This window comes from Beta vulgaris, chromosome 6, assembly GCF_026745355.1.
Source record: "Beta vulgaris subsp. vulgaris cultivar EL10 chromosome 6, EL10.2, whole genome shotgun sequence".
Classification (NCBI taxonomy): domain Eukaryota; kingdom Viridiplantae; phylum Streptophyta; class Magnoliopsida; order Caryophyllales; family Amaranthaceae; genus Beta; species Beta vulgaris.
In genome coordinates, this window is record NC_079207.1 from 71,128,781 (window position 1) to 71,200,869 (window position 72,089).

Consider the following 72,089-nt stretch of genomic DNA (forward strand, 5'->3'; position numbering starts at 1 on the left):
CCTTGTGATGGTCAAAGCATCACATACAACATCAAATGTCTATTGATTCAAACATTATAAGTCTTATGTCACTCATTAATTTTCAAAGACAAATAATTACTTAATCAAACATGTGATAAATCAGTTATTTAATCATGAATTCTAATTCAAAACTAAAGAATAGCATTATTTCGGAGGATCCATTCAACTTCGGAAAGAGCAAGCATTGAGACTTCCGTCCTTATATACTCTTTCTAAAAAAAAATAACATCCATATTCTACACTAACCCAAACCCAAATAATTAGGTAATTATTGCATTGATCCCCCTCCTAATTAGTAGTTTTCATAAAACTCTAGAGGATCCAGACCCCCCTAATTATTATTGTATCGACAATTATATTTCGGATTGTAGCAATTTCTATAAAGTAGCTATGTAATTGACATTTTTTCTTTTCCAAAAGAAAAAAAATCACAATGCACCATGTAGCTCAAAAAATTCTTTTAGTACTACCCTAGAAATTATAAATACTTCTATACACTATTATAACACTGAAATAAAATAATAAATGTATAGTTTCAATTACATAAAATTGTATTACAAAACTATGCGTTCATAATTCCTCTTCAAACTAGTAAACCCTACAACATTGGACTAATCTTCCTTAGTTCAAACCTTAAGATAGAGCAACAGATAGGGTTTTGAGTTGATGGAATGGAGTAAGATCTTATGTGGTTGCTGGCTGCTTCAACTAGTTCAACGCTTCTAAGTTTTACCTTCGAAAGAAATAAATGTTAGAGGTCTAAATTTGGGTTTAGAAAGAAAAAATCGAAAATCACTTAACTACCATTGCTCATTCATCATATATATTCTTGTGCTCAACTTTTTTTTTTTGAGTTATTGTTTATTTTTCAAAACTCATTTTCTAAAAAAAAAATTTATAATATCAATATCCTGTCAATCATATCACCGATTTCAACAATTCTTTAATTTTTCTCTAATACTAAAAACGTTACAAATTTACAATGATATATGAGTGATCTTATTAATTCTTGATATTTGCATATGTCAAAACTGTTTTAGAAAATGGGATAGTTATGATCATTATTCTTCTCAAAGTTAACCGACCAATTGTCATATATTAAGCTTCTTTAATCTTTAATCAACGAAAATGGAAAGTTTGGACTAAAGCTTAACCCAAATGGAGAAAACGAATTTCCATTGAATTTGGACCTTTTCTTTTTTCATGTATACACTTATATGGTTGGTACTACATAAAAGGAACAACTTGAAAAGTCAGTTTTCACGTTGAAAGAATGTAAGATATGTTATTTTAATTAGTCCAAGATGTAAAGATTAGAGTGCGGAAATAGACCTGTGAGTTTTAAAATAAATTGTGCATCACTTTACATGCTTCGCAAACATAATTCTAGCATAAAAATTAGGACTTGGCTACGTTTAGCGTGTTCAGTTTGAAGTGCTTCTCTGAAATGTGACGTGCTTGACAATTTCTTCAAAAAAATTTGCCTGAAGAAGTTGCTAGGTTGTCTAAAAAAAAAGGGTTTATTGGGTCTTTTAAAAAACTTCTTTCTATATTTGGAGCTATATTAATCAAAGAACTGTACAATTATATAGAAGAAACAAATTAGAACTAGAATTAATAGACTTCAATTTGAAATTGTCTCACTAAGGTTTTATTTTGTTCAATTTATTTTAACTTAATAAGATAAGATTAAATAAGATAAAATAAAATAAAATAAGTTTAGATAAAATAAGTTCAGATAATACAAAATAAGTTGAATTAAATGAACCCTAAGCATAAGACACTAACCATTGATTAGATGAACGATAGTTAAATGGCTTTCGATTTCAGATAACTTAGCCGCTCATCTCTATTTCTTTCTCTACTCTCTCTAAAACAATCCTAGTATTTCTTTTAGCTAGTTTAGAGTTGCCATGCATCATTTTTTCAATAGTGGTAATTAGGGTATGTTCTCCCTATCTTATTTTAATTTCAGTTCAATTCAGCTCAGTTCTATACAATACTTTTACTCTCACATATCACTATTCATTTCATTTCAATTCAGTTCAGCTCAGCTGTTTTATGGCAAAGAGAACATGCCCTTAGGGTTGTTCATTTCAGCTATCCAATCCGAAAGTTCAGATCGGCAAAACAGTGATCCGAACTCGATCGGGAAAAATCGAATATCCGAAATATTCGGATCGGATAACCGGATATCCTAAATTTCCATATGATCAATTTTATTTGGTTCAGGTTCAACGATATTTTGGGAAAACTTTCCGCTTCTAAAATCTGACATGTATCCCTTTCTTTAATTATTCAATGGCCCATTCTTGGGTAAGCCACCATACTTCCATGACTCATGACTCATCCAAATTCCAACAGACCACCATCGATATAACATCCAACATCCTTAAAACATGCAAGAAGTATAGGTCAATAAGCCCATAAAAATTACCAAGGATGTCTTGACCTAGTGGTTAAGATTGAGGTGTTATGAACAATAGGTCACAGGTTCGAATCCTCCCTTCTTTGTACTTTGTACCGCCTTCGTAACTCATATGGATAAAAAAAAAACCCATAAAAATTGGTTCCTAAAAGACTTAAGAACTATAGTAGGAGGAAGAGCTAGGAAGGCTTGGCTGCTGGGGCTGCGAAATTATGGTGTTCAATGAGACTAGGGAAGAGAAAGGCTGGTGGCGCGCAGGGGGATGAAACAACGTCGGTAGCAAACACAGTAAATGAAGAAAAACAACAGTGCAACACGAAAGGAGGAGAGGAGAGGGAAAGACCAACAATAGCGGCATGTCGGCAGTAGTGTCGCGGTGGTCCGGTCAGTGGTGAGTGGAGTGGAGCCAGAGATAAGTGAGAAGAGGAGAAACTGAGAGAAGGGGTGACGAGGAAAGTGTATCAGAGTTTTAGGGTTTTTAGTTTTTTTAAAATGAAATTATATAAATTAGATCTCTCATATATCCAAAAATAATACAAAAATCTTGATCTGTATCTGGTCCGGTTTTTTTGGGTATTTGATTTGAAATATCCGAAACTCACAAAATTGGATCGAATGTCCGATTTTTCGAATCGGATCGATCGAACCAAATTATTTGAACAGCCCTAGGTAATCCCTATCTCTACTTTTAATACATTTGCCTTTCTACTTTTCATTAATAATAATCCTCTTTTCTCTCTTCGTTGAAGAGTTTTTTTACCCAACCCTCTATTATTTCTCTATTGAAAAGCTTTCTAACCAATAATTGGGTTTTTTTGTCTCCACTAGTGGGAGTTTGGAGCTTGATTTATTAATCTTGATTTTTGTGGTTTGTCGTAGAGATACAATTCATTTATGATTTGTTGTACAAATTTGCAATTAGTATCATGTTCTCGTATGCTATCTATAGAGTCCAATAAAAAGATTTCTTCTCAAAATAAATGTCAGAGTAATAGCTTGAGGGCATGGAATAGAGTTCTCAATCGCAAGACACAAATAATGATGTACACATGATTCTACATTATTTTGATTAGCTTGTTAAATATCATTAATAAATTAGCATATAAAAGCAAAATAATAAGCATGCATATTGATTAAGATAATAAAAAGAGACACATAATATCTCGATTATATAAACGAAAGAGATTAATGTGTCTCACTTATCCAATTATGTATTTAACCTTAAACATCATTAAATATTACTTTGTCAATCACCCAGGCCATCAACCTAAACAACAAATTATAAAAAAAAAGAAAGATTCTATCATATTACATTTAGTGATCGAAAAAATTCGAAACAAAAAAATTACGTGCATATATTTGCCAAAAAATATCAACCAAATTAATCGACAGCACAATCAACTCACATTTGACTGAAAATTCAAAACCATAAAAATATTATATGAATAAATGTAACACCTGAAATCCATACAAGTCTAAACTATGTTGCATCGACTTTAGGAGTGTTACCGCCGCAGTAAAACGCATCGCTTATTTTGAAAATAAAATATTAATTTTACTTCTTAACATGAAAACTAAATTGCAGCGGAAATAAAACGTTAACTTATTCCTACAACTCGGTAATCACCATTGACCCCTTTTATTCAAATCATTAGCTAAATAGATTATAAATAAACTCTGAAAAATTCAACCAAAACATTTTAAAAGTTCATAAGTCTCATTACTCAAACTACTAATTAATAAATTAAAGGGTATCCCCTTCATGCCCGAACTCATGCAGCACCATCAGCATACCTACTCTGCTCCCCATAATTGAAATATCAATGGTTCATCACAGGGTCAACCAGCAAACACAGATGACAAACAATCAGCTAGGCTCATTACGTATTTAAATAGTTAAATAGTGCACTAGGCATAGTCAGAATAATAATAACAATTCCTAAACATGATACTACAAGAATATTCCATCATTTTTATAATTTAATGGCAACGAACGGGCACCGTCATCTTTCTAAAATCATACAAGCTACTTAATCCTTAATAGATAACTTGGTGTTGGTCTATTAGATGGAATATAAATGTGGTTTCATTCCGCTTCACACCCATCACATTAGTATATATGCATACCTCCAAGATCGTACGGAACCTTCCGCCTACTTAAGTTATCAAAATTTATAAGGACTCTAATGTCGTCACAGTAGACCTACGTAGGAGTCTAGGACATGTCGCACTCCCCCCATTGTTCACTACTTGTAGGGATTTTGACTATAAGTTTATCGTCAACTATCCTTCTTAGTGAAACTCATTCATACAACATTAAGCATATAATTATTTTATTTTCCCTTCTTATTATTAGGTACATTGCTTTTTAAATAACTGTGCTTAATCCTTTAATTTAGGCAACCTTCTAGTGGTTAACCAATTCTTTTAAACATATATTGTTATAAAAACCTTGCTCCAACAATTAGTCATAGGATTTCAATTCAATTCTCATTTCATGCTTGTAATGCGATAGAATTCATTATCCAAGTAACAATTCATTCCAATTCACAAGCCATTCAACAAGAAAATAAATTCAAATTTCCAATTAATTTCATGTTATCAAGCAATCTCATCAATCATAACCATACAATTTCTTCCCTAACATGATTACAGGTTCGAATGAAAGAAATATCATTTTTTATCCGAAACTACCTTTAACTTTCAAGTTTTTGCGAGAAACTACCTTATAAAAAATTGTTGTCCTAAACTACGTTACTTTTACCATGTTGTTGTTGACAACTATCTTATGCCGGTTTTCGGCGTTTATTTTTGTTACATAGATATTTGAATTGCATTAGAGGAAGATAACCATGATATTACCCTTATAATGGAATCTAAAAAATTTATTGAATAATAAAATAAGAGAGTTATAGATAATATATCGGAGGGGTGTGTCTTCAAAAAAATGCTTTAGTTTGGCGAGTGTCACCATAGTATGAATAAGCATTAGGGGGGGTGGGTAATTCGACGGGGGTGGGGACGGGCAGGGGGGTGGGTAATTCGACGGGGGGGGACGGGGCAGGGGGTGGGTAATTCGACGGGGGTGGGGCCGGGGCAGGGGGGTGGTGACGGTGTAGGGGGAGGGGCTGCCACGGGGTGGTGGGGCTGTCAGGGGTGGGGGCTGCCAGGGGTGGTGGGAGGGTGGGGGCTGGTGGTAGTGGGGTCAGGGTTAGAGTTTGAAATTAGGGGTTAGGGTTAGGTTAATTAGGCATAATTAGGGTTTAATTAGGTTAATTAGGCCTAATTAGGGTTTAATGGGGTTAATGACTAACGGCGGTTAACGCCGTTAGTCATTAAGGGCGTTTAAGGGTACCTCGTGTATTAGTTTGAAACTTAGGGGTACCTTGTGAATTTTGAAAACTTGGAGGGTACCAGGTGAATTTTTTGAAAACTCGGGGGTACTTGGTGAAAAAACCGTAAAAATTAATGTAGTAGAGCTGATGTGAATACGAAGGAAAAGAGCATAAAACTTAACTAGTTTTGTTGTTAGTCCCTTTCTTGCATTACTTCCACTGTAATTAAGATGCTATTTAATCTCTGCTCCACCACTATATGTCAACTTGCCATTCCATAATTTCTCTCAGCAACACATGGCACCATATTGCACATAGGACCAGCAATGAATAGATATAGCTCACGAGCTACTCGAACTCGACTCGACAGATTAAAGAGTCGAGTCGAGCAACTCAATACTCAACTCGAAAACCTCTTGAGATACTCGAAAAATTATATATATATATATATATATATATATATAATTTTTTAAAGAAATTTTAACTTTTTTTTCTATATAAATACTTGTACTTTTCAAAGTATATAAGTTGACCAAAAGGCAAAGTGAAAATTTTCTCCTCTAAAAAATAGAACTATATCAAAGGATGAGATTTGGTATTTCTTGTTCATACAAAATCTTCAAATAATGCATATAGGTTGCTGGAAGTTGGAACTGAATTCGAGCTGGAACAAAGTTCGAGTCCGAGTTTGATCTTTAACCGAGTTCGAGCTCGAGTTAAAGTTTGAGCTTGAAATTTTGAAACTCGCGAGTTTTCGAATCGAGTCGTGTTTGGGTATGAGTTTTCAAGTTCGAGTCGAGTTTAGTCAAACTCGAGTTCGACTCGCATCATTGCTACCCCTGGCCTAATCGCACATGATGAAAAACTAGTTTTGACATTTAAGAAAGAGAATCAAGTGTTGTAATTGTGCATTGAAATAAATCAATTTTTTTTTTTTAAGAATTATGCAAGAAAAGGAAAAAAGAAAAACTAAGAAATATGCAACATAGAAGAAAGCCTTGTTTTCAATGATTTTTGTTTTCCTAAAATAGTTTATTTTTATCCTTTCAAAAAAAAAATTGATTATGAATAATGACGGTTAAAAATGTCGTTGTTGGGCACTATCAAGAGAAACGATTTTGGGCTGTATCATTATTGTTTTTGGTGTTTGCACCCGATTCATCCTTCGGGTTACATCCGGATGAAGATCAAGTTCGGGGTGGTTAGGTTCCATTCCTCTCCCAAAAATGTTGCGGGGATTTAAACACGAGTCTATTCTACCAAAGCCAGTCCCATCACCACTAGACCAACACTTACTTGGTTTTGGGCTGTATCATTATGACTATGCCATCACCTGCGCAAAGCCTTAGACAACTGTAGTATTATATTGGACTTCGTAACGAGAGATAGGTTGATTTTGGCCAATTGAAATACTAGGTGATATTGGGCCTTGATCTTATACTCGTATATATAGATTGTACTTCCTATATTCCGTAACTAATCGTTTCACTTTGAAATATTTGACAACACACTCTAACCCTAAACATTTTTAACTATAACAGAATGATTAAAGATGATATTTTAAAAGTATAACTTAGATTAGTTATAATAACACTTTACATAAAAACATACTATTAAAAAGATTGGTAAAAGTTATATGGTCAAAGTACAATACATGAATAGTTTAAATTGGAAAAAATATTATAGTAAAAAGGTCGTATCGAGTTTTGCTATTATGGAATTACATGTGAGCTGAAATTATACTTGATTTATTAAATTGGATTGTCAAAAATTTAAGGATATTAGGTAGAATTATAAAAAAAAATGGTTTTTTCACCATATACCCCCTAACAAATTTTTTTTTGCACCATATACCCTCGCAAGTTTCCAAATTCACCATATACCATTCACTTTTAGAAAAAATGTATCAACTTGCCTTATGACTAACGGTGTTAGACTTTCGTTAGTCATTATGTCCTAACCTCCCCTAACCCTAATTAACTAACCTAAACCTAAGCCTAACCCCCTAATCTAATACCCTAACCCTAATCCTAACCACCCTAACCACCACTCTTTCCCAACTCTTACCCCTAGCCACCCACTGCCCTACCACCCACAAAAATGATGCAAAACATCAAATCTATCTGTACAAATATATTAAAAGGCGTGCATAAACAAAAAACTGTGCCACGTGGCGCTCTCCCTAGGGAATTTTAGTTCATGCAATCCATGTACAATAAAAAAAATATAGAAATTGCGTAATATAGGGTTTGATCCCGAGACCTCAAGTACATATACTAAAGTCTTAACCACTAAGCTAAGTTGTATTTAGTGTTATTACAATAAAGTATTATATTAATAAATAAAATTTTTCTTACCCGGGACATAGCCCAGGCATAATAACTAGTAAAGAAATTAAATAAAGACTGGCTAATACAAAAGAAAACAACTCTTATCAAATAAATGAGAACGAAATTACCAATATCTTACAATCGAACTAATAGTCGAGAAAGAGAATATAACTAATTGTTGTCACCGTTCATCGCTGTCACTGGTAAATCGACAATCAAGCAACATTGTATGCATAACTTAACCCTAAAATTATTGTGTGTATGAATGTGTTTCTCGTTCTTCCACCCCCGCTTTCCCAAAGAAATTAGGGGATTTTTATACCCAATTGAACAATATCCCCAATTTATATAATTAGAGAGATCACTTGAGGAGAGGAAAAAGAAACTAATCTAATCTTGGACTATGAGTGTTATATGGGCTGCAATATCTTCTTCTTTATGTTTGTTGTTTTGGTTGCTTGCTATTTGGAATTGTGCTCATTTTTCTCGAACCAAACACCTATCACAAAAATAAAATACTAATTAAGCTCAATAAATGATCAAAATAATAACTAAAAGGAATAAGTACGCAATAATAAAAGTCATACTAAAAACTCATAGATAAATATAAAATATATTCAAACAAGTAAAATATAGAGATGAGAGTATGCAATATATTGAGCTAATCATTAGGTTCTTGCTACCTTTTAACAAATTCCATCAAATTTTCAATCTTGTATGGTTCATTCTTTGTATAATTGGTTTTTCCAAAGCTCGAAATTGACTTTCTTCTTACTCTTCATTCATCACATTCATTATTTACTACAATTTATTCCTCTCACCAACCTGCATCTCATTTCATAATGTCATTCTTTTTCTCTATCAAGTCACTGCCATCTTCATCAAGACCAGTGACAGATCCAGAATATGTATTAAGTGGGGTCGAAATAAAATTATTATGATAATCTTAAATTATGTAACAAAAATTTAAAATTTTCACATTTTAGTGGGGTCAACTGACCCCACTAAAAACAATGTATATTAGCTCCGAATCAAGGCATCATTATACTACGAAAAGGAGGTAGGAACCGTGGAATGCTTTGACCAGGCACTGTCATCCTCAAAGTTTCGTCTTGTGGGGCTTACTATTTGTGTTTTGTCTTTGGACTTTTCATTGAGGGATTGGGAGGAAAAAACAAAAACCACTTATTAAGTCTCTTCAAACAAAAAAACCACTAATTAACCCACAAAACTTATCATTTTTTGAGTGTTTTTGAAACACAAAGTGCTTCAATTTCTCCACTTTTATGAATCATAATTTGAAATTCGAAAAACTTACATTCAATTTGTGAGAGCAGTCCTATCATAGCAAAATAGATCCCTCAGTTAACCAATTGTAGCAATGCATGTTTCGTTAATAATTGGCAAATTCTAACCCCAATTGAATCTTTGAAAGTGAATTAGAAAACAATGAGGAAGATCTTTAACATAGCATATCATTTGTTGCTAAATCAATTAACTAAGGAATAAATGAGAAGGAAAAGAAGGAAAACTGTGAGGAAAACAATAAGTGGACCCACAAGATGAAAAATTTGACGACAACGGTTACAAGGTAGCAATATTCTTACTTTTAAAACAATAAAGGTAGTTAAATTTTTAGAAAGGTAGTTATGTTAATAAATTGGTAAAATAAAGGTAGTTATTACCAAATTTTCCTAATGAAATTTTCATGTTATAATAAAATAACCTTTTCTTCCCCACATAATCACACTCTACAATCTACACATACTTTTTTTTTATACATATACTAACTTTATATGTACGATATGCATGCGAAATCATTATAAAGCTAAAATAATTCATAGTTACATCTAGTAATAATTTGTAAGAAAAATCATGTAAAAGAAATTCCATTCAGTATTCAATTTTCTTTTGCTTATCTATACAAATATATTAAAAGACGTGCGACAATGTGTACACGCCACGTGACACCTTTGTTACTCCATTAGCTTGCAACAAGATTTGAACTCATGACCTCTTGCTATTATACATGACACAATTACTATCTCAACCAACTTTTAGTCATGCTTTAAGTATCCACATTATTATATTTGTACCTTTTGAATGTTGAGTTTTCCTTTAATATATTTTAGTGGGAATGAAAAAAAAAATCAAGTTCGAAAACACACTACCAATCCGGGGCAATGCCCGGACCCAATACTAGTTTGTAACAAAAAATTGTTATTCAATTTAGCTTTTGCTTCTTATTTAAATATAGTAGTTAATTACTCCTCAATTTTTATTTTTTTCTTTTCCTTTTTCTTGTTGGTGTCCTCCTCCCCTTACCATATATAATAGAGATTTTGACATAATAATCCTTTTTTCATAAATTACATGTACTAGCATTATGTTTACAATAATTTAATACGAACCAGATCCATATACTCCATCTGTTTCATTTTAATTGTTACACTTTGACATTTTACACTATTCACAAAGTGCACTTTGACCCTCCTTTGTGATTTATACGTGAATAAAAACATAATCACGTGAGATCTTGTTAGATTCATCTCAGTATGTATTTTATTAATATTTACCTTTTTTTAATTTTTACAAATACAAAACTAGAGATATATATTGTCAAAAAATTTGCATTGATATGTATGAAAAATGTAAGTTTAACAATTAAAAAGAAACGAAAGGAGCTTAAACCTCCCAAATGACACTCAAAGACAACATTTTCTTTTTCGTGCTAAAACAAACAACACAAAAACTGTACTTGAAAATACTACAATCTCAAATAATTCAAAGACTTGGAAGTTGGAAGTTTTGGCAATAGAGATGGAGAGAGCAAAGACACTGCTAAAGATCGTGACTTTCTCTCTCCTCATCACTCTAACATTTTCCATTAACGACGAACCCCAGCTTGGATCAGCTCGTGTTGTTTTCCAGGTTTTCTTACTCTCACTCTATTTACATCCTATTTCATGTTTAATTCTGCTCTTTTTAGCCTGAAATGTCTACCCTTTAATTTTTGTCATAATTTGATATTGTGCTTTATTATTGTTCATGGTATATTTGAGAAATTCTGAGGAAAAAAATGCGTTTTTGCATTACATGGTTGCTGATAACTTCATTTTTGTTCTTGAAAATTAGACCCACCAAATTTTGAAAGAAAAAAAACATTATTCTCTTTTGAATTATTGTTGCGGTTTTACTTCAATTTTAAATCTACTCAATATAAATTTGGTAATCCACATTGCAAAGTATATGGTATATATTGAAATTGTACCCAAATGGCAAAATTGGGAAAATCGTGTATTGTTAGATATAACCCAGATGGCAAAATTTGCAAAATTTTATGGTCAAGGATTTGTTAATGTACATGTGGTTGCTTAATGTTCTTGTTTTGATCTTTCTTCTATTAACTTGCAGAACTCTTTGACTTGATTTGAACTTATTAGCTATGAACCCAAATAATATTAGTCTAAGCTGTACTTATCTGAACTTGTTTTAACCCTTTACTGAACATATTAGCCCAAAACTGAATAATGTTTGAACTAATCCGACCCGAATTGAACTGAAACTTATTTGCATTAGGCATAGAGAATAGCACTTCGATTTTCCAAATTATATGATAATAGTTAATTTTCAAATTGTACCCAGATGGAGATTTGCTTTTATTTTGTTAATGATCAAGTAATGTATTTGTCATTCTGTTTGTTTCAATACATGTAGAATGTATGCTTTATGTGTCTGTCTGTGATTGATTTAGCTCTCCAACATCCTATGATAAGTTGATAACACAGTTTATAATGTATAGGTTTTTCGAACATAATGGTATAGTACTATTTTGCGTGGGCTTTTGGCTGTGTATGTGGTTGTTTCAACTTTTCGGGATCAAATCAGAGCCTATTTGGATGTAGTCATGTAGATGACCTTGGTTTTTATCTGGATAATACCTTTATGACCTAGGATGTCTATCGTATATTGGCAACATAGTATATATTTGCTTCTTTACATTGCTTTCATAGTCCTGTCATGTTTGTTGGTTCCTATTGCAGACAAACTACGGAGATGTCGAATTTGGTTTTTATCCTTCCGTGGCGCCGAAAACTGTTGAACACATTTTCAAAGTTGTTCGCTTAGGATGCTACAACACCAATCACTTCTTCCGGGTAATGATTTGGAATATTGGATATGTTTGGTCTGGTTGAGTAGCTGAATGTCGTCTTAGAAATGTAAAATGTTAATGAGTGAAGTCTGAAGATTATACTTCAAAGGCAGGTTGATAAGGGCTTTGTAGCTCAAGTTGCTGATGTTGTAGGAGGCAGAACAGCTCCAATGAACGCTGAGCAGAGGAAGGAATCTCAGAAAACTGTTGTCGGCGAATTTAGTAAGGTCAAACATGTTAGGGGTATACTTTCAATGGGAAGGTAAAGTTTAAGAGGCATTTTCCTTTGGTTGGCTTTGTCAGAAATTGTTTAATATCATCTGTAATTTGGCTTTGTTAGAAATATGCTTCAAAGTTCATTCAGTCTTGTATTTGTTTCTCTTCTTGATTCTTATACTATTAACAAGCTTAACATAACAGTATCGGGTGTGGACTGATCTAAGCTATTCTTATGTAGTTCCTTTTTACTAATTCTATGTGGTCAATTCCTTAGATCACAGTGCTCATGCTGTAGCCACAATTGCTTTATTACAGATATGATGACCCAGACAGTGCATCATCTTCTTTTTCTATACTTCTTGGTGATGCACCTCATCTTGATGAAAAAGTAAGCTGGCTTCTGTGCTTTTAGAATGTAGTCTTCATGGCCTTTTCTTTTTCTTTTTTATTGGTCTGTTTCTTCACCTATATGGCTTATATGCTATTATATGCCCTCAGTATGCAGTCTTTGGCAAGCTCACCAAGGGTGATGAGACATTAAAAAAGCTCGAGGAGTTACCTACTCGAAGAGAGGGCATGTTTGTAATGGTACTATACTGTATCCTGTTTTGGTTTTTTGATCACATTGTCTTTTATTGCTAAGCTGAAAATCAGATATCTCTCTCATAGATATTGTTTTATCTGTTGAATCTTTGATGTTGAGGAGAATGGATAAAAGCAGTAGATACCTTTATTTTATAACAAGAGCTGCTTATACTTAGTGAGTAAATGCCAATTGACAAAACTAGCAGAATATAGTAGCCAATTATAACCAAGGGTAAACTGCCTCATCTCTTCTAATACCCTATATAGGGGTCAAACTATTAATTTCTGAAAATTGTTGAATTTCCTGCATTATCTCTAAGGCCTGTAGTCTGGATTATATCTTGGTGAACAGCGGTGAAACAACCTCTTTGACTTTTAGATTGAAGATCTAGAATGGAGCATGAAACTGCAGCATAGTGCTTTTACAGAAAAACACTTCAGATTCAGCTCATGGAACCTACAATGCCTTAACAATTGATAAAACAGAAACCTTGCACTTAAGCCCCAGAGTCGGGCATGCAGCCTCCTGAACCAGTTTCACTAGCTACCAATAGTTGAGCTGTGTCTTGTCCTTTCACCATGCGGAAGTGTTTCAAACACGAGTATGTAAATTGAAATTTATGTTTAAACACAGGCAGAGATTGATGAAGCTACTATACTTGGAGCAATTTGTCCTCTTTAAAGCAACCATAGATATAGCAGAACGATATGGCTTGAAATATGTCAATCCTATCAATATAATCTCTAAATGCTATTTCCAAATTCTAACCATATATTTAGAACATTCCCTGAGATTAAAATAAAGCCTGGCATTGGACTCACTATAACACAGAGACCTCTGTATGTTATATATCGATCCAAGCACTGAATTAACCTTCTTTCAAACAGAAACATTAGAGTACAATACACAGTTTGTTCAATATGGCCATGTCTATCTCTAACATTGAAAATACCCTATTCTCCTCTTTCAATAGTAATTTTTTTGTATCTCCCAGCAATCTAAGTAATCTTCTGTTAAGCATTTATAAACACTCAAGGATAATAATTTCTTTCTGTTTTCTCCTCCCTATACATAATCTCTCAAGCATAGATGATTTAGGCTGTATTTTATTCAGATCTGCTGAACAGATTCCATGTTTATTTCATGTTGGATGTCTTGATTATTGAATGCAGCTGCATATAAAATGAAATATCCCCTGAATTAAGAAGGGTTGGTGCCGAGACATGCTTAGCCTCTTTGAGAAGCTACTTTTTCTAATTTTGAGAGTTCTGTTACATATTGTAGATTCGTGATGGTTTTTTGGCTACTACTGCCTCCGTCTCTAATTAGCTTACCCACTTCTTTGAGCATAGTGTTTTAGGAGAAATAGTATGTGGGTCCTAAAGAGAAAGAGAAGATATTAATTTATTGTGGTCTAAGAGAGAGAAGGATGATGCAAATAGAAAAATGATGCTTTATGTAAAAGATAATATATAAAACTAGTGGGTCCAGTCCAAAAATAGAAAAAAGAAGCGGGTAAACTAATAAGAGACAACCCCAAAAGAAAAGCGGGTGAACTATCAAGATACGGAGGGAGTATATAGCATAGCTTCAGGGGTGACTGTTCTTATGTCCACAATCTATCACTCTGAACATGGAAGTGATGCCATGGCCCATTTTGAAGAGGTGGGTGGGGCTAAAATTCAGTAACACTGCATCTACCACCTCTTTGTTATTTCTTCAACATGTGTTATTGGCTGCATGTTGTACTCCCATTATTTGTGAGACAAAAGCAATAAGGTGTATTTTCTTCTATACCATGAATTTCCGTAGATTTAAGCAGAGACCAGTTGCTAGAATATTCAAACTATTTGTTTCACCTCTAAGTACCTATTGTGGATTTGTGGGCATTCAATAATGCAAGTCTGCAACATGGTATGGATTCGTGCATTTCAATTGGGGATGCATTTTGGAGACTGACATTTATTGCTTAGTGTAGGAGATTGGACACATAGCCCAAGAGCGTGACGCTTGTTTAAATTTGTATTCATGTCATTGATCTTTACGTATTATGATGTCTTCGAACTTGGCTTTTGAAATTTGCCTTTATTCCTTGCCCTTCTTTTTCCCAGCCTGTGGAGCGGATCACAATCTTGTCTTCTTACTACTATGGTGAGGATTGATATGCATTCCCCCTCCGCAGTCTTCTATCATTAATTTTCCTCTTTATGCTGTCATATCTTTTCTCAATAATATAATGAGATATTGCTTTGCCTGCCTTTATTTTTGACTGTGTATATTGCTTCTTCTAGAGATAGATAGTGAAACATGTGAAGAAGAGAGATCAAATTTGAGAAGACGCCTTGTAGCTTCATCTGTTGAAATTGAGAGATGGGTAAGATTACTCTTAACTGACATCTTATTCAATTATGTCTTATTCCGTATGAATTTTTACACCATTTACACCATTCTTATTGTTACTTTTTACTTGGCAGAGAATGAAGTGTTTCCCATGATCATTCTGGATATATGAGAGGTTAGTGATGTTTAGGCTACTATGTTGATATGTGAATAGTATGTGATACAAATTTTAAAAGACTCGGACAAAATTAAAGGGGATAAACTTGTGAAACAAAGAAAAAGCACGCAAGTTACCAGGAAAATAGTTTAGTGATCGCTCAAGAACAAGCATGCAAGCTCAATATGGATTCTCAACTTTGTCCATAACATAAATATTAATGACCCTTTATATAGGGTTATTGACTAGCAGGAGTCTTAAGAAAACCTAGAATTAGATATATAACACAAACCTAGAATAATTTTAAGATAAAAGTAATAAAATAGTCCTAATTAGAAGTTCAGGTATGCGTAGCTGATAAACCAAGAAGTGAATGGTGACCAAAACTCACAGCTCTAACAAAACCAAAGAAGTAAAGTCTATCCAACCAAAATCCGAAATCCAAGTAAAACATGTCCAAATGAAAACCATGGTGATATTGCGTGGTTGCACAGTATACTGGGAAAGATTAGGAGACGAGAAAGAGTGGAAGAGAATTTTTGGAGCAGAGATGGAGGTGGTTTGCGAAGGAGGAAATAAGTAAAAAGGAAAAATCCCGAATAAATAGATATTTGTATTGATGAACCCAAGAGCAACAATTTCAACAGTTTTCGGGACGCTGGTCGCTGGGAATCTCCCTCTACGAAGAGAATGATCACATCTATCTCGATAAATCTTCCATCTGACTTCACCTCTATTTATGACAACCTTTGAATCTTTTTTCACTTCTAACTAGCTTCCCTGTGCGTCATATGCCACTAACATAATTACTTGGAACTGAGCATATTGCCCTTCTTGTAGCGCCCGGAGTATCTGAAATGTAGGTGGAAGGGGTGCTTGGGAGGATGTAGTATATTACTCCCAGTCCAAAGTTTCACGTTGTCCTCAAGATGAAAGGTGGGGAAGCGCTGCTGAATTGCCTCAATTGGTTCCCAAGTTGCTTCAAGATCTGCCAGTTAATTGCATTTGAGGAATACCTGTATGTTTTTGGCTCGTTGCCTTGCCCATGCTTAATTGTACATACATGATTCAGGTTTCACCACTAGCTCAAGGTCATTGTTGACTGGAGCTGCTTAGGAAGGGTTGGAGAGAGCTAGGGCCAACAGCCCGCTTGAGTGTTAGACATGAGATATTGGGTGTACTTGTGGGGGGAAGTTCTGACTTGTACGCTCCCTGTATATATCTTAAAGAGGCAGGAGGACCTGGATAGTGTGTGTGTAGGAATAGTTCATAGTTGAAGTTTTTGAAATTCGAATTGGCATGTGTTAATGATTTTCTCTTATTTGAAATTCAGTTTCTGTATTTTCTTTTCTAACTACGACTTCATAGTTTGCTATACTGTTAAATGTCACGAATCTTCTCTTCTGAAAAAAGATTGTCATTTAGTCTTATAAATGCTGCTACTAGTCTTAACTACTTCCTCCGTATTTTTATTCTTGCTACATAGAGAAAGTGGGGGTTTTTAAGAAAGGTAGAGAGAGAAAGTAGGGGACCACCACTTTTTGAATAAAAAATCATTTGTTAAGGAAAAAGTATGAGTATTTTAAAAGAGAAGGTGGGGGACCACCAACTTTTTAATAGTATTTTAAGATTTTTATGGTGAGAAGGAATCCATTTATGGTATGTAGCATCTATTATGACATTTCCATTTAAGGGAAATGTAGCATCTATAAAAAAACGGAGGAAGTATTTCATAGTGATGAGAGAGTAGAAAGCAAGCCTAGTCTTCCAAATTCCTACCTGAACTTTTCTTGTAACATCTGCTGTCCAATATGTCTTTTCCTTGTACATCTAAGCAATTCAATAAGGCGGTCCTCTTTCTCAATGTCCCCTCTTAAACAACTTTGACGCATGTTGGAGGTCACTGTAAGTGGACTTGTGTCATGAACCCACCCAAACCCCTCATCAGTTTTCACCTATTCCAGGAGCCAAAAGGGCAAGGAAGTCATTGCAAATGGGGAAATTGGTTAGAAGATGCCATGACATGATGAGAATGTCATAGAGATCAGTTAGAGGTAAGAGAATCAGTTAAAGGTGAGAGGAGTGAGAAATTAGAAGTAAACAAATAAATCACTCTTGTGTAAGGGAGAGATCCAGCTTCTCGAACACTGTAGAACTTGTCTCACCATACTATCAATATGATCCCAACATATTCTGAGATTTATCTTTTTTTCTTTTTTTTCTTTTAGTAACTGTCGTCACTGCAAATCTGCTGCTCTTATTCTCTGTGTTGAGGCTGCCATATCCAGATTTGAGCGAACCTCATCTCAGTTCTTAACTTGTTGGATTAGCACAAAAAGTTTCCTTTTTTTTTTTTGTGTGTATAGTGAGCCACAATTAACAAAGGCACTGATATAGATGGGATTCGATCCCAGGTCATGGCTGGGTACCACCCCCCGACATGACTTTACCAAGTTACTTGAATCCACTTGATTTCCTTGGTTATGATCTACATTTGTGCACTTATTGTGATTCTAGTTTCAGAATCACAATAATCAGGGAAAATGAAGTTAGAAGATACAATGTAGTCGTGTATTGTTAATTTGGGGTAGGTGATTGAACCTCATGTTTTTGGATCTCTGTACTTGAAGAATGAAGTCTTCGATTTCTGAAACTCATGGTGGAAGTCAGGTATTTTGCTTACTGCAGATCGACATGGGAGCAATGGACAGTATAATGTTCGTAGTCAGATCTAGTATAGTTACGACTACTGTGCCCTTCTGTTCGAACCTCGAGTACATGTAAGTTATTTTGTGCGGTGCGAAAGCATCAAGCTCCCTTTTGACAGATAGAACCATGCATATAATGTTTTTCTTTTCGAAGTATGATGATCAGTTTCAGTGTGTGGAAGATGAGTCAGTCCTAGAGGTGATCAAATAGCCGACGGGGCCGCCTCAACAAAAATTTGCCCACTTGTTGGGCCAAATTTCTATGTCCAAAACCCGCTTTTCCGGGCCAAAAATATCGGGTTTTTCGGGCTGGACCAAATTTTGAACAAAATAATCGTATTAAAGTTGCCCAAAACCCGTCCCAAACAAAAAAAAGACTGGGTTGGATCGGACTGGGCTCGTAAACAGGGACCAAAAAATTTGCCCAAGCACGGGCATTTTTGGGGCGGACTAACCTTGATCAGAGTCCCTCTGTAGAAATGGTGACATCAATGTTCAAATCTTTGTTATGTCATTACTAAACTGATTTCTGTTTTCAGAAAAGGATTGTTGCTCAGATGGTCCTGGACTAGGCAACATGTATCCTACACAGGTAATGGCCTAATTACTGGACGTGCTCGCATTCTGAAAATTGATCCTGCTTCAGTGCTTTGAGCATGTATCCATATCTATGTTAAATTATCAAGATCTTGAGATTGGTTTTGAAAGTTAAGTGGGAAATGGATATTGAATAACACAAGTTTTTCTCAGGTGCAAGCATTATTTGGCAAAAGTTCAACCAAACAAAGATATCTGCTGCTTTCAGCAAGACCCAAGTGAGAGACCATTCTTGGTTTTTGGCTTCATCGTCTAGAGATTAATATCTTGTTACAAATAGTAGACACAATAACACTCAATTTTCTGTAACAAAAAAAAAAAACTCAATCTTGACTCTTGAGTCAGATATATATTACATTTTGCACTTTGGTTTGCTTACTTTGGATATGAAGTCAACCTTGAGTGTATAATGTCACTGTTTTCTTCATGTATAAGTTTGTTGTAAGTAGACAACTTCAATTGACAATGATTAGATGTAGATTACTTGCTGTCTTAAAGATAAAACATATTGAGAAAATTAAAATCAGGCTAAGTGGACAGTGGCGAATGGGTGGTGAAATATGGTGCAATAGTGGTGCAAGATGACAAGAGCAAGGGTGAACAAAATTGCCAGAAGTGGGAGCGGAAATGGGTGTATGGTTGAGTGTCGGTGGACGGTGGTGGTGCGATTTGTGATTTTATTCGAATCTCTAAGGGAAGCAGTAGACAGAGCAAATATTATTTTAATCAATTGTTTTTCTTAAAAAAAAATTGGGTCACATGATCTGTCATGACATTAACTACTTCAGTCATTGAATACACGGGTTATAAGTCAATTTTAATATAATCTCAATATATAATTATAAATTTTAAATCACAAATTAATGTTCACCATCATGATCTTAGGAGGAACTTCTTAAAACTTCAATTTATAAACAAAAAACTTTGTGTGCAGTTTGTTCGGATAAAAAAACTAGTTCATTATGACAAAACGTAAAGAACATCCATCATACACTAGTTCGGGTCTATCATATGCATGATATACGTCTATACTCAAAGTTTATTTTTTTGCTTATTTGGATGTTTCAAATATTCAATAAACAAAAAAATAGCATTGAATTTATGATAAAAATAGTAAAAAACATAGGATTTTTAAATACTTCAAAGATGATTTTTTTTAGGGGAAAAGATGACTTTTATTATAGGGTAAAACTAAAACATCTACAAATCTGGTTAATTTTTTCTTCCATCTTAACAAAAACATCTAAAAAACAAATCGTACAAACGTAATTGTAGTAGATGACTTTATTAAAATATAAACATAACTTTTTTTTTTGTTACTGCAAAAAAAAACCTTTTTTTTTTGTAGGAATATAGACGTAGCGCCTGTTCTCTTAGGCATAGAACAACTGAACTGAACTGAATTGAAATGAATAGCGATACGTGAGAGTAAAAGTATTGTCCAAAGCTGAACTGAATTGATCTAAACTGAACTGAATTGATCTGAATTGAATAAACTGGGGAGAACAGACCCTAGTGATAGCATCAACTTTTATCACAAGGTAAAAGTAAAACATCTACTAATCTGATTTTTATGACGAAATAAATTTGGTGTAAGATTGAATTTTCCGCCGCGCAAAAAATAAACGTCCCCTTTTATACTCCTCCTTTCTTCAAATTTCATTCACCATTGACAAATCTCGCATCACTTTACGTCTCAACGAATCTTTCTGAGATCTGCAATTCAAGAAAAAAAATCCTCCATAAATGTCACTCCATCTGAATCACTGAGTCAAAAAACTCATAACTCGGACGAGTGAAGTGAGTCATCAATGGCGGAGAACTTGGACTCGGTGGTTTCGATCCGAGTCCCCTACAAAAACCTCAAGCAAGCAGCTGAGGTTGAAATGGTAGGCTTTGATGACGATTCTCCGGCGAATTCTAGGGTTTCTAATGGCGTCGGCGACGACGATTTGCCGGCGATTCACCGGAATTCGAACGATTTGAGATCGGAGAAGAAGAGTAGTTTGATGATGTTGATACTCAGTTGTACTGTTGCTGCTGGTGTTCAGTTTGGTTGGGCGTTACAGCTCTCTCTTCTCACTCCTTATGTTCAGGTCTTTTCTCTCTCCGAATTTTGTTGTTAATTGAATTTCAGTTGAATGTTAAACCCTTACATAGTTAGATTATCATAATTTCATGAGTTTTGATCTTAGTTTGAATTGAATCGAATGATTATATGATTAGGTTGCGAATTTCGTATAGAAGTTGGTAATTCTACTTTCTAAGAGAATTGAATGAAATGATTAATATGAATAGCTTACGAAATGGAATTAAGTAAGATGGAGATTGTATGTTTTAGTTTGCAAGTTCATGGACTGATGAAGTAGACTATTGGAAGGTCTGGTATGGAGTTATTATGTCCATTTATGAAGAGAATGGTGTTCTTTTAGGAGAAATTTAAGGAATTATGGGTTTGGATGGGAAAAGGAGGAATGTATTGGTGGAATTGGAATGTGATTGTTGGACTGGTAGAAAAGGTTACCTCTTTGTCATGGTAACTAAAAAGGTTTGACAATGAATTGTTTGTTTTGCCTCCTTTGTTGGTATATCCTACCATTTCTTTTCCTAGTTTTGATTGTTAAATCGACGTAAGGATCAAGGAAGTATCAATGAACAAGTAGAATTTCCATTAGCCTCTAACTAGGTATATTTCTTTTTTATCTTCAAAAAAATTGGCTGATAAACAAGCATGTGAATTTTTGAACTGGTATATTCTTCTATTTACCGCATATGACATCTATTAACATAATTCGTACATTGGTTTCCTTTATCTTCAATTACTTCATCCAATTTCCATTTTGGACAGTCTCAAAGTGCTTCACCCATTTCTTTATCTGTAATCGGTTTACATAATAATATATCACTCGCTCCATCCCTTGATGAACTTCACATTTCTTTTTCTAAAGTCAAATCTCATAAACCTTAAACACTTTCCAATATATAAGGAAAAAATTTGGGGGATATCTTATTGATTTGTCTCAATCTGTATATTTCAAATATCAACTTATTATTATTATTTTTGGACGGAGCTTTATACTTCCTATGTTCTTTTACTATCGCAACAATTACCATTTTGGGTAGTTTCACATCTATTGCAACAACTCCACTTTTGGTGAAAAAAGTAACTTTAGTTCACAAAATTGTCCTCACTTTATCTTACTAAAACCATCATTAATTACTCACTTTGCCTCATATAAAATTGTTTTTACTTTATTAAGGATTTATTTCTATCTTACTTTAGTTAACTATTAAAGGGGTATCTTTATGCTAAATTACCCACCTCCTTCACTTCCTTAAAAACTGTGCCTAAACCCATTGTTGCAATAGAAAAAAATGGAGTAAATATAATTTTTTATTAATACGTAACTAATATATTACCAATCAAAAATGACGGATCAATAAGCAAAAAGCTTGGATATTAATTTATATATTTTTAGAAATGAATATGAATTCATATCCAAGCTTTTTCTCCACTACCTACTTAGGCCTTGTTCTTTTGGTTTTGGGCATAGTATAACCTCAATTGAGCTCAGCTCAGCTACTTTTCTCTCACAACTTCACTTCACTTGAGTTCACCTCAACTCACTTCACTTCAGTTTAGCCCAAAAGAACAAGGCCTTAGTAGCCTACACCAAACTCACTTATTAGACTTTGTACTAAAGAAATTGAGTAAAGTAACTGAAGGCAATGGGAGTAATTCTTTCTATGTGGTAACTATTATGCTTGTGAATTACAAAAAATTGATATATTTTGAATTGAATGAAAGTTAATATTTGAAATTGCATAGAGAAATAAAATGAAATACTCACCTAGCTAAAGGTGGTAAACAATGGAGAACAACAGTGGGTAGTGACCTAGTACAGCAGTTTGTCAGGGTTGGGGGATGAGAGAGACAATGAGCAAGGGGATAGAGAATATCTGTACAGAGGCTATCTAGCATAACTTGAATTAGTGCTCCCCCTGGTAAAACCAGGGCAATTACATTTAGCTGTACATCCATTTATGGTCAAGTTTTTGTCAAAAAAGAAGAATGTTGGTAGTTTTTCACATAACCATTTTTTGGAAAATGGTTTTTTGGCTGAATTTTATTGACTTGTGGTTTTTAGCTTGTTATGTGGTCAATCAACTAATAATTGTCATTTCCTTATCAAGTATCATCAACTACTGATCAAATATCTTTTTAAAGCCAATATAAAAAGTCAAGTAAACAAGCCAAATGAACATTTCAAACAAGACGTATTCAATAGCTAGTTGATTATTTCTTAGTTGCATTAGCTGCATGATTAAGGACGTATAGTTGTGGACTTCCCTCTCCTTTCCGGTGGTGGGATTTGGGTTATTGTTGAGCTTTAAGTTTAGGCGTGTTCTTTAATTACTTATTGCTAATCTAAAAGTATGCTTAACTGTGTTGGCTTTTCTTTCTTTGCAGACACTAGGAGTAGGACATGCATTTTCTTCATTTATTTGGCTTTGTGGCCCTATCACAGGTCTTGTGGTAAGTATAGCCAAATATCACTCTTCTTTGGTAATTTTGTCTCCCACCATAAGCACCAGATATTGCTAGCAAACCCCAAGTAATATTTCTTTTTATTGTTCAATATTCAATTTCATCCCTTCTCAAAAGAAGAAAGTAAGAGTATGCCAAGGTATGTCTTGTTTGTGTAAACTGATGTGACTTCTTTTATTTTGTGCAATTTTTGACAGTAAACCAGGGTTTGGACCTCCTCCTAATAGTTAAATTGGGCTTGTTTTGAGTTGAACCAAGCTTAATGAAACATTACGATTACCTTTTTCCTGGAGCTAGATTGCTTCTGGTGCTTATGGTGTTGATCTGTTCAAGGTTGTGCTTAAGTGGTATGATATGATGTGTCTTGTCTTATTCTGTCAAGTTCAATTTCATCGTGTTTCAGGTTCAACCATGTGTAGGTATCTGGAGTGATAAATGCACTTCTAGATATGGCAGAAGACGACCCTTTATACTTGCTGGATCTCTCATGATCTCTGCTGCGGTAAAATTTCTAGATCTAGATTTTGTTTTAGATCTTTTTTTTGGTGTGATTATTATGTAATTGCTAAGTTGAAGCCTTGTACTATAGGTCATAATAATAGGCTTTTCTGCAGACATTGGATATTTGTTAGGAGACACAAAGGAGCACTGCAGGTTACTACCATTATTCATTGTTTTGTTTGCATCCTTTTTGTTTGTAATTTCTTTTCATTCACTTACTTCTATTGGCAGCACATTCAAAGGTACTCGAACAAGGGCAACATTCGTATTTGTTGTTGGTTTTTGGATGTTGGATCTTGCTAATAATACGGTGCAGGTTAGTTATTTAACAAAATGATTAGTTTATTTTTTCTCATCTACGGGCCATTTGTCAATTACCAATTAGCAGGGAAAAAAGTAATTGAGTTTTGTAATTTGCAGGGCCCAGCTCGAGCTCTTCTGGCTGATTTAGCAGGTGTGACTTTTTTCTCTTTCTATTACCTTGTTGTCTTCCTTTGTGGTATACAAATTTTATGATACTGTTATGATATTGCTTTTTTTTTTTTTCAATTTACTCATGTACATTACGATGGTTACTAGTGTTCTTGTGATTCTAGGACCCGACCAGCGGAATGCTGCTAATGCTGTGTTTGCCTCATGGATGGCCGTAGGCAACATCTTGGGGTTCTTATCTGGGGCTAGTGGGCAATGGCACAGGTAAATACCCCCTTCCCCCAAAAAAAAAGGCCCTTGGGGGAGCTTAAGGATCTGAATTTTTTTGGTCGAAGAAATATCTGGTTGATTGATGATTGACTAATGAGGGTCTCATCATGTCAATGGAGCGTGAATGTGTGATAGTTGCATTTTCCAATTCAACCTTCTGTTCGTCCCATTAAACTGTATACTATGTAGTGTGTGGTATGTCATCAAATGAAAAACATTTAGATACCAGAATTTGGAATAGAGAATTATAATGAGGAAATGGCCTTCCAGTTTTGAGGATTTGTAGTTGAAAATGAAATTAAATATTATTAGAGAGGAAAGAGAAAAGCGAGTATAGTGGAAAAACAAATCTTCCTCAGATTTGAAGTGGATAGACAAATTGTTCTCAGAGTTGAAAGTGGAGAGGAAGAAGAAACAGGGAATATATCAATTTTTATTAAGGAAGCCCTTTCTTCATTCGTCATCATCATACTTAATCTCTCTCCGGAATAATGTACAGATGGTTCCCTTTCCTGACCACCAGAGCTTGCTGTGAAGCCTGCGGTAATTTGAAAGCAGCATTTCTGATTGCAGTGGTAGGTATTTTATGTACAGGTTATTTATACATGTTATGCTTTGCTTTCTTTATGATAGTCGTAGTGCTTTTAAGTTTGTCTTCCTAAGTATTCATCATTGTTTATCTTCTTGCACGTGAGCATCTTGAGTTTACCATTTTTTTTAGTTTATACTTCCTCCGTTCCATTATCATTGCAATATCACCCCTTGACACATTATTTAAGAGAGCCATGTGAATTGGAGAGAGATAGATAAAAAGTGGATGTGGGACCCATGATAGTAGAGACAGAAGATAGTACTAAATAAAGAAACGTTGCAATTAATGTAAAACTTCTAAACAAGGGAAACGTTCCCAAAAAAAAAAAGAACGAATGAAGTATGTGTTTATATTTGCTGTAAACTTGTAACATGATCCTTTAGTTCCACCAGTCTGTGCGGTAGGAGATTGCTAAACATAGAAAAATGTTGCTTCACATGATGTAAATTGGAATTGCCTCCATGTAGATCAGTGTCCGTGATCAACATTGATCCTGCCTGACATGAGAATTAGCGGATTTTGGGCAATGGGAATGATATGTCGCTATTCGGGAAAAAATGGGCCATGGACAATCTAAATCCGGAATTGTAGGCCAAATTTTAGCCCGGCCTTATATAGCGGGTTTTGGTGCTGGAAAATTGGCTTGAGGCTTGCCGCAGCCTGAAACTTTGGCCCAAAACGAGCCACTTTTTTGGTCAAAGCTTGCCCCGTGTGTGATCACCTCTACTCCATGCTATTACAACTATCAAAGACTTTTTTCTAGACAAATGTTTCATAACTTGTCAGGAATCCACTATTCTCTTTTACGTCTTCCCTGCAAAATACTTGGTTCAGGTTACAAGTAATGGAGTTTCCTGCAGTTAGGTTCTGTGATGTTGATAGATTTTGTTTTTATCGGAACTACTGTTACTGCTGTCATGTTGATAGAAGTCTATAAATTGGCACTTGCTTCGAACTGCCGAGTCATTTCATTTTTAGTTTCGGGTAAGTTGCTGGGTTCTTGGTACCTTACCATGATCCTCAGAGTATTTGATTAAGTTGCTCTGTCATGTGTAATGAAAAGGATTGAAGAAGACATTAAAAAAAATCCATGTCTCTTCTCCCTGCTGGGAGCCTGGGACTCTATCGTAGAGGAGTGACCCACAACAAGCGTCATATATAATTCACCTACTGTTGTCGGCTTGTATAACTCCTTGGCAACCTATCCCTGAGTAAAATTGGGTCAAATGTAAAGGTTGGGATCTTGCTTGCATCAATTAGGTGGGTATTCCATCTCCGACTCATGAAGGAAACCCGAGGAAAAACCCAGAAGGCCTCAAGTAAATTTTTGAACGTTGAATAAATTATACAACACAACTACAATGCCAAAGGCTTAGCCCAATAGGATGCGGTTGGCTGTCATGTTCATGGCTGCGACCAAGTTCTATGGTAATTGTCAGTTTGTCACTTACCGCAACCCCCCTCGCCCTTTGTCTGGGCTTGGAAGAGGCGGTGAATGGCTACTCCGAGTCGAAGTAAATGATGCTGGAATCTGGATCTAATGAGGAAGGATGATGATGCTGTTTTCTTTTTAGTGCTTTTATGCCCATCTGGCTCAATAGTGATTGAAGACAATGGGGAAACAAATTAATTTCATAGTGGGTTAGTGTTAATTTGAGATGGTGTTCACATAATCTTTTCCTTGTTTTCGCTTCATAACCTAGAGTAAGATTTTGCACCTACTTGTATAATTTTTTTTGTTGGCAGACCATTAATGTGGTTCTGATGAAGCTTATCTAATTCGTTGGTTATTGTGATATTCTGATATCTTGGAACTTCGATTTAAGAATGCTGATATTTACACACTTACCGATTATAAGAGCGGTTTCCCTATATAACGCTGCAACATTAAATAAAGAATTTTCCACTATATTTCCCATGATAATGTACATATATGCTTAGACTGAGGGGTCGGCTTTTCTTTTTAGGTGCATGCTTAAACCACTTATACCATTAGTGGTTCTTTAATGAAAATTAGCAAAGTCTGCTCATGCAAGAGGAAAAGGACCCAAATGTTGTGGGCCCTTAGTCGTGGCAGTAAAAGCATTCTTCATTTCTTCTCTTTCCCCCCTCCCATACAGTAAACAGATCTCTCTCGCCTAGCAAGATGTTGCTGTCTTACTTCTCTTTGGAAATGGGAGGTTTTTTTGAAGGCTGAATACATATTTGTTAGTAATCATTATTGTCAGGTAAAATTGGCAGTTTCTATATTGCCTTTTATTTTTATTTTTCCTGAATTTCTCAACTGTTTGTCCGAGTCAGTCTGCACAACCACGTGTTTGCAGTGAATGAAATAGTCTAGTTACTTAAATTACACAATGATATAATTAAGTAATGTTATCCGTGTCTCTTATTCTATGTGGACGGCATCTTGGACCTTAATGGAGATTCTAGCATTATGGTATTGTTATTTGGGTATTTTTATGAAGGTAATTTGATCTGTTTATAGATGGCATTCCCTCTCATTATATATTACTACTGCAGGGAGTATGAAGTGCAACTATAGCACTGAATTAGTGCTCAATTTTGAGATTTAGAGTTGCATTTCAGTTGAACAATTGATTTTTGGTGTAATTTGTGCTTGAAACTGAGAATTGTGTTGGTTGACTATAAAGCTTGGAAGTCGGAAGTGACATATGGTGGATTGTTTACTAATTTATAATAGAGTCAAGACTTGGTTGGGATTGGTTTACTAATATGGATTTTGGCGCTATACTGAATTTGGTGATTGGAATCATTGGATCATTCATAGAAGTATGGTAGGCGTTGACTTGGATTTGGGATTTTGGTCCTTTAGATCTGTTTCTTGAGGATGCTCGCTTTACGTTAGTGGCTAGGAGTGTAATGTAGTTTGGATTATTCTCTTTGTATTAATGAGTTTATGGAAGAGTTTAAGTAATCTGGTTGAAGTCCTAGATGACGTGATTCTCTAATCAGTATTTGCTTTCCTGTCGTAGAATTTTCAGTGTTTATTGTGTCTTACTCCCTTTTGATTAGAATATATGTGGGTTATTTTTAGTTTTATGTTGTAAGGTGGAGGGGCAATTGAGTTCTTGGATTATATGGATTGAAGATTTTTAATGGGAAGCTCAATTAGTGGAATAAGGAAGTTTTTGGGGGATCTTAGAGTGTTGGAAGACTGTTAAAAACATTGTTAAGATTGATATTTTTTGAGGGATGGATTGCTAATGGAGTTAGCCAGGAAGAAGGATTAAAGGAGTTGTTTGCTTCAGAGAAAGATAAGAGGAATGAAAATTCCGAAAGAGTATGAACTTATTACCCTCATACCTAAGTTAGATTGTTCTGTCAAGGTGAGGCGTTTTAGGTCTATTGGTCTCCTCTAGTCCTCGTGTAAATTAATACGAATGGCTTAGAGTGCTTTCATGAGCCCTAACAAACTGTTGAAGAAACTCCCTTCGCTTAAGAAATGGATAATTTTGGCATATGCGTGGGACATAGAATATAGAAGTGCTATCTTTAAGTTGCTGTATAGAAAGTTATAGGGTGAATTTGATTTTTTTGGGATATGTTGTCTAAGGTTAAGGGTCCATAGTGTTGTATGGAGAGTGAATTTGAGGGTGTTTGTCTTCGCCTGTTTTTTTTTTTTTTTCTGGTGGACCAATAGCGTAAAAAAGTGATCTAGGGCTTTAAGGGGCTCGATAATCCACTATCGCCCTTCTTTTTATGAATATCTAAATTATCTTCTTAGTAAGGAGAACCGGAGAAGTCTTTGGGCTTGCTTGAGGGTTTGAGAAAGGGGGTTAATGTGTTATTTTCCATCATTGATTATCCACTGACACTATGCTTTTCGCTGTGATAATTGAATGGTACACTAGAAAATTTTAATATAATTGTATTTTATATTTCCTACATCTTTTGATAGTTGCAACATATCAACTTTACCTAATTTACATATGAACCTCAACCATAATCTTTTTCGCTTATGTGGAAAACAAATCTTATTATGTGAAATGTTGTCCAAGTAGTCTCAATTTATACTTTCAATTTTTTTTCGATTTCACAAATAGAGATTCAGAGAATTAATGGTCAAAGTTGCGTGTTGGCAAGCATCAAGGTCGAAGTTTTGCAAACTAGGAAGTAGGTGTCTAAGGGTTTTCGTAATTGACTACTAATTTAGATAGGTAATGTTTTGTTTCAATTTTGGGTTTCATTTCCTCAACTAGTTTGTTTTGTTTGTGTACTTGGAATCTCTAATATATCTACTTTGGTGTTTTGCTGGAGTTTGAAGGTAATTCTACAAATATTTTTCTCAAGATGAAAATTTTGAAAGTTTTATGCTATTGCTACTTTTCCTAGAGGCTATCATATTTCAGGATTATCGCCATATGATCTATCTGTCTAGTTGCTATTCTATAAGCACATTCTAAGGTTTCATCTGTATTGCATGCAGGTCTTCTTGACGTTTTGTACACTTGTAACTCTTTACTTTGCCAAGGAGGTTCCCCAAGAAGCAGGGTCATCTCAAAGATTATCAGATTCAGCCCCATTACTGGATGATCCTCAAAGAATGTCAACAGACCTCTCGAAGTTGAAGTCCCATGATGGTAATTCTCTGACTTACACTGAGAATGGCCAAAGGAATGAAGATGATCGTGATGGTGGATTTAATGATGCACCTGGAACTGTTATGGTCAAGTTGTTGACCAGCTTAAGACATTTACCACCAGCAATGCATTCAGTGCTCATTGTAACAGCTCTCACCTGGGTATGTCTTTCCCCACTTAATCATCATACCTTTTTCTAGTTGGGGGAGAGGAGTGGGGGGAGTTGGGGTATGTGCGCACGCTTAGGCAATTCCTCACCTATCCACCAGACCAGGTTAAGGAAGCTTACCTTTTGAAAATATTTTGTGAGCATTGTATGAATTGTATTGGAATGTATTTGATTATTATGTATTAGGACAATCAATATGAAACATATCAAAACAGAAAGGAAAGACTATTGATACAATGGGAGTGTTTAACCGCTTATAAGATGCTTGCATAATTGATGGTATGACATCGGATTTTATGATTCTTTTCTTTTACAATCACTTGAATACCTGATAAACATAATGTGCAGGTTTCTTGGTTTCCCTTTTTGCTTTTTGACACTGACTGGATGGGAAGAGAAGTCTATCATGGGAATCCTACTGGGAGCGCCTCTGAAGTGAAAGCCTATGATCAAGGTGTCAGAGAAGGTGCTGTCGGTTTGCTACTTAACTCAGTAAGAACTCACAATTTTTATTAGTTTCTTCTTGGCTAATATTAATGTGTGAATCTGATAATTGTTATCGATATTTATGCATAAAAAAGAGTTACATGTGGGGGTCTGAATTTTTGTGTTTCTCTCTCTTTCTCTTGTAATGCTGATTCTCTGTTTTTGTTGAACTTTCATAGGTTGTCCTTGGTGTAGGCTCTTTTCTAATTGAGCCCATGTGCCGGCGAATGGGGACTAAAGTTGTCTGGGCTTTGAGCAATTATATTGTTTTTTTCTGCATGGCAAGCATTGCAGTGATCAGTTTGGTTTCTCTCAAAAGCTACTCCCAAGGTGTGCAACACGCGATTGGAGAGAATTCATCCACCAAAATTGCTGCCTTAGTTATATTCGCCATTCTTGGATTCCCTCTTTCTGTAAGACCTAGTCCCCCCTGGATTTGAATTATTTTTCATCATTTTTTTTAAAAGAAATATATGTTTGACTAATGCTGTATAATCTTCTCGCTTGTGAATATTCTTTGCATGCCAGATAACGTATAGTGTACCCTATTCTGTAACTGCCTCAGTAACTGCTGATTCAGGAGGTGGTCAAGGTATGCATAACAGTTGCCTCTCATGAGTCAGAACTCAGAAGTCTGTCATTAGTTTTAATGCTGCTTTCCTTACTCTGAAGTCTGATATCTGAAGTAATGATGTTTATATGTAGGATTGGCACTTGGAGTTCTGAATCTTGCAATTGTTGTCCCTCAGGTAATATGCAACGTTTGGCCAATTCCTCCCCCGTTCTCGATCCTGAACTTTTCTGGATGGAGTAAAATACTTTGTGCATCTGTAGTGTGTAGATATATATGTTATAAATAAGATTATATCAATTGTGAGCATAGGAATAATAACAATAGATAGATTGAATCTAATGTAGATGTGATAGTTACTTAGAGTTCTCCTCGCAAAAAAGTAGCTTTATCAAACTGTAATCTACGTTGGAGGGAACCTCTCATGAAGGTTATGTTTTTTATCTCTAAAATTTAACAACTTAAGGAAACTTAAGAGGGGGAACCTTTTCTCATGAGTGGCCAACAATTTTCGTCCACTTGAAACTTTAGAGTCACAAATATGACCTTTTCCTTTTAATAATCTTTTCAAATAGAAGTTTAAGTCTAAAAATATCCTCTCTTTTTACATATTTTGAATAATAAAATGACTGGATTTGTAGGTAAATATATTGAGTTAGTATTTTAATTTTTGCATTTTGATTTTTCCTAATTGGTTTTGCATCTTGGTTTCCTTTCCTGTGCAACATAGCTTGTAATTAAATGTCTACTTCAGCTTTTTATAAAATATAATTTCCATACAATTAGTCTAGACTGCAAAGGGATTCATTTCCCATTTATCTTATTGAATATATGGAAAGTACTTGATCAAACATCTAGCTAATTAGAAAAGTAAGAAGCAGAAAACAAATTGCTTCATTTGAGTTTTGTTAGATTTGTGAGTATAGAAAAGTTAAATTGAACTTAACTATTTTCAATATAACAAGAAGGGAAAATGTTATAGGATGATCGAGTTAGTAAATATTTGGAAAATTCACAAGGTTTTTGTTTGCTCTTAATTAAATGCAATTTCTTTTGACTCCCGTTCTTACTAGGAGGTTTCTGTGATGCGGGCTACGCCTCTTCCTTATTCATGCCAATGGCCCAATTAGCGTTGAATTAGAGAGCCACTCTTGCCTATAAAAGGAAGCCTGTCATATCCTCGTCACTTGTGCATAACTGTGATTGACATTAAATTGGCTCCGGGGACCTATGGTGTGTGTGTGTTTGAACTTTGAACATACTAGGAATTGGAGGTCGTAGCATTAGAAAGATTCATTGGAGGGCAATGATAATCTGACACTTTGTACCTTCGTATCTATAGCTAACACTTCTCACCTATGACCTATGTGCCTTCATCCCAGGTGTCACATTAAATTCATATAATTGTTCACTCAGCCTTCTTTTGCTACATGCACTAGCGAGACGCATGATAATTGGTAGACGTGACTTGTGTGCAAAATTATACTAACCTGTGATCAACTATCTTCTTTCAAACATGTCTCATGCATTATAAATTTGTAGAAATCATCTGTCCCGCTCTCATCCTGACCTGTTAAAAAATGAATTCAAAATGGAAGAATACTGGATATATCCTCTCTTTCTTCTTTCTTGTTAATCTTTTTTATTCCCCCCCTTCCTTCCCCCAACCAACAAAAAAGAAAGAAAAGAATGAAGCGTGTTTGGTTGGGAAAGAATAGTGATCTTCTCATTCTCCTTTGTTTTGTTTTTAATGGGTGGAAATGGAAAAGCTTTTCCTTATAACGGAAAGAATGCCAAATTTTTCTCTTTAAAGAAAGGAACACCACATTTTCCTTCTCTCTTTTCCCATCCATCATTTTCCCTTCATTTTCATGTTTTGTTTGTTCTCTAACTTTTCTCGCAAGACAGAAAAAGAAACTAAATTATAATGGTATTTTGCCTCGGAGTGTTTTTTTCGTGGAAAATCGTTTTCCATCTATTCAAATAAAGCCTGCTACTTTTTTAAAAGTATTCTGAACCAATGTTAACTTGAATTTTAGATGATCGTATCGCTTGGTGCTGGACCGTGGGACGCCTTATTTGGTGGAGGAAACATACCTGCTTTTGTTATGGCTTCTGTAGCTGCATTGGTTGCTGGTGTTGTTGCAACATTGAAAATGCCTAATATTTCGGGCAGCTTCAAGTCATCTGGCATGCATGTGGGGTGATTGAGTTTCTCTGGAAATGCCTTACAAATCTATGAAATTCAGCTGCCACAAATGCCAACAATGTAGAATGCCATTGGAGTGATTCCCTTTGATCGTATGTGCAGCTCATCATCCCACAGATTATTTTTGCCTTACATGATCATTCAATTCATTTTTTCAGCCTGACTGTGACTTCTGTATCTTATAGTGAAATATATACATATACTTACGGGAAGTAATTGTCTCCCGATGTAATTTTACTTGATGTTAAAAAAAATTGAAAGGGCATCCTTGTATCTACTCGTTAATAGGTGAAAGAAATCTACCAATTTTGTAAATGATTGTGGTCTATTTTTCCTGTTTATCTGTTTTGCAGTTTGCACCAAATTTCACTATCTTATTACTTGTAGAACAGCGCTATGCATCAAGGGAGGTACCCATTTTTTGTTTCGGGGTAAATTTGTATCTGCATTGGCTAGCTTACCCTTCATTGCAGAGTAGGTATGGCAAAATTATATCTCATCCTTGTACCATTTTATGGTACAGTTATATCAAAATTTTACTGAATTAACTTACATTGCCAGGAAATTTAATAAAATGAAAAGAGTAAAATTACATATTCACAGTCATATCTATACAAATATATTAAAAGGCGTGTGTATCTATACAAATTTTGTTGTATACATGCCACGTGTCAACTTTGTTACTCCACTAGAATTGTCCAATGTGTACATAAGTCATGTCGATTAACAAAAGTAAATTTAGCTTGCAACAAGATTTGAACCTGTGACATCTTGCTATTATAACATGACACAATTACCATTTCAACCAACTTTTAATCACACTTTAAGTGTCCATAATAAATATTTAAATTACCATCTAGGAAAAGACATGATACAATAAGAAGCCACTAGAGAATCAATCGTCTTGGTAAACATAAACTCGAAAGCCACCGCTTCGCATTATGAAAAAAACAAAACCCCACTTACAGAACTACAGAAGTGGAAGTAAGGATGTGTAAATCAATAAACATTAAAAAAATCTAAAATTCTATTTAGCATGGAAACTCTCATAAAGATTATGTTTCCCATTTTCGAAACTCGAGATGACAAAATTTCTTTGAAAGACCAGCGAGTTTCCCGCCTCAATGATCTTCAGTCACAAAATGATATTTTCCCAACTAAAAATCTCTTAGCTAACTCTATAGTTTATGCCCCATTATATACATCTTTTGCGGATCATAAACAAAACTATAACAGATCTCCATGCAACAATAGTTATTAATCCTTAATTTTAGATTTCACGAGAAATGAACAAATGGGGTGTTCAGAGGCTTTTTCAAAGAAACACTGATGTGCCAAGCACCCGCGCAATGTTACAAGTCACATTTGCATTCCTAGGAATGTTTCGGGAGAAAATATACCATGCCAGAGAAGTCCATATTTTTCTCAAAAACAACCAAAATTGAAGGTTATAATACATACTTTCGAACTTTCTCGGGGACTGTGCTCCGAACACCACAGGATGCCTGCTAGGGACATGGGAGGTCATTGAAAAAGAGTCTTGTGGCTTGGAACGAATATGTGGATGCCTTTACATTTATTTCGAGACAGTTTTAGGTTTCACGAGAAATGAACAAATGGGGTATTCAGAGTTTTTCGAGACAACACAAATGGTGCCTTCGGCTTTCCAAGAAAAGTTTCGGGAGAAAATATGATCAGTGCCCGAAAAGTCCAAAAATGTCCCAAAAACAGCCAAAATTGAAGGTTATAATACACGATTTCGGACTTTCTCGGGGCCCAAGCTTCAAACATCACGGGATGCCTCCTAGGGCCATTGGAGGTCATTAGAAAAGAGTCATGTGGCTCGAAACGAGTATATGGATGTCTTTACGTTCATTTCAAGTAAATTTTGGGTTTCACGAGAAATGAACAAATGGGGTGTTCAGAGGCTTTTCGAGGCAACACAAATGGTGCCAAGCACACAAGCAAGGTTACAAGTCATGTGGGCACTCCTACAACCATTTCGGGAGAAAATACGACCAGGCCCGGAGTAGTCCAAAAATGTCGCACAAACAGCCAAAATTGAAGGTTATAATACAAGCTTTCAAACTTTCCCAGGGCCCGAGCTGCAAACGTCACGGGATGCCTCCTAGGGACATGGGAGGTCATTGTAATGGAGTCATGTGGCTTGGAACGAATATATGGGTGCCTATACGTTCATTGCGAGGTAATTTTGGGTTTCACGAGCAATGAACAAATGGGTGTTCAGAGGCTTTTCGAGGCAACACAAATGGTGACAAGCACCCGCGCAACATTATAAGTCACGCCGGCCTTCCTAGGAACGTTTCGGGAGGAAAATATGACAAAGCCTGGAAAAGTCCAAAAATGTCCCAAAAACAGCGAAATTGAAGGTTATAAAATACATGCTTTCGGACTTTCCCGGGGTTCGAGTTTCGAATGCCACAAGATTCCTCCTAGTGACGTGGAAGGTCATTGGAAAGGAGTCATGTGGCTTGGAACGAATATGTGGATGCCTTTACGTTCATTTCGAGGTAATTCAAGAGAAATGAACAAATGAGATGTTCGAGGCTTTTCGAGGCAATGCAAATTGTGCTAAGGACCCGCGCAATGTTACAATTCACCTCATCACTCCTAGGAATGTTTCTTGGAAGAAAATATGACCATGGCCCGAGAAGTCAAAAAGTGCCCAAAAACAACCAAAATTGAAGGTTATATAATACACGCTTTCATACGTTCCCGGTGCCCGAGCTCCAAATCCCACGGGATGCCTCCTAGGGACATGGGAGGTCATTGAAAAGGAGTCACGTGTCTTGGAACGAAATATGGATGTCTTTACGTTCATTTCGAGACAATTTTAGGTTACACGAGAAATGAACAAATGGGAGTATTTAAAGGCTTTTCGAGGCAACACAAATAGTGTCAAGCACCCGCGCAACGGGGACTCCCACATGGGGCAGCAGTGGGGAATCTTGGACAATGTGCGAAATCCCGTTACAAGTCACGCAGTCTTCCTAGGAATGTTTCGGGAAAAAATATGATCAGGCCCGAAAAAGTCCAAAAATGTCCCAAAAATAGCGGAAATTGAAGGTAATAATACTTGCATTCGGACTTAACCGGGGTTCGAGCTCCGAACGCCACGGGATTCCTCCTAGCGACATGGTATATCATTGAAAATGAGTCATGTGGCTTGGAACGAATATGTGGATGCCTTTATGTTCATTTCGAGGCAATTTGCGTTTCACGAGAAATGAACAAATGAGGGGTGTTAGAGGCTTTTCGAGGCAATACAAATTGTGCCAAGGACCTGCCGCAACATTACAAGTCATGTCAGCACTCCCATAAATGTTTAGGGAGAAAATATGACTCGACCCACAAAAGTAAAAAAAAATGTCGCACAAACAGCCAAAATTGAAGGTTATTATAATACACGCTTTCAAACTTTCCCGGGGTCCGAGCTCCAAACGTCACAGGATGCCTCCTAGGGACATGGGAGGTCATTGTAATGGAGTCATGCGGCTTGGAACAAATATATGGGTGCCTATACGTTCATTGCGAGGTAATTTTGGGTTTCACGAGAAATGAACAAATGGGGGTGTTCAGAGGCTTTTCGAGGCAACACAAATAGTGACAAGCACCCGCGCAACATTATAAGTCACGTCGGCCTTCTTAGGAACGTTTCGGGAGAAAATATGACCATGCCTGGAAAAGTCCAAAAATGTCCCAAAAACACCGAAATTGAAGGTTATAATACACGTTTTCGGACTTAACAGGGGTCCAAGCTCCGAACGCCACGACTTCCTCCTATGGGCATGGTAGGTCATTGAAAGGAGTCATTAGGCTTGCAACGATGCCTTTACGTTCATTTCGAGGTAATTCAAGAGAAATGAACAAATGAGATGTTCGAGGCTTTTCGAGGCAATGCAAATTGTGCTAAGGACCCGCGCAATGTTACAAGTCACGTCGACACTCCTAGGAATCTTTCAAAAGAAAATATGACCAGGGCCGGAGAAGTTAAAAAATGTCCCAAAAACAGCCAAAATTGAAGGTTATAATACACGCTTCGGTCTTTTCCGGAGCCGAGCTCTTAACACTTTGGGATGCCTCCTAGGGCCATTGGAGGTCATTAGAAAAGAGTCATGTGGCTCGAAACAAGTATATGGATGTCTTTACATTCATTTCAAGTAAATTTTGGGTTTCACGAGAAATGAACAAATGGGGTGTTCAGAGGCTTTTCGAGGCAACACAAATGGTGCCAAGCACACAAGCAACGTTACAAGTCATGTCGGCACTCCTAGGAACGTTTCGGGAGAGATTATGACCAGGCCCGGAGTAGTCCAAAAATGTCGCAGAAATAACAAAAATTGAAGGTTATAGAACACGCTTTTAGACTTTCCTTGGACCCGAGCTCCAAACGCCATGGGATGCCTACTAGGGACATGGGAGGTCATTGGAAAGGAGTAATGTGGCTTGAAACGAATATATGGGAGCCTTTACGTTTATTGCGAGGTAATTTTGGGTTTCACGAGAAATGAACAAACAGGGTGTTCAGAGGCTTTACGAGAAATGAACAAATGGTGCCAAGCACCCGCGCAACGTTCCAAGTCACATCGGCCTTCCTAGGAACATTTCGGGAGAGAATATAACCAGGGCTGGAAAAGTCCAAAAATGTCTCAAAAATAGTGGAAATTGAAGGTTATAATACACGCTTTCGTACTTTACCGGGGTCCGAGTTCTGAATGCCACGACATTCCTCCTATGGGCATGGTAGGTCATTGAAAAGGAGTGATTTGGCTTGGAACAAATATGGGGATGCCTTTATGTTCATTTCAAGGCAATTCAGGAGAAATGAACAAATGAGGTGTTAGAGGCTTTTCGAGGCATTGCAAATTGTGTCAAGGACCCTCGCAACGTTACAAGTCACGTCGGCACTCCTAGGAATGTTTCGGAAGAGAATATGACCAGGGCCGGAGAAGTCAAAAAATAAGCAAAATTGAAGGTTATAATACACGCTTTCGGTCTTTCCAGGAGCCGAATTCTTAACGCCACGGGATGCCTCCTAGGGTCATTGGAAAGGAGTCATGTGGCTTGGAACTAATATATGGAATGGATGTCTTTACGTTCATTTCGAGGCAATTTTGGGTTTCATATGCTGCACTAAATATTGATCTCAGTAAGGCATATGACAGAATACATTGGACTTTTATTGCAAAAATCCTACAAGCTTATGGCTTTCCTCAAGTTTGGACGCAATGGATTATACAATGTATTTCCTCAGTCTCTTTCAAAATACTATTGAATGGGTATCTATCTCCACCTTTCTATCCGAAATGTGGGCTTCGGCAAGGTGATCCACTCTCACCATATCTTTTCATTTAATGTATGGATATTTATTCTAGAATGCTCACTCTCGGTGAGGACCTAAATTTATTTAAGGGTATTAAAGTGGGCCGGTGTAGTCATTCGATCTCACATCTGTTTATCGCAGATGATGCTTTACTATTTTTCAAAACTTTACAAAATGCCTGTCTTCATTTAGCTGCCATTAACAAACGTTTTGTTTTATATCCGATTCAAAAATAAATTTCCGAAAATCCTATATTTTAAGTTTAGCCCCAATACTACTACCCACTCTCAAATTATGTTTGAAGATGTTCTCCATATGGATCATAAGTTTTCTATTATCTCTTCACATCTTGGGGTCCCTCCGGATATTCAGCAATCCAAAAATATTCATTTCCATTTCTTATTTGATTTAATCTCACAAAAACTGTTAAGTTGGAATAGCTTTCTTCTCGCTGTGTGCTAACTAAGGTGATTCTCATTAATACAATTCTAATAGCTATGTTTTCTCATATCCTTTCTTCTTTTGCTATTCCTATTAGTAAAACTAATCGTCCGGATTTTATGATAATGACTATTCTATGGTCGAACAAGGATAATTCGGGTATACATTGAGTTAAAAAAGAAACGGTTCATCTACCAAAAGGATTGGGTGGATTAAGGACTCGTTGCAATCATATACTTGATAAGGTTTTCATATTACAATTGTTTGTTATCTTAAAAAAATCCAATTGTTTGTTGTCTTCATATTACAATGCCATCAAACCACTTGCCTTATCTACTGGTACTTATGTTCATAAGTTGGATGCTCATAGATCTTGGGGTTTCAAAGGTTTACAGTTGGCAGAACGTCAACTTTTTCATAGTTGCTCTTGGAAAGTTGGTAATTGGTTCTTTTCTTAAGACTTTTCTCATCTGCTTGGCTTCATGGGAGAATACCACTTGCAAAGGGCTCAGTTCCTTTAAGACAAATCCTTCAATCACGAGATAGTGATTTTATTGATTTGGAAAATCAAGTTTGGAAAGTTGCTTTGGTTATGTCCTTTTTCTCTCATAAGGACTCTGAAGATGTTCTCTCGATGGAACTTCCTTCTCATAATGTGCGCAATTTTATGGTTTGGTCACATCATATATCTGGTCACTTTACCTCCAAAACTGCTTATGCGCACTTGATGCAACAATCCTCCAATAGCTTTCATTCGCTCATGGATGTTAACAGGAAGGGTTTTAAGATTTTATGGCACTTACCAATACTAACGAAATGGAAATTCTTTATATATATGGAGATTTTTACTTGACCGTCTACCAACGAAAGAACAATTGATTAAAAGGAAAGTTCCGATTAATCCCTCATGTGATGTTTGCCATCAGGATCTTGAAACCTTGCATCATATTTTTCAAGCTTGTCCCTTTGCACAAAGAGCATGGCAACTATTTTCGTTTCCAATTCAAGCCTTACATGGTAGCCCAATTCAGTGTTCCGATTGGGTTACTACTCATTTCCTGCTTTTTTATAGCGAGGATGGTTCACAAGGTACCAAAATTAAAATGTTTATTTGGACCCTTTGGAGCATATGGTTGTATAGAAATGAGCAACTGTTTCGTAATATCCAACCTGATGTAACTCGAATCTCACAACAAATTTAGGATATTGCAGAAGTTGACTCCCAACTTGCAACCTTACCATGCTTTAATAATCTCCGTTTTCTTCACCCGCCGGAACATGATATATGCATTTCCCGCCAGGTTTTCTTGAAATACATTTGGGTGCAGGTCAGTTTGGTCAACCCCAATATATAATTACGTTTGATGCAGCATGTAAGAAAGACACAAGGGTCATGGGTTGTGCTTGGACCCTTCATTTGCCTTCGTCATCCATACAAACTTTTGCTTATGGAGGAGGCACTTATGGTCTCGCAAGCTCCGCTCTCCATGATGAAAGCCAAGCTTTTCTTAAGTCACTCCAGTGGGCCACATCACATGGCATACAGAGTACTACCTTTTTCACATATTGCACAAATCTTATTATGGCGCTCCAATATCCTATGTTTGTCCCTTCATCGATCTACTGGACTATTAGGGAAATGAAGCTACTTACAACGTCTTTTCTCTGGTGTTTTCTTTTAAAAGTGAATCGACAACAAGTTCAAATAATTAAAGAGCTCATGATATAGCAGCTCAACCGTGTGCTAGAACTTGTTCGCAATTCACAACTAGTATCTTTTAGTTTCTTGTTCTTTCCCCATTGTTAAAAAAAATCTTACGTTGCCATAAGGACGAAGACAAAAGGTTTCTATTCTGATCTATTATATGTCAAAGGTCCAATATTGAAATAATTTCAGAGGAGGTGATGAAGTCATCATCCGGGTTTTTATGTGTTAGATATATTAAAACCTTACCCCGCCCATCTAGAAATATTGGTTCAAACTCTTCGCTACTGATTGAAAGGTACCTCTTCTTGTGGTGCAAAAAATGGAATATTCCATCAAATTCAATATTTTTTGATAGGACTTTACTGATGAAAAATGGAAAAAAAGAAAGCTTCATTGTAATATTTTGTAATGTGGAGTAGCTACTTTTACATGCACACAATACATGAATCGACAACACATTATAATAGTTTAAATTGATAGTTTTTTCAACAAAGACTATGTTTTGTTCAAATTATTATAAGTTATTTTTAGCAAAAATAATTTCAGATAAGTTCTGATCTAACCTTATTATCTTCTATGTAATTGACTTACACAAATTGAAATTATATAAACCCATTAAAATGATCATTTTGGCAAATTTTCATCACTCCAATATTGTGGAAGTATTTTGCTGATTTTTATTTTATTTTGGCAATTTTTTATTATCTTCTTTGTTTTTTTTAAAACTTCTTTAGTCTTTCCTTTTTTAACCTAAAATTTCAAGTTATCTAATTGTCGTTTTTAAAAATGACAAATATTTTGGATTGATTGATTACCCATTATATTATTTTAAAATTTTAAACAAAATTGATGTAATTAAGAAAGTAAAGGTAATATAGTCATTTAATTGGGGGACACCATGCCTCCCCTCTTCACTTATATAATAAAAATAAGTGAAGGGGGAACAATAGTACCAGTGTACCACCTACTCCCTCCGTTTCCTAAAGATCTTCCCTCTTTCCGTTTAAGTGCATTTTCAGAAGATCTTCCCTCTTTTACTTTATTCCTTATTTGGAATTTTTTTTTCCCTTTTAACCTTCTCATGTCCCTATCATATGGTCCACCATTACATTATTAATTCATTTTTACTTCCTTTCTCTATCCTACTTTAATCCTTTTTCATTTGTTTATTTATCTTAACCCCTTTCTCTCTCCTACTTTATCCACTACCCCGCACCCCCACACAAATGTATCCTCCTTGGTATCCGTAGATACAGTAACAAGGAAGATCTTTAGGAAATGGAGGGAGTATTAAATTACAACTCTACCCTCAATAATAAAAGATAATAACACTATACATAGTAATCATATACAAAATATTTCAAAATACATTCTCGATCAACTCAAAACCTTGTTCAATTAATGCATATCAACAAATTAAAATTCAAGCACAATAAATGTATATTGGACATCACGTTTTTCAAAGAAAAATCGAAAATGGAAAGTTACCATGTATTAAACCATACACAATAACACGATATACAAAATATGAAATAATACATTGAATAACTACAATTTCAAGAATGTATTTATTCCCCCACCCAAAAAAAAAAATCAATTTTCAACTACAAACACTTTAACTCGAGAGGCTTGGAACATCACAACTTTTACGATTTGCTGGCGTGACCTGAGTCATAAGGTATGTGCACATATACTAATATACTGTACCTGAGATATATCGACTTTAATTCTTTACTGACTTAGGCATTGGAGGGGCGTTTCTTGAATCTATCCACGAGGTTAGTTTACGCGTTATGTCTTGCAGGATATCAAAACGACATACGTGATTGAAAGATATCGGTTGACCTCACCAACATTTATTTCATACCGGAACACTCTCCAAATGGAGTGATTAAACTCTAAAAAAAAAAAAAAAGACTGAGTATTATTTAAGAACATGTAAATGTTATATATGCTTGGTTCACAAAAGCTCGAGAATGAACATATAATTTTGATTCACAAACAACTTGACTACTTGAAAAAGCCTGCAATGGTGAAAGCAACACACTGAAGTGATACAGATAGCATTAAACTTCTTGTTGAGACAACTTGAGTTTGGCATTAACCTTGAACAAATGATTGTATTTCTGTCTGTTACGAGAATTCTTATTCTTATTTAATTGGCGCTCATTATTGATACTTTATCTTCGACGTCGATGGCTTTGAAGATATAAATGTGTGTTAGTCCTATATGTGGAGAAACTAATTTTACGTAAGAAAACATATAGATTTGTGTTATTACGTTGGGGAAGATTGCAAAATTGATTATCTAATATTTCAGTTTGTATGTAAAATGAATGTACATAACTAAGGAAAGAAATAATGACAATTTTGGTATGGTTGTCAATTCTACTTCATACAATTGTCTTTAAGTCTGAGTCAGATTATACATACATAATACATTTATATAAATAATAAAAGGATTAATTGCCTTAAATTAAAGTCGAAATCAGACTTTTTTAACGGATTCAGATTACTTTTTGTCGGAGTCGACTCAAGTTTTTCCTTCAAATAGGAACGTATTAGAATCGGATCCGGATTGGAATGTCATCCCTATACATAACATAACTCTATTTGCTTTTACAAAATACCGAGTATTATACAATACTTTTATGACAAAATTACGTTATTTAGAATGGGTAAATACTTGGAAATTTTCCAATTATAACTTCTTACCCATTACTCTAAAAAGTAAGAACTACATTTTGCATATATAGAAGGAAAACACCCAAAAAAAAATATATAAAAGGAGATAATAGTACCTTTTTCTTTTGTTAAAAACGAATAGTACTTTGTGGAGCTTCCATGTTCTTGCAAATATTACCCAGGTGCCCGCCACATGCGATTACTCATATTATAATTCCAATGATCCCCCAAACATGCCATGATTTGTTTCATAGAGTATTACAATATCTCCAACAAAATCCACTATAATCTTCATTATATAACTGGTTAATTCCATTTAAACCACTTAGCACGTGGCCACTTATAGGGCATCTAGATTTAATTTTTTGTTCAATTACTTAATTCTCCACTACCTGGTAGTTGTTGTAGTGATCAAAACTAATACTATATACTAATTATATAAGATGTTGCATCTAAATGAACAGCCAAAATATAATGCAAAAATGTTCCATCCATGTTCCTTCTAAGAAGCTAATTAATCACTACTTTTGTTCACGTGATCCCATGTTTTAGATCAAATTAACTAATGCTTAAATTCTACTTCCTCTGTTTCATAATACTCACTACACTTTTCATTATGGGAAGTTTCGCATTACTGGCTACGCTTCTTTTTTGGGCAATAAACAATCTCCTCTCACATGGGTCCCCGTCCCTCCTCTTTTTCCTCTATACCTCTCTCTTCTCCAAAAATTGTTTAGGAGTTCGTGAATTGAAAAGTGTATCAAGTAATATGAAACAGAGAAAGTACTATTTTAATCGGTACCTTATCATCTAGGAGTATTGATGATTTACTTGATATACGCGCCCTAATATTTGGGGAATGATCTTGCATCAATGGAACATCTTAAATCTATTTTGTTACTTGTGTGCTGAAGACAGATTATTCTACCTAATAGTTATAGAAATTGTTTTAAAGTTTTTGAATTTAATTAGGTACGTTTTGTTGCTTCTGAATTAAGATATGGTACGGTGCACTGTAACAATGTTGCTTAGTATATTTGCAATAGAGTGCAGATGATAACGAACATTGTGAGTGTTTCTATTGAATAGATAATATGAACTTAAGCAGATGCGGCGAACAACATGAACTATGAGCTTGTGGCCTGTGGGTAGCCCACATCATGAGCTATAAGTTTGGGTGTAATAAATGACATAGAGGAAATGACATAATCTATTAAGTATTTTATTTCACATTTGATGATATATATCATTAATATAAATAATATGGGGTTCCCCTCAAAAAAAAAAAAATATGGGGTTTGAGCAGAAAAAAAAAACAGAAATTAAAAGACATAATATTATATATATATATATATATATATATATATATATATATATATATATATGTTTTACTTCTAGTGTCATTTATGTCATTTCTTGCACGCAAGCTCATAGTTCATGATGTGGGTTAGACCTGTCTAAAGTCATGGTTTTGACTATACCCAAAGTCCCAAACCATATATAGTCGGTGATGTTGAAACTAATTTTGCCTTCTTTTAAGATCCTGTCAAAAAGGAAAGTTAATTAAGCTTAGATGAAAATTTAATAAATTCAGATAAAGTTCAAATTAAATATGTTTATGAGCAATTAGTTCACTTTCATTACTTTATCTATATGTAATCTTGATCCTCATAGACCTCATCGATATGATTAAAAACTTGCACTATATATATTTTTTTTTTGATAAGGAGAATAAACTTAGGAAAACCCCTCAATCAGGAGGCCAATTAACCTAAAACATCCTTTCGAATGAACAGAGAGAAATCAACATCAAAAAGAGGGTAACAATACTGAAGATCCAAGAAAGAGTTACCACGACAGGCATGAGGTCGGCAACCTTGTTTGCTTCCCGATAACAGTACTGAACCTGGAAATCATCAAAATAGCAGAGATTAGAAACAATATCACTAATAATATTACGGATTTCCCAAGAAAATTTTCAAATATTTCTAACAGCATGCATTAATCACCACAAGATTATCTCCTTCATTAAAAACTTGCACTATGTAATAAACTTGGTCATAGTTCACTACATTGAAACTTTGAATTGCAATCATACCATGAGAAAAATGGTTTTATTCAAAATAAAATTAAAATATATCCCCTACCATCAATCAATATGTATATCCAAACCAAGTATGGCCCATTCGATTAATATAAATTCATAGCATGGCTTGATTTCTTCCACATCAAAAGATTTGAGCCCTCATCTCTTCCTCCTCCAAGACTTTGTTGGATGACAAGATTCCTCTACTTGAATACGGTGGATGACAGTAGGGCCATATGAGAAATCCTTGACATCACCATACCCCAAAGAACAGGAATTCCAGCAATGATTTGAATTAAGTACCCCAATTAGAAAAATCTTCATTTATTTATTTTTTATCTTTTTAAATCGAATTTGAAGTAATGAGATATTTTCAAGTAATTTTTGTAAAGCTTCTATATTAAAATTACAACATTTAAGCAATTGAAACGAACTAAATTCTTAAAAAACTATCACATTTTCTATTGTTCAGCAAAGCTTAATCGGTTTCATACTAAAATTAGCTAGGAACGAACTCGATAGAATTCCGTGTATATTTTAATCGGTTAAACTTCTATTATTTTACTATTAAAATCTTTTACCGTATAAATCTAACCAATTTTTTTTAAGATGAAGAATCTAAAACTATTAAGTACATTATACACCAAATTGACATATTAGTATATTACTACTACATTATACACCAAATATGAAAGAAAAAACAAGAACATTTCTTTGTCAAAATAAAGACTGCTAACGTCCCCTTCACGAAAGCGACCATTTCCCACTCTCCGTCTGTTTTCTTTCCCCCTGATTTTGCCCCATCCTTCTCCTTGTCTTTTTCCCTCATCGGTATGTGTGCTTGATACTCGATTTTTTGTAAGAAAATATTGCCACTCTCTCTTTAATTTTATTTATATTTATAAAAAATATTGCATTGTTCCTAAGATCTTATCGGATATTCCTACTTGAAATATTTCATATTAATGGAGAAAATTTAACCATCAATTTTGATATATATATATTTGTTTTTTTTTGCTCCAAATGAGGTACTGACATACCGAAAATAAACCAAAAAACTAACAAGAAACTAAACTAAAACACAACAAACCAAAACAAAAAAAAACTAAGGTGGCAGAAGACGAGGGAAGGAAACCCCTCTGAGATCTTCATCAATTATGGAGCGAAGCCCCGGTGGTGCCGAAGGGGTATATATATATATATATATATATAAGTGAGTTCATATGAGAATGCATACTTATATGAGAAAAGAGAATGAATTTTACGCGATATAACTCTTATGAATAAGTGATGAAACTCTAATGAAAAAGTGATGTAACTCCAAAAAATGAATATTAGAAAAACAATTTCAAAAAAAAAATTTTTTTTGGGTTCAAAATTTTTTAAGGAGGTATTATGGGTTCGGATTCGGTGGAGTTTGATGAAAACTTTACATAGTGGAGTTGAATCCTAACCTTATACTCCCTCTGTTTCCTAAAGATCTTCCCTCTTTCCGTTTAAAGGTGTTTCCAAAAGATCTTCCATCTTTTGCTTTATTCCTTATTTGGCAAAACAAATTTTCCTATTTACCCTCTCATGTCACTATCATATGATCCACCATTACATTATTAATTCAATTTTACTCCCTTTCTCTCTCCTACTCTAACCCTTTTTATTTGTTTATTTATCTTAACCCCTTTCTCTCTCATACTTTACTCACACCATGCCCCACACAACTTGATTTTCCTTGGTATCTGTAGGAACAGTAAGTGGGAAGATCTTTAGGAAACGGAGGGAGTATTTTAAAATCAACGACTCATATTTTATGGAAAGAGATAAGGAGGGGAGGATTTTTGGGGAAAATAGAGGGCGAGTTTTGGGAAAGAATATATAAACCATTGATTTTAAAATCAATGCCTATGATTTGTTAAACTCTACGTGCATGGTAGAGTTATTTACTAACTCTACTGGATCTAAACTCGGGTATTATAACTTTAATGAAAAATTATTGTAACTCTAATCCAATTGTGTGGTTGAGATTCATTCTCATGTCTCATGTAAGAAGCATTCTCATTTCTCATGTAATATATATATGCAACAAAATATATTTGTATGTGATTGTGTTAGATTTATCTTGATATGTAATTTCAAAATTAAAGTTTTATCTCTAGATAATCTTGCTTAAATGCAGGAGTACATCTAATGTGTAGAAAACAAACATGAACTGACATTGGACGAGTATTTCATTCACTTACTCCAAGTAGAACTCATTCATTCTCCTGTGTTAATGAAAGTATTTACTTCATCCGTTTTTCATACTTGTAACGTTTGACTTTTACGCTTGTTAATACACGTATAATTTTGATAATTAATATTTCTAATAATGTGAAAATTATAAAAATTGAAATTTTATATATATATGAAGATGAATCTAACAATATTTTGTAGCTGAAATTTGTATTTTGTCTTAAGTCTAAGTTTGATGTTCAAGTAAGCACATAAACAATATAAAAGTCAAAATATTACAAGTTAAAAGAAAATGAGGAAGGACTACATGAGCTCATAAAAAAAATATTTTTTTTTTTTTTGACATCAAGGAAATTTGCATTAATGAAAATTGGGAGTACAACCTAATGGCAATAATACAACCAAACTAAACAGAAAGAAGAAACAACAGACAGTATGAAAAACTAGCATAACGCGCAAAAACAAAGTAACATAAACATTAACTAGAAAAAGTCCAGGCCGAATAACTTTTGTCTTGTGCGATGGGGAGTGAAGATGGATGTGATTGAAAATCTGTTGAAAGACGCAACTCTGACGATCTTCATAGATAGAGATTGTCGTACAACTGCTAGTAGATCCTGTCCACTAGGCACGAAATCCCAAGGTCCTTGATGAGCCTCCTGGGATTTTCCTGATTCGCTGAACAAAGAAGTCACTTTCGAGAGTGACTTCGGACCCTGCTGCGAGGGTCTTCGAAAATCAGTCACATTACACTGAAACCCGAAAAATGAGGTGGAGGTCTTGACGTGCCCCAAAACAAGTTGGGGGGCCTCCCACAAGATGCGTTTTTTAGGTGTGATGACACATGAGGTCATCACGAGAAATTGGGGCGAGTTCTTTTGATGAACTACGCCCCATTGACGGATCCTAAGATCCAAAGTGACAATCCCGAAACCAGAAGATCGACAAACAACAGAGCTGACACATACCAACAGAAAAATAAAGAAAACATAAACTGCCAACCGACACATAGAGCTCCGGCAAACCAAACCGTCAAGAACTTGCACCAACGACTTCCTTGGCATACTAAAGACACTGACTCCAACTAACACTAGCGGGGGACGGGGAAGGGATACTCGACCACACCTAAACCTAACCAGGGGGACGGGGAAGGGGAACTTAGACTAAACCTTCGTAAAAGGGGGTTCGGGGAGGGGAAAACCTAAAGACCTCGACCAAAGAAGCTGGATTTAAGAACCACTGAGCCGAGCCAAAATCGTGGGTGGGCAGAAGCAACAGACCACAAACAGGGGGAACCGGGAAGTGGAAATTCACCGGACAGGGGGAGAGGGAGGAACCGCACAGATTCGAGGAACGCCTAAGGACTGGACGACCAACGAACGAAAACAGGGAAGGGGGAAAACGCACAGACGGGGGGGAACGACTAAGGACTGGGGCGACCGACTAAACGAAAAGTGGTGGTGCGAAATGGCGACGGGGACGCACCGACGAACGAAAAAGGCCGGCGAAGAAAGCCGACACCGCGAACAACCAGGAAAAGAAGATGGAAAAGGCGGTGAAATAAAGGGTCGAAAACCCTGAAAACCCGATTGAAGGAAGATGTAAAACGCGTCGAAAACAAACAAAACCAAAATGAGCAAAAAAATCGAACTCGCCGGAGATCCGCCGGAGCCCAGCGCGGCGCCGGATCTCCGGCGAGTTCTAGGGTTATAAATTGTTTGTGGTGTAGAGAGAAGGCAGAGGGTTTTGTTTAGAGAGAGAAGTTGCTACTGAAGAATTAAGTAGATCGAGTAAAAAAAAAAAAAAAAAATATTGATGAGAAAACATGCAGTGATTGATGCAATCATCAATTTTTGAATCAATACCAACTTTTTTCTATCCTTCAAAAAGTTCGGCCAATTCAAAAGATAAGTGAAATTATTATTTTTCCAATCCGTATTTAAAAGTAACAACTCTATATAAAGGCTAGACATTTGACCACAAGTTTCTGATCTCGACCAATACGGCAATACGCAATGCATTGAAATTGAAGTTTTATTTAGTGACATGAGCTGCGTATTACTGCTTTAATTTATCTTTTAAGACCTGTTCTCCCCAACTTATTTTCAGTTTAATTCAGTTCATCATTCAGTTAGTTCAGTTCAACAATCCATTCTTTTATAACCATTTTGTTAAATATTATTATTATGTTTGTATAATTTATTTACTAATTACTCTTATTATTATTATTATTATTATTATTATTATTATCATTATTATTTAAATATATATCATTACTATTAAGTATTATTATTATTATTACTGTTGCTATATATTATTTTGTTTATTATAGCTTTACTCATTATTATTACTATTATTATTAGAAGGAACATGGTTTAGGTCAAAGCACAAATAAACCCACTTTTTTAGCTCATAAACCAATCAAATCGCGTCAAGACGGTTTATGATATAATTTTCGCGGTCCAACCCAATTATTATTTTTATTACTAAATATTTTTATATTATTAAACTAATTATTAAAATAGTAATATTAATTTACTTCCTAGATATTATTGTTATTATATATCATCCTCAAGTATTAATATATTAACACAAATAATATAAAATAATTATTATGAGTTATCATTATTATCATCAATTATTATTATTATTATTTAACAAAAGTTATTATTCAGTTCAGTTCAGCTCCAATAAGTTCAGTTCAGTTCAGCTGTTTTATGCCAAAGAAAACAGGCCCTCAGTCTCACAATATAGTGTATACTTCATTTTTGGTGGGTCAAACTTTAAAATCTTTGACCGAATATTCTCATTTGTATATATAAAAAAACATATTCATGTGGGATCTTGTTAGATTCGTCTCAATGTGTAGTTTCATAATATCAACTTTTTATATTTTTTATTAATACGGAATTGAAGATATTAAAGGTCAAAGTTACGTCTTGGAGACCGTGTATAAAAGAAACAAACACTATATTATGAGACGAATAGAGTAGTTATTTTTCTAATATATACTACTCTAACAGTGAGTGATAACTGTTGTATAGTCTGTTATATCAGTTCTCCCATATTTTATCTTAATTTAGGAATTAATAAATTGATAGGTGTTATATTTTTCTTCTCTATTTAGAGATATATTGGTAAAAAAAAGGGTGAAAATCAAAGTGCTTAATAGTTCTCATATATAATAAAGATAAAAGTTAATGCAATTTTGGTTCAAGGAATTAAAGATTTATAAGCTCATCATTTTCATTCTAAAAAAATTGTTATGAGCTAGAATTGATTGATGAAGTGATATCTACTGCAAATAATAGCTATTAAAAACGCTAGTTTTAGCAAACAAGTCCCAAATCAAATATAATTTCTTACTTACTAGTAAATTACGACTGTAGAATGAAGGTTAAGAGATTATAAAAATCTAGTATAGATGTAGATGCTACAAAAGACAGATTATATAATGGAGTATTATATGAAGGGAAGGAAATGGAAAGAGATGATAAATTTTTTTAGACGTAACTATTACAACATGTTATATGACATTTCATTAACCACCGCTTCTTTTGTGTAAAAAACACATATGAAATGAAAAAAATGACAAAATGACATTAGATTTATGTCATTATTTGTATAATTCTATGGATTTTTTTTTGGAGTTTGTGTCATTGTGTACGCGTGAGATTACGTATTGTGTAAAATGTTACACCCAAGACGAGATCTTAGTTTCTAAAACCATGGTCACTAGGGAGCTACGTCTTTTTTACCTTAATTTCCCTGCAATTATCTGAATTTTAAAACTTATTTAAAATTTATTTATTTTAACTTATTGAGCTTTATTGTAAAAGGTATTAGAATCTATTTGAGCTTATTGAAACTCCTTAAAATAATAATCTATTGGATCTTACTTGAACTTTTTTATTTTTATAAAGAACTTATTTGAACTTTATGTATTCATGTTTGTAAGTTGACGAGAACATACTGAAAATGGGAGAAGACAACTTATGCTTCTTTAATATTGAATAATTTATTTAGTGGATAATTCTAATTGAGCTAAATTGCACTAAGTTATCCTATTAATTGGGTTGAATTCTTTTATCATTTCAACCTTTCTCACTTCTTCAAGACCTGCATCATTCATCACTAAAGCTCTAATCTGCATTAAAGCAAAAACATTGAACTTAGGGTGTATCAACAACCATTTTATTTCTTCGTTTTTTATGTTATACCCAATCTTTTTATAATTTCATACAGTATTGTTAAACTTAATTTTTTTTTTTATAGCTATGCATCATTAATTTCGTTTATCTATTGTAATTTAGTGGAATTAATTTAACTTATAAATATTTTCTTCAAGAGTTAAACTATGCAACTCATCTCTATTCTATATGGAAAGAGGGGTAGGAATAGGACACCAAAATATTAGAAATCCCATTTTACCCTCATTACATCTCTATTCTAACTACTTTATTTAATTAAAAAAAATTATCTAATTAATTTAAAAAATAAAAAAAAGACATTACAAAAGGAAAACCATCAACAATTCACATATCTCTAATTTACTCGATATAATTAACAATTAATTTAATTTTCTACATTCCCTAAAAAAAATTAATGTTCTACGTATTTTTACACGCATCGCGTTCATATAAAAATTAGTAGGAAATAATTACAAGCTGTCATATATTACATCCTCTCAAACGCTTAATTACACGTGTCACGTCACTATTAACATGCAATCTCTTTATAAAGTTATGTTAACCAACCACTTACATATAAAGTGAATTTCCAATTACCAACCTTAACTTTCATTGGCAAAATATAACCCCCAAAGTTAAGCAATATGTATAACTTGCTTCTTAATTAGAATGTTTATATGAAAAAGATGAACCATGAAGCCATTGAGATAGGAGAGCTCAATATTAGCAATGGCGTGCGTCAATTCATCTTTCCAATTCTCACAATTATCAATTCGAGCATATGAACTTATTCTAATTCAATGTCCAACATATTGGCAATTCAATTTATTTGTCCTTACTTCGCCGACCAACAGCCAAGAGGAAAAAAGCACAACCGAAGTATAAATAAAAGGTTTAATGAAAAAAAACAGGTGTCTTGAATATTGAAATTTAACATAAACATATAGCTTGAGAAATTGTCCGAGTCCAACAATTAGTTATGTATTAAAAATACATTATTTGTTTTTTTAATTGCACCATTTTAATTCTAACTCGCATGATTATATGAGAAAAAACATAGTTAAGTAGGGGTCTTGTTTCATTTGCCTCAATACAACGATTCCAAATAAGTATTATATTTTTATAATTTTTACTTATACGTAATTAGAGATATTAACGTTCAAAGAAACGTTACGACGAACGTGAAAACAAAGAGGAAATGGTGCAATTAGAAAAAAGGAGGAAGTATAAGTTTAAGGGTATTGTATGGAGTTTTAAAAAAAATGAGGATATAACGTGTAGAATCTGAAGAAACACAGGATCGTATAATATTGAAAAACTCAAAAACCCAAACAATGTGCATGCTCAAAAGCTTCCTATTGTGATATTAGGTAATTCATAGATGCATTAATAGTAACTCTATTACAACCTTACTAATTCAAATTGGTAATCCATCAGAAATCCCATTTTTAGTTTTCACTAACCCACGACACACCATCAACTGATGATGTGTCGGCGTTGCATATAAGATATATCTAAACAAATATTTTTTTAGGGGAATGTAAACACATACTTAAGAAATATCAGAGTTTTTTTCTTTTTCAATTTGAATTAGAAAATAAAACCCTTCTTAAACTATGAATGGTTCAGAATCATATACCCCTTTATTGCTTTCTTCTGAAAAATCTAAAGTGAAAAAAAAAAAAGGAAGAGTAAATACCCCTTAACCCAACTTGATATTTTGGACTTTATACACCAAAAATAAGAATAGCCATTTAACATGAGAAAAAAAAATAAGAAGAGAAATTTGGAACTACTATGTCAAATTTAGTAACTTAATTGCTTATGAGATCATAAACCAAAATATTTGCTCCCAAACAAAAGGGGGAAAAATTTCCAAGTAAAAAAATATAAATAAAAAAAGACATTCAATTAAAATTATGTTGCTCAAGCCAAGGCCAAAACCCAGTTTGATCATCTATGCCACAGAACATGCTAGTGAATGTTTCTTCTTTGACTGATGGTGGTTGTGGGCTTTGGAATAGTAATTGGGCCACAGGTGGCCCATTGGGCCTCATAGATGATGGTGGGAAGAGTGTTTTTCCCGTGACGGTGGTGGCGGCGGAGGCGGTGGTTGTTGGATGGGCTGAGAGATCCAATAATGGGCTTTCAGTTGTTGTTGGAGTCCTTGAGATATCCAACTTTATATCAGAACTATTTTCACTTCTATTGCTGCATGACCCTTCTGTCTCTTTATTCAAGTTGATTGACTCTGTTGGTTCTCTATTTTTCAGTGCCATTATCTACATCCAAAAAAGATAAGATACAATTATGAATTAAATGAGCATAATTGGTAATGTAGATCATTTGAAAAAGAAAGAACACTAGTAAAAAGACATGATCAAAAAAGTGTCTTTTTCTTTTCATAATTTTCTTACAAGAAAAACATGATCAATCAATCAATCAATCAATCAACATTATCCCAAAAGGTAACCAATATGAAAAAAAGTTGACAAAGGAATGATGATGCTCTTTATCAAAGCATCATGTTGAAAAGCAAAAATTATTAGTTTCCCAAAATCTGAACACTTTCTTAAAAGTCAAAATTAAATTCATATAATTCCTCTCGTAACAGAAACAATACAACAATTGAATATTTTATACCTCACAAATAATATCCAATTGTTGCATTCATTCTGTTATGGAAGAAGTAATTAACAAAGTTGACAAATAAAAAACTAAAAAACTTTTTTTTTACCTCTGCTTGAAGTTTGTGATTTTGAGCTTGAAGAGTATCATTATCAGCTTTAAGAGCATCAAATTGTCTCTTAAGAATATCATAATCTTTCTCTAATTGCTTAGTCTTCCACCTTGCTCTCCTATTTTGAAACCAAATTGCAATTTGTCTAGGTTGTAAACCAAGTGCTTTAGCAAGTTGCATTTTTCTTTCAGGCTCAAGTTTATTACCCAATTCAAAATTCTTCTCTAGGGTTTTCACTTGTTCCATATTTAATCTTCTCTTTTTCTCCCCACCTCCTCCTAATTGTGATCCATCATCTGATAAATCTTCATCTCCTCCATTATTATTATTATGATGATTATTATGATGATTCCCATTTAATTCTTCACACATATCAATCCCTGAAAATGACATGGATCTCTTCCCTAACATAGGTGCCATTCCTCCTGTACCCACTACACACACAAAAAAAACACAATCTATGTTACTCGAACTCTTCATATTATATTCCATCGTTTGCAAAATATAATGTATGTGATAGAGTATCAAACAATTCCTGAGACTCCAACCATCAGCTTAAGCTTTTAGTTGAGTTGATCCTTTTGACATGATATCGGAGCCAGCGTGACATAAAGGTCGCGTATTCAAATCTCATCCACCTCCTCATTGCTAAGTAGAATATTTAACCTCAAGCTGATGGTTGAAGTCCCAAGAATAGTTTAATACTCTATCATCAGTACGTAACAGCTATATATAAAAGTGTCTGTGCTACATAGATCAGATTCTAAAAAGATCAGATAGAGAATTTACCATGAAAATCTTGAGTAGTGCAAGAAGGAAGGATCGAGGAGAGAGAAGGAGGAGGATGATTATCATTATCAGTAGGAGTTTGAAGCATAAAATTGGCAGGAAAGAAAGCCATCCCAGTACAAGTAGTACTCATGACCCGCGCTAATGATCTTAAAACTGCGCGCGCGCAACTGAATTGTGCTAGGCCTAGGTGCACTTTTATGCGATATCATTCATCTTCATCTTCATCATACTATCATTTTAGACAAGGTAGAAGCTACAGAAATGGAGTAAAACACAGCAAAAGAAAAACATAAAAAACTAACTTTGGTGTATAATATTATGTGTATTTATTCTATTTTTGGAAGATTAGGAATAAATATGGAGACTATACAATAAGATAGTACACTGTTTGTTATGATGGATGATTTATATACCTTACTAGCTCTCTTAAGATGAGCTTTGTTTGGTTTGGAGGAGAGAGAGAGAAGAGAAGAGAGAGAGAGAGAGTGTGAAGAGGGAGAAAAGGTGATCACTTTATGGTGCTTCATAGTAGAATAATCCTTTTTATATTTGATATGGTTTTTTTTTTGTGTAACATAGTGGGAATATGCTAACATTAATCTTGCAATTTTTTACAAAGTGTGAGTTGGTATTTTGGGTAGATTTCAAGCAGAATGTCTTGATCCTGTGAAAAATATGTCAACTGTATTATAGGCAAATTTAGTTTTAACTGAAATTATTACTGCTAGATCATAAAATTATTATACTGTCATGTCCCTGCAATATTATATTGTACGGATCTAAATCTATCTATTTTAGGTAATATCATGGTGTTATTAGTTATTAGGATTCAGATGTGGAAAAACTTGATATTGTTTCGGTGATACCTAATCTGTTTAATAGTAATTAGTTGCTGGATACATTTTTACTGAAGATCTGGCACAATAATATCACCTCTGATCTATTTCAATTTACTTGCAATAATAGGATTTTCACGTCTCTTACTATCGTAATGCATAATTTTAATTTTTAACCATTGATATCTTTTAACTATTGAGATAAATATAACAAGAGATCACGCATGACTATATTTTTAACCTTACATATAAATCATCCTACAGGTCAAAAGAGAATGTCTTAATAGTATAAAGCTCAATTTGTTGCCAGTAATTCGAAACGAAGGATATATGTCGCAATAGGTTCTTGGGAGTTGGGATTGTTGATACTTTGATACCCTTGTCAATCTACAATGACGGACACTAAGGATCGAGCTTTAAGGGTACTAGGCGGCTCTCTAATTGTCTTTAGGCTTTGGACTTGAGCTAAACTTTAAGAATGGATAGACCCAGATGATTCATGTACCTGAAAAAATATCTCTATAGACTTCAAGCACAACGAACAACCTTTCAATATAACTGTATATGTAGATCAGTAGATGGTATAGTCACAACTCACGAGTCCATTACAATTTTCATTACATGACCAAATGTTATTTTTCTTATTCCTATACTGAGAAGAATTTGAAGTGAGCTAATAATTAGAAAGAACGAGCTTTAAAAATTACAGCCGTGTTTTTTCTCTCTCTCTCTCAAAACCCTTCTTAAAAAAAACACATTTCCACCGAAAACCCCATGGCGGTGGAGGGCTCAACAGCTGCCGCCTCGCTGGTGGCCGTCGAGCCGTCTTCCCCTTCCTTTTCTTTTTTCTTTCTTTGTTTTTTTTTTCGTTTTTTATGGTTTCAATAAGTCCCATATGTATGATGGCTTTTGTTCCCTTCATAAAATTTAGAGTCACCCCATTCGTAGTGGGTGAATTCGTCCTGTTTTTTGTTTATTTCTTGTGTATGGATCCAGATCTAAGATATAGATTGAGAAGTTTCGGCTTGTAGATTTGTGGAATTGGTGAAACATCGTGTTACAGATTTGGGAAACCATACTCTCCGACTGAAAATCATAAATATCGAGATGAAAGTCAGATTTCAGGTTATTGTTCCATCAGGCTTTAATGATGCTGAGTCATCTAAAATCGATTATGGTTGGAATGATACCATATCACGATAGTGGTTTCGAAGCGTCTATATTAATAACGTGGATGACAACTTTCATATTGATATTTTAGATTATCTCTTATGTAAGGGTTATTAACTTTTATTATGATTGTAGATGTCGTATGACGTTTTATTAATATAATTTAATTCTTCATTTATTTTCATTCAAAGAAAGAATGAGCTTTATTTGAGCAAAAAGATAGTCTAAAGATTAAGGGTGTACAATATACGATAAACCTAAATGAATAACAAGTACGATGTTTGTCAATCCCTCTATGGTGAAAAAAAAACAGTCATACCTTAAATCAACGTTTCTCTAATACATATTACAAATAAACTTTCATTTAAAATAAATCCTATCATCCTTAAAGAAGTTTACCATTGATATTTCATCTCGATCGGCAACAATAATTATGACACTCGATTATGTAAAATTTGCTGATAAAGGATAAATCAATAAACTTTCGTCTTCATCGAAGATGGTTAGAAGAATATTACTTATTACTTCTACTTAAAGTAATTAATAAAACAATGGATTTCATGTAAAGTCAACCACTAGGATTTATTTAGTGAAATAATATATGATAAGATATGCATATAAAATTACGGGCTCTATCTTTCACTAATTCTTAAAAACAGATGCAAAGTCTATATCTTCTAGCTTAATGACAGTTGTACATGAAACATAAACAAGTAGTATGAGATGGGAAGAGATAATTGTCAATTTATCATGCACAAAAATGGATTCTTTCTTGGAGTAAAGGGTGTTAAAGAAAAAGAGAATATGTGAAAGGTTTCATTTTAAATCAGGAGTATAGTTTTTTTTATATATATAATTTTTTTAAAGTAAACACTTTACATTTGTTTTAAGAAATGCTGGATGTTCAAGCTATGATTTATATCGTACAACATATGTGAGTGTCTCATATTGATAGAAAGAAGACAGATGAGTTTACTTTTTAATGCAAAGGAGTTACTCCCTTTAATGTTAATTATATGATTTTAAGGTACACCCATTGTTATTAAAATTCCGATCCGGATCTTACAATCTTGGAGGATCTCACCGATCTCGATCCTACGTATAGGATCTTAATTTTGTAGGATCTTTCGATCCTACCCAACCACAAAAAATCACATAATAGGATCTTAACACGATTATACGATCATACGACTCTATGATCCATCCTACCGTATAAAAATCATAAAGTAATTTCACATATTATATTTCTCCTATTAGATTTTAGTCGCATGTTACTTCAATCTTATAGTATTGAAAAACTATCACCATTTGCTAATTAAAAAAGTCATTAATATGTGTAAATTTTTAACATGAGGTTCTCACCATATTCTAGTATAATTATCTCTATTTCACCGAATTGTATACGATCCTACGATCCGATCGCACCGATTTGATTCTACCAACCCCTACGATCCAAAGTATGATCCCAATCCTAGTAACAATGGGTACAACCTCTCTCGTGATGTAACTCTAAATATCTAAAATCTCTATTATATAAGGCAACATATGGGGGACGACCAAAAAAAAGAAAAAAAAAAGAAAAAAAAAGGACAACTAACTTTTTCATTTGAATGAAAGGGGGGGGGGGAGTAGGACATTTAAACTGAATATCAGTTTTTTGAGAAAATAAAATGTAAAGCCAGTTTTTCTACCGAATTAATTTATTTTCTATTTCATTAGTTATCACACGTTATCGCACGCATTGCGTGCATGTAAGACTAGTTCATATTAAGTAAAGCTACAAGTATGTAATCACAAATTTATGTTACTTTAAATTTTATGATAGAAACTTGAATTTTCATCTAAATATAAAAACCATAAAATATTTTTCTAACTAAGATATATAGCGATGAATGATAAGGATCAAATCACCTAATGAGGTCTTACTACATAAACCTATCTAGTTTTCTCCCCTTTTGATTCATGAATATGACAATACCTAACATGATCCATATCTTTTTATCAAAAACATTTGAGATTATATTGATAATAATTTTTATTTTACATTCATAAAAAGAAAAAAGAAAAGAAAAAGAGTGGGACAAGAGTGTGGAATACTACTAAAGATTGAGGCTTGTAATCTTGAATGTGATATTATTATAAGTATGATTGAAACAAAGTTTGTGACAATATATGCTTAAGGAGTAGTAACTTAAGGGAAATGAGAAATGAGTTGGCCAATATTGTTTTATAGCATATGATATACAAATACATATTTACAAGAATAATTTGTAAGGAGAGAAAAATAGAGAGAGAGAGAAAGGGCAGGAATCTAGGGGAAGGGGAGGTGAGGGGGATGGGACCCTTGGCTAAGGAAGGGGGGCAGAGTTTGCTACCTAACCCACCAACAAGTAATGTGAACTTAGGACGAAGCCTCTTTCCCATCACCCATTTTTATCCCTATCACAGTCCACAGACCCCTCTGCCCCTGCCCTCTTGCTCTGCCCCTGCCCTGCTCTGCTGTGCTCTGATGATAGAGAGAGAATATATATGGAACACACGAAGAGGGATCATATTTTTATTTTTTTTTCATAAGAGGGATCATGTATAATTCAGTATAAGGGTGCGTTCTTTTTACTTTATTGGACCTGAATGTATTTGAATTGAATTTATTGGACCTGAATTGAACTTATTAGACTTGATTGGACCTGATTGAAACTTATTAAATCTTATTGGACCTGATCGAAACTTATTAGACCTTATTAACTTTTAGCAATTGAAACTTATTAGACCTTATTAGACCCGATCGAAACATATTGCACCTTATTAGACCTGATCGGAACTTATCGTCCTGATTGGACCTGATTGAAACTTATTTGAACTTATTCGACCTGAAACTTAATTTATTAAGGTGAAGAGAACGCACCCTAAGTTGTGGAATTATTTTTTTTATCGTAGTCATAAATAAAGATGACTTGTGTTATGTGTATGATCGGGATAAGTATAATGGATCCGGCTAATCTTAAGTTTTTAATAGGAATTGAAATTTATGATTCTTGATACAACAATTGGATTTGCATCTTGGAGAAAAATAAGGGGGGTGTTTGAGAATTTATTTTTATCATGGTGAAGTGTTATAATCTAGAGAACCGAGCTTGAGAATTCTAATCCCAAATCAAATATTGAGGGTATTTTTGGATATTCGTAGTCATAATATGGATGTTTTGGATTATTTTTTAGTATGTACAAGTATTTGGGAAAGAAAAACTTTTAATATTACATGTAACATATTTATCTCTAAGATAGGATCATGACTCTGTGGGTTAAAGAGTGAGGGATAACTCAATTGATTCGAACTTCTTTCCCGATTTCAGAAGATATTGAGATCGATTCTCATCTTTTCCTTGTGGCCTCTCTAAACATACAAAAAATGATTGTGGGTTAGAGTGGGGAGAAATTTCTAGGTAATATACAAGCTATAATTGTTAGTTAAACATTATAGGGTGTATTGTATTTTGCAAGAGAAGAGATAACTCTTTCCTTCTTAAAGACCCCCAATGCAACCAAAAGCAAATAGTCATTTCATTTTCCTCCTATAAAATCCTTACTAAATTAGAGAAGTAAAAGCCCCAACAAAAGATATTGCATTGCGTTATCTTCATAATAAGTGGCTTCATTTTCGCTAGTGACATTTCTTTGTTTGTTTAAAGAATAATAAATATGCCACACCTTTGAAAAGTATGATATCTACTTGAAATGGAAAAAGGAAAGAAAATTTCCCTATAAACGAAAATGCATGTTTGAGATAAAGGGTTCAGCTTGTTGGTTGAAAAGCATAAGGACAATGAAAACCATTGTCACTAGTTAGCTTGGGACACTATTGTAATGAAATGGTCATTGTCACTGTCGTAAAGGTCTTTAATTATGTTTAATTATAAGTAGTAGTATAGTGTAGTACATGAATCTTCACATACGTGGTGCTCCTTTAGAATTTAGATAACTATTCAAATAAAATTGTACAGCATCGCAATACTAGCTACATGTACCACAATATCATATCCAATGGTATACAAAGAAGAACATATATAGTTTCAAAAAAGGAACCCTCGCTGCAATATCTAAAACTCCCTTCTCCCCAGCGAACTACTACTAAGCGAAACCAGTCCTAGGGGTTCGACGTCCGCCTTGGCATGGTGGCTGTCGATCCCCTCCCCCTTTTTCTTTCGCTTTTCGTTTTTCCCTTTTTGTTGTTTTCGGTCGTCGAAGGTTTTAGGGTAGGGAGGTTTGATTGAAGCTTCGGTCGTGGGTTCCTTAGTGTTCCTGGAGTCTCCACCGGCAAGGTTCCCCTTCCCTTGTCTCCCTTCCCTAATGTATGTGTCAGGGCCTCCCTTTCGCCTCCCCTTTTTTTGATAGCCGGTCTCCCTCTCTCCTTCCCTGTTGTTGCGGTGCTTTGGGCTAGTGTTTATACCTCGTTTTCTGTTCCAGTTTTAATTTAATGTATGTTTCTTCCCGATCTAATATCCCTTGCTTTCTGTGTATGGATATGCTTGGGTGTTCGTCAATAGTGATATGTGGGTAGTGCATGACTCTTGGTTTTCTATGACAAAGGAGGATATAGGAAACCTTGTAAATAGAGCTAATGATTCTGAAGTTGGTTGTAGAGTTTGTGCCGCTTTAGGACTTTGAGTGTTGGTTAAGATGAGAGGAGGTTCTCAAATCAGATCTGTTGTATGTCACTCTTCTAGGTTGGAGATTGTGAGGTTGGATCTTTGGATCCATAGGTGCGGCGAAAGTTCATCAACCTAACTCGCCCCAATTTTTCGTGGTGGCTGCAGGTGTCATCACACCTAAAAAATGCATCTTGTGGGAGGCCCTCTAATTTGATTTGGAGCAGGTTAAGACCTCCACCTTTTTTGAGTTTCATTCTAATGAGACTAGCTAAACTTTGGGTATCGTCACAGCAGGGCCTGAAGTCAGCAAAGGACGTGACTTCATTGTTAGTTGATTTCGTAGAATTCCATGAGGTTGTTTCTCTTCAGGGACCTTGTGATTTAGCATATAGTGAACATAGGGGGTCCACTAGCTCTAGTGCGGCAGTCTCTCCATAATATCGTTAGAATTTTGTATTACAACAGGTTCCTTCTCATATCAGGTCTTTTTCATCAAGACATATCATCCAACCTCACCTGTCATCGCTCAAGACAAAATACTTTTGGACTGGACATGGAATAGTTAGTTTTTTCTTCTTAAAGTACGCACGAGCTAATGAAGCTCCTGTTATTGTTCATTTTTGTTTGTTTAGTTGTATAGCATTAGGCTGTACTCCAATTTTAATTAATGTAAATTTTCTCGATGTCAAAAAAAAAGAATAACATATATAGGATTGATTGATATAACCTAACTGCCATTGCCTTTCTTTTTCCCTAGAGTGCCCAATCATGCACAAAAACTTGTGACTTATTCTAATTTCAAAAGTGGGTACCAAATGTGGCAATAAACGATCCAAGAATAATCATATAATTGTATAACAATTCCATTATGAGTTTTGCTCATTATACTACACATGCAGGTTAAGTAAGGGAAAAAAAAGGCTATGCTACAGTAGAAAAATAAAGTGGCAGATTATATATATATACTCCTTCCGTCCTTATTTATTAGTTTACCCCTTTTGACTTTTCACATTTATCGATGTAAAACTTTGAGTAATAATATCTCTAATTATATATTTGTAAAAATTATAAAAATTTAATATTCCAAAACTATATATTGAGACGAATCAAACAATATTACACATGATTATATTTTCCTTATATATAAAGTACAAATGATGGTCAAAGTAATAAAGATGAATAATATTATATATAAGTCAAAGTGAGTAAACTAATAAAGGACAAAGGTAGTACATAATAAATTTTGTAATCCACTTATCATTCGTGTGATCATTAAACATGATACTAGTCGCAATGCTTAGGGCAAATTGATTATTACATTATTACATATTATGAATAACGTCATAGAATGAGAGTAAAGGACACCATGGAAACTCTTAACAAAATCTTCAAACACTTAAACCTCACTAAATAGTGACTGCCATAAAATAGTACTCAGCTCCTGCAGACAACCAAAAGACATTAGCATTTCAATTATAATTTGTTTTAACCTGGTTTGGAAACTAGTAACTAACTAAATCTAAACCAAAACAAGTATAGTAATAGAACGGCTGAAATGACGGGAGAAACAAACACCAAAATAGGACCCTCAAGAAAGGAATTAAGTGTCAAGCAAGTGGACCAAAAGATAGCAAAATTAGAACTAATTTTTATAGGCTCCTACTATTTCCCACTGAATCATGTTGATTTTCTCAACTATTTTGTACATCACCAATTCACCAACTGACTCGATGCGCTGAATCAGAAAGTGACTTGAGTAAAGGCCACTATCAAATGGGACCAATATCATATCAAGATTAGTCTATGTATTTTGTTTTATATACTACTTGATACTTCGATTAATTACTAATGATGTCTTGGCCTAGTAGTTAAGATTGAGGTGCTGTGAACGATAGGTCGTCACAGACTCACAGGTTCGAATTCCCCCTCATCTTCTTTGTACTTTGTATTGCCTTCGTAGCTCATATGGATCAAAAAAAAATTGATACCTCGATTAATTGTATATATATATATATCTTAATTAATATGCTCCACTACATTATTAATCATAGTATTAATGCAGGGTTTCCTTTAAACTTTCTCTTAGTGGGTCTACATACTTAGTACTCATTCGTTTCATATAACTAAAACTAGAAAGAAGACTATGATTAATTTCACCTTTATAGAGACATGCAATATTATTCTAGATGCATGACAATTAACAACGTTAGAATCCCATTATTATATGGGATGATTAGCCAAGCTTGCTTTCCCTTGGGGAATGTAAACCATGATCCAAGTACACAAATTATTGTACTCTCGATCATACAAATTAGTCAGGGGAGAACATCATATTTCATGTTATTTGAACTACTATAATAAATCGTGATCTCACTATATTATAGCTAGGTTTTAAAGTATGGCACATCTCGCAAATCCGGTTTATTATTACTCTCTTGTCTATAATTAAGTTCAGTTTAGTTCAAAAAATAATATAATTAAAGACTATTCAACCATTATATAAATTAATACACTTTCAAGTCCATACAAATTAGAGATGGATCTTTTTTTTTTTACCATGCATATATATCCCCAAATCAAAAGTGACGATAAAAAGAATATTCGTATGTGTTGGTATTATATTGTGGTTCGTGTTATAGCATATGAGTTAGGATGCCTCACTAAGAACAAGTTTGCACTCTCAATCATGGTTCAAGATATAAAATAGAAAACTATTAATTACTAAACTTGTTCAATATAATACGTATAAAAATACGGGTAATGTTATATGTAGCCCTAAGCATTAAATACATATTTTAAAATGGAAACAGTTTATGAATTCATGATAAAATTTCACATCATTTGAGGTAATAATAAATGCTTTATTCAAATTTTTATTTCTATTTTAAGCTTCTTATAAGGCTATATATATCATTTTCCTAAAAATACATCCAATATTTTTTCAAGCATTTATCGTAGCATTGAGTCCTTATGCATGCATCTCCCCCTTCTCAAACTATATAGTAACTCCATTGGTCTTTTTGAGATAGGGACCTAGTGGTGTGGTCCTTCTCAACTCCAAAAACATTAAATAGGAAGACAATAGGGATTTGTGTTAGTGAGAAAATCTTAATTAATCATATATATTTGACAATGCAACCAAAAGAAGCATAATGATAGTTCTACAAACATATACAAATTGATTAGGATATTTAACCAAATCATCAGATTGTAATGTTATTAGGTGGTTAAACCAATAAGTTAAAAATAATAATACTCTATAAAATAATAATGGAATTGTTTCAATGTAACATAAACATGAGCATAAAGAGCAATGATATTCCCATACCGGGTATGTGCCAATACCATGACATTTACGTGATTTTGATGACAAAAGTAATATTAAAAAATTATAAATTTTTTGTTTTTCTTATTTTTTTGGGGGGGCTTGTTAGTTGAAATCTTATATCATATCCTAACAATATCTTATCATATCAGTTAGCTATTAAATCATATCTGAGCTACATCTAATCATACCGGATATGAGAGTATACTTTCTCTGAGCATAAAAGAGATATTATCACACCTAATAATGTTTAAAACATACTGAATAAAGCAGAAGATGTAAAGGAGATTAAACATAGGCTAGATTTGAGTTTTGCATGGATTTGAATGAGGATCTTGATGTATACATGCAATGCATAATGTGGTTGTCAAATGTATCTTTTTGGAATAGCAGAATCAAATACAGCACCAAAACTGTGACCATAAAGAGTGTAATCCAATTGAGAAAATTTTAAAAACTTGGGACCCACCAAACAATATATTCTACTATTGGTGGGGAGTTATGGTTGGGTAGTGGGTTCCCACAAGTGAAAAATAAAAATGATATCACCCCAAAAAAAATTAGGTTTTTAGAAAAAAATAGGAACAAAGACAAAGCAAGTCACAGTGCCATCACATGACTTTATTAGTTGGAAGCTGTAAGGGTACCCCATAAGAATTGGGTGGATCCATGTTCTTAAGTACTCTTAAGGTCTCCCCTCCAAGCTAAAATAGAAAGAAGAAAAACATTTTTTTTTAAAAAAAATATTAGTACTGGAATTTATAGTATATAATTCTAATAATTATTCTATCTGTCCTCTATTAGTTTACCTCTTTCTTTTGCAAAGAGTTTTAGGAGAAATAATATTGTGGGTCATAGAGAGAAAGATAAACTATTGAATGTATGTGTGATAAAAAGTTTGAAGTCCCATTCCAAAAACAGAAAAAAGAGGAGTAAACTAATAAGGGACAACCTTAAAAGTAATACAGGTAAACTAATAGAGAACGGTTTTATATTATTAAAACTAATTTTATTAAAAAAATAAAAAGAGAAGAACTGAATCTTCCCATCCACATGCTCCCCTGCTTCTGGTGTGCTCAGTTTGCACTGATCCCCATGTGCCTCTTTACCCTTGCGTCATTCTCTCTCTTTAGATAGTGATTCGTCAACCACTAGTTTATAGTAATATAGTAGTACTCCCCTGAATATTTTAATTTTTCCATATCTTCAATGTCTAAATAGTATTAGTTTTATATCTATTGGTTTGTTTTATAGGAGTATGTCGATCAAAGTTTTAGGAGCTAAAAACAAAAGAATTGAGGAGATAAGTGTTGTTGGTGACTATATCTCTTACATAAGAAATTTATGACAAAACTTTTTCCTCCCATATGAGCTATCATAGGAACATACGACATTGTAACCCTTGTAGGATAGGTCCATTGAAACTTCATTAATTGATCAACTGATGCAAATCAATTCACAATCGTGAATAACACTAGTCTAGTTTAGGTAAAGCTAGACCCGAGCATGGGTCGTGCCAGGCCTGTTCAGAGGCTCGGTCCACAGGATTGCGACAATAGGGGACCGGGTCGAGTCCGACCTGTGAGTGGGGGGCCTTGCTGTGTTGGGTTTGAAATTTTCATATTTTGTCCACGGGTCGTGCTCGTGCCTCTTACGAGCCTGACCTATGTTTTATGTTTTTTTTATTCTCAACTATTTTAAACTAAAAAACAAAGAGAAGGGGCGTTCTGCCCACATGCCATATAGTGGGCTCATGCCGGACCAAGCTTGAAATAAAATTTCTTGATCATGGTAGGCCCACGTAGCGGACAACGGGCGAGGCCGGACCCAAACCATATCGGACGGATAGTCGACCTACGTGTTAACCCGCCCCATGCCTACCTTTAGATAAAGCTCTATGAAGTGATATTTTAAGACACTATATCGAATCCTTTAAGTAGTCATTTTTATCAAGAACCTGTTATATTTAGTCCTTAGAGCTACATATAAGAAGCTAAAAATAAAAATATTAAGCAATAACTAAGCATCTAACAATTCAGGAAATGTATATGATGCTTATAAGGGCTACATATAACATTTTGACAAATTACGTAATTGAGCATGCACACACAAGCCCACACCAAAGGAGAGAGTGACCACATACAAACTCAGATGAGGTTCCATCCTATAACTTGGCTATAGGAGAAGTAACCCATTGATCAAAGTAAAGGGTAAGAAGTTATAATTGGAAAATTTCCAAGTATTTACCCATTCTAAATAATGTGTAATTTTGTCATAAAATTATTGTATAATACTTTGTATTTTATAGGAGCAAATAGATAGCTCCGTTATGTATAGGCGGGATGGCAATCCGATCCGGATCTGACCATAATTCGCTCCGATTTAAAGGAAAAAGTTTAACTCGATTCTGACAAAAAGTAATATGAATCCGTTAAAAAAGTCTGATTCCGACTTTAAGGCAATTAATTCTTTTTTATTTATATTAATGTATTATGTATGTATAATCTGATTCAGACTTAAAGACAATTGTATTATTTAGGATATTTCCATTGAAGGAATGATTGTTAAAAATAATGTTAATGTTTAGATTATTTGTACTATATATGATTTCCATATGATTATTAAAAAATAAGTAATAATTAGATTATTATATTATAAAAGATTTTTCTATTAAAAAAATGGGGCGGAAAAAAAGTCCGATCGAATCAGAGTCGAATGTTAGGATTTTAAGTCAGATCGTACATGAATTTTCGGAGTGAGTGTGGAGTCGGACTCATATTTAAAATCCGACTTCTTGTACGATCGGAGTCGGATTATGCATAATCCGTTCCAAGTTCGATCTGTTGCCATCCCTAGTTCTGTATTAGTTTTATCATCTATTTGTAGTTTTGATGTACTAGTCTTAGGTTGTAATTCGTGTTTTATTTAATGCAAATTTAATTTATCGATGTAAAAAAATACTCTACATATTTTTGTTTATTTTCCAGGTAGTCAGGTACGCATAAGGCATTAGGGCCTAGTTTAACTATCATTTTGCAGGATTATCAGCCTAACGCCTGACCTACACCACCCCTCTGATCGTCCTTATTCACGAACCTCCAATGCTCCTGAACCCCTGGCATAAGGGAGAGATTAAAGGAGAAAGAATCCTCTTTCTCCTGATTCTCTACTTCATATGTTTCAAATTAATTGTAACACTTTCTTATTTTAAGGTTAAATTTTGACAATTTGATCATCAACGTTGGACAGCTCAATTCAAATTTCCTAATCTTTAATAACATCTGATTAAAGATCCTAATAGCCAAAATAAAATTAATTAATGTAGTAGAGGCCTTATCAAAAATAATATATATTTGAAAAGAAGGGTATCAGTTTAATACCATGTAGCAAAGCCCATAGAATAGATGGAAAAGCTATCAAATTTGAGTTGGATACAACCATTTGTCAAATATTGTATGATTGTATCATACTGGCCAAGATCTGCAGTTTATATCCCTGAGATATAGAGGTATATGGGTACCTTTTTCATCCCAAAAAAAATGAAAAAAAATCTCCAGTTAATTTTTTTGAATTTTTTCCTTGGATAATGCAAAAGTGGGTTTTAATTCCCAAAATATGCCCAAAAAAATTAAAATTCCCTGCGTCGTCCACGTAGGACGGCACGCGAGAATTTTTTTTTTTTAGTAAAACCGCTACTTGCAGTAGCGGTTTACAAGTGGCGAGAATTTTTTTTTTCAACTTAGGTAAAACCGCTACTCGGAGTAGCGGGTTATTATGAAAACTGATATCTACTTACCATATTTTGCGCAAGTAAACCGCTACTCAGAGTAGCGGTTTATTTTAAAATTAAACCGCTACTTTGAGTAGCGGTTTCCGTGGGTTAAAACAAAAAATAATAATTTTCTCGCGTGCCGTCCTACGTGGACGGTACGCAGGGAATTTTAATTTTTTTGGACATATTTTGGGAATTAAAACCCACTTTTGTATTATTCAAGGAAAAAATTCAATTTTGAAGATGCGAAAAAAAAGAAGTTATGGGTTATCTGCGGTCAATTTTAGTGGTTGAAATTACTCCAACAAGGTTACTTTTATATAAGGTTTTGTGTCAACGGTATATAATTGAGATGTTTATTTTATCCTTTTTCCTAAGTGGTTATGCTAATAGAGTCAAACTCATCCATTTATACTATGATTAGAACAAACATCTTTCTAGAACTTTGTGCCAATAACTTTAGCCAAATGATTACTCCTGAATAGATGAATCTGTGCAGTAAAGCCAAGAACTATTATGAATTATATACTCGTTTCTAGAACATCATAATGTACCTTGTAAAGTGAAATAATTTGCCTTCATAGATGTTTAAGTCTAATGGTGATGTAATAATGATCCTGGTTAACTTAGCATCTAATTTGTCTGCACGACTGGTTAATCTTTGTCGATGAAGTTAGATGCATGTTGTATTATATACCAACGTCGTCTTATGATTTTGAGCCTCTATGCTATTTATAAATTTAAGCCCTAAATATGAAATTATTGAGCAAAATCATATACCATTTGTATTTTTGGAGTCATACTTTATAAATTTTGATCTTATTCACCATTATATAAATAAACACATAGTTATGTGAGATCTTATTAAGTTCATGTCAATGTGTGGTTTCAAAATATTTTTTTTTATAATCTTCATACATAATTAAATATATATCTATACTAATATATTAAAAGGCGTGCGTAAAGAAGGAACGGTGCCACATGGCGCTCTCCCTGAGGGGGTTTTACTCCATGTAATTCACAACAATAAAAAAAGTTTGAAATTGCATAATATAGGGTTTGATCCTCGGACCTCAATAACATATACTTCCTCTGTTCCATAATAAGTGAAACACTTCTCTAAAAAGCTCTCACTTAAAAGAGAGAAGTGTTTCACTTACTATGGAACGGAGGAAGTACTAAAGTCTTAACCACTAGACCAAATAACATTTAGTGTTATAATCTTAAATTATAATATTAATGAATGAAAACTTTCCTTACCCGGGGTAAAGCCGGGCCTAATAACTAGTTTATGATTGAAAATCTGCATTAAAGACCTTGAAAACTCAAGTGCTACATTTTTTGTAGAGCGAATGAAGTATTCATTGAAGAAACAATAATTATTTGTTAATTTCACTCTTCAAAGTTCAAACACCTTTAACTTAAAATAAATGTCTTTTAATATCCCATTTAACTATTACAATATCTATTAACATTGAGTAAGTCTCTCGTCAGACAGTCAAATAGTAAGCTTATTATCAAACAGTTGACGTCATACACGCTGACATCAGATTGAAGGAATATTTCTCTAGACTTTCCGACGATTACTAAATATAAATAAGAATAATATTATGAAGATAATAGAATTAACAGTTTTTTCACCAAGTACCTTTGAGATTTCTTAATTCACCTAGTACCCTCGAGTTTTCCAAAATTCACCAGGTACCCCTGTTGTTTGGAAAAATCATCAGAATACCCTAAATGACTAGCGACCGTCAATTCCGTCAATCATTAAGGCTAAATCAACAAAATTAACCCTAAGTAACCTAATTAATACTAATTAATCCTAATTAACTTTAATTAAACCTAGTTAATACTTTTAAATTTTAATTAACCTATCTCTCTCCCTAACCCTCACCTCACCCACCCTAATGTCCTAACCACCCTTAACCACCCACCACCCCCATCCCTCCACCGTACCTCTACCCCTCCCCACCGTAGCCTCTCCCCTCACCCCCACCCGTCGCGTAGCGCCACCCCCACCCTGGCGCAGCACCTCCCCCACCCCCTCGGTTCCCTTGAGCCAACTTCCCCCTCACCCCCACCCACCCCCACCCCCACCCTCATCGAATTTCGCTCCTCTCCCCCCACCCAGTCTAATTTCCTTAACCTTCTGGTTGAAGGTCACTTGAATGAAGAACAGAAACTCGACGGGGGTGGGGGGAAAGGAGCAAAATTCAACGGGGATGGGAGGGAGGGGCGAGGAAATTGACTCAGGGGTTGCGAGGGGTAGGGGTGAGGGAGGCGCTGTGCGAGGGATGGGGGAGGCGCTGCGATGGAGAGGGGCAGGGGTGGTGGGAGGGTTAAGGGTTAGGGGTTAGGATTAGGGTTGGGTTAATTAAGTTTTTTTAGGGTTATATTTAAAAGAAAGTTGACAGTAGGGTCACGTCAGGTAATTTTTTCAAACCACATGAGTTTCTGATGAATTTTGAAAAACGTGAGGGTACCAGGTGAATATTAAGAAAATTCAGGGAAACCTGGTGAAAAAACCGTTAAATCTAATAGTAATAATTTCGATATAGATAAGCTCAGATTATAGGTGATCATGGGCCGGGCCGGGGCAAAAAAAATTTTGTCCATTGGTCGGGCCTGGCCTAAATTCGAGCCGAAATTTGTGCCAAAAGCCCACTATTTCGGGCCTAAATTAGCGGGCTTTTACGGGCCAAAAACGAGTCAGGCCAAAAAATAGACTGAAAAGTCGTTTTAGGCTTTGCCTAAAGCTTGTCCAATACCAGAAAAATCAGGTCGGGCCGAACCGAAAAAATCTGCCCAAAAACGTGCTGGGCGAAAATGATTCGCTCTAGCTCAGATGAAGCAAGTACATTCTTT

General features: G+C 34.6%; 4 protein-coding genes across 5 annotated transcripts in view; 3 read left to right on the forward strand and 1 right to left on the reverse strand.

The window, feature by feature from the left end:
• The first annotated feature begins 10,842 nt into the window (after positions 1-10,842).
• Positions 10,843-19,252, forward strand: LOC104897947 (peptidyl-prolyl cis-trans isomerase CYP23). Its single transcript, XM_010684925.3, has 10 exons — positions 10,843-11,045; positions 12,158-12,271; positions 12,381-12,529; positions 12,802-12,874; positions 12,985-13,074; positions 15,184-15,223; positions 15,364-15,446; positions 15,547-15,587; positions 18,817-18,869; positions 19,028-19,252. Exons 1-8 carry the CDS (start codon positions 10,935-10,937, stop codon positions 15,565-15,567), a joined length of 681 nt encoding a protein of 226 aa, XP_010683227.1. The 5' UTR covers positions 10,843-10,934; the 3' UTR covers positions 15,568-15,587; positions 18,817-18,869; positions 19,028-19,252.
• Positions 19,253-20,467: 1,215 nt separating this feature from the next.
• Positions 20,468-33,572, forward strand: LOC104897948 (sucrose transport protein SUC3). The gene is made up of 14 exons (XM_010684926.4): positions 20,468-20,970; positions 23,346-23,411; positions 23,827-23,925; positions 24,013-24,077; positions 24,156-24,240; positions 24,345-24,378; positions 24,521-24,620; positions 25,126-25,201; positions 29,669-29,983; positions 30,340-30,483; positions 30,657-30,890; positions 31,006-31,069; positions 31,183-31,226; positions 33,088-33,572. Exons 1-14 carry the CDS (start codon positions 20,686-20,688, stop codon positions 33,253-33,255), a joined length of 1,779 nt encoding a protein of 592 aa, XP_010683228.1. The 5' UTR covers positions 20,468-20,685; the 3' UTR covers positions 33,256-33,572.
• A 20,150-nt stretch (positions 33,573-53,722) lies between these two features.
• Positions 53,723-55,998, reverse strand: LOC104897949 (homeobox-leucine zipper protein ATHB-13). 2 transcript variants are annotated; one of them, XM_010684928.4, is made up of 4 exons: positions 55,883-55,985; positions 55,467-55,722; positions 54,675-55,111; positions 53,723-54,219 (listed from the first exon to the last, which is right to left on the reverse strand). In XM_010684928.4, the coding sequence occupies exons 2-4, from the start codon at positions 55,597-55,599 to the stop codon at positions 53,845-53,847; spliced, it is 945 nt and encodes a 314-aa protein (XP_010683230.2). In that variant the 5' UTR covers positions 55,600-55,722; positions 55,883-55,985; the 3' UTR covers positions 53,723-53,844. The 2 variants fall into 2 exon arrangements, with proteins under 2 accessions (XP_010683230.2, XP_010683229.2); XM_010684927.4 differs by having other exon boundaries at positions 55,467-55,998.
• Positions 55,999-72,060: 16,062 nt separating this feature from the next.
• LOC104897951 (hypothetical protein) overlaps positions 72,061-72,089 on the forward strand; it is a 996-nt gene continuing 967 nt past the window's right edge. Inside the window, exon 1 of the mRNA XM_010684929.4 lies at positions 72,061-72,089. This exon is cut by the window's right edge and continues 967 nt beyond it. The gene's annotated coding sequence lies outside the window, so the exon portion shown is untranslated.

Bases quoted from the DNA above. Each gene is read 5' to 3' on its own strand.
- LOC104897947 (XM_010684925.3), top strand. From the start codon at position 10,935: ATGGAGAGAGCAAAGACACTGCTAAAGATCGTGACTTTCTCTCTCCTC. The intron at 12,530-12,801 runs GTAAAGTTTAAG...GCTTTATTACAG, and splicing joins GGTATACTTTCAATGGGAAG to ATATGATGACCCAGACAGTG. The intron at 13,075-15,183 runs GTACTATACTGT...TCTTTTTCCCAG, and splicing joins GAGAGGGCATGTTTGTAATG to CCTGTGGAGCGGATCACAAT.
- LOC104897948 (XM_010684926.4), top strand. From the start codon at position 20,686: ATGGCGGAGAACTTGGACTCGGTGGTTTCGATCCGAGTCCCCTACAAA. The intron at 24,241-24,344 runs GTTAGTTATTTA...TGTAATTTGCAG, and splicing joins TTGCTAATAATACGGTGCAG to GGCCCAGCTCGAGCTCTTCT. The intron at 30,891-31,005 runs GTAAGACCTAGT...TTTGCATGCCAG, and splicing joins TTCTTGGATTCCCTCTTTCT to ATAACGTATAGTGTACCCTA.
- LOC104897949 (XM_010684927.4), bottom strand. From the start codon at position 55,599: ATGAGTACTACTTGTACTGGGATGGCTTTCTTTCCTGCCAATTTTATG. The intron at 55,112-55,466 runs GTAAATTCTCTA...TTGTGTGTGTAG, and splicing joins CACTACTCAAGATTTTCATG to TGGGTACAGGAGGAATGGCA. The intron at 54,220-54,674 runs GTAAAAAAAAAG...TTTTGGATGTAG, and splicing joins ATCACAAACTTCAAGCAGAG to ATAATGGCACTGAAAAATAG.